Genomic DNA, 72,089 nt, shown 5'->3' on the forward strand with positions numbered 1-72,089 from the left:
GGCCGACTTGCGGTACAATTGTATTAAGCGCTTTTATTGCCAATTGGTAAAATTGTATTTTCCATTTATTTCCAAGAATTAATGTATAATTTTTCACATCTATAATTGCTTCTAGGCTTTTCATTGTGTCATTGCCCAGTATACAGTGGAAGATTCTTAGTGTTTCTATCAAAAACAAGAAAGGAAGATATTTTCGGCATGCCGAAGTTTGTATACCCTTCCTGTTATAAAAAATAATCAATAATTTTATTAAATTGAATTCGAAATTCTAAAAAATATAAAAATTTATATTCCCAATATTATAAGATAATATGTCGAAAAGCTGACTATATATATAATTTGTTTCGAATTGTTTCCCACCAACTAGTCGTCCGATTTTGAAAAAATTTAATTCGAAATTCAGAACTAATTAAAGAAGGTTGTTTTCAAGCTTATTAGGTTATATGTTAAAGAACACCGAAGATATAATTTTTATTTCATGTTTTCCTACTAATTTTCCGATCGTTCCTATGGCAGCAATATGATATAGTCGTCAGATTTTGATAAAATTTAATTCGAAATTCAGAACTAATTTAAAAATTTTATATCCAAGCTAAGGAAGATATACGTTAAAAAACACGAAAGATATAATTTTCCTATGGGAGCTATAAGATATAGTTTTCCGGTCCGGCTGGTTCCGACTTAAATACTACCTGCAATAGAAAGAAGACTTTTGGGAAAGTTTCAGCCCGATAGTTTGCGTAGAAAGGGACGGACAGACGGACGGGCAGACGGACAGACGGACGGACAGACGGACATGGCTAGATCGACTCGTCTTGTGACGCTGATCAAGAATATATATACTTTATGGAGTCGGAAACGTCTCCTTCACTGCGTTGCAAACTTCTGACTGAAATCATTATACCCTCTGCAAGGGTATAAAAAATGCATGTGTTTATCTGAAAATGGAAAATGTTTTGGCTTCAGTACCAATTGGTTTTGAATATAATTTATATTTCCCGTCGTTAGCATAAAGTAAGGTAACCAGGAACGATTATTTATATTTGGAACCTTGAAAGTGCCGAGGTCTTTTCCCTGAGTAATCATAATTTGCCGTCTGTTCAATAATTTATATGACGCGAGCCAGCTGACTGATCGACATCCATAGGTAGCGGCATACGTTGGGATCGGATTCCGTAATATTTTAGGGAGCCGATAATGGATTTATAAATTTGTAACACTCTTTTCACAATTTTAGTGAGTCGCTGAGATTGTGTGCTAATTCTCTTTTATTGTTTGGTCTGTATATTTTGAAGAGTGTTTATTGGGCTAAGAATTTCGTTTACTAGACTGCTGAGTTGCCTCTAGGACAGATTTAATTTGTTCCTCAATTTCTCTCTCGGTCATGATTCGCGCGGTTGTTAGTGCGTTTACTAACTGACGAGGGTGTGGCAAGATTTGCGATTCTGTCTGCTAAATCTTGTTCTAGCATTTGGGATATACATATGAGCTGGGTTAGTTGAGCTAAACTTTTACTTTCAGTTATTATACTTTATAATATTTAATATGTTTTTAAATATGTGTAATCTTTTTATACCCTTGCAGAGGGTATACAAATTTCAGTCAGAAGTTTGCAACGCAGTGAATGAGACGTTTCCGACCTTATAAAGTACATATATTCTTGATCAGCGTCACTAGATGAGTCGATGTAGCCATGTCCGTCTGTCCGTCCGTTTCTACGAAAACTAGTCTCTCAGATTTAAAGCTATGCCTAAATGGAATGGCAGCAGCTGATGTATGTGTACATTGCCCACCCTACCATGATCACCGCAGCCGCATTACCTGACAGAGGTTGGTGATCCCTTCGACACACAACTAACCCCTATTCATCTTCATTGATGTAAGCTTCCATTGGTAAAAAAAATTAGCAATTTATGTTTATGACAAGTTTAATTAAAACAAAAGTAATACTTACGAAGGTTATCATTAAAGTTACAAAGCTGGGTATCACATAAAGCTGTATGCTAAAGTTATATCCAATCAATTCAAGGATATTAAAACATAAACATTAATTTTGAATATTAAATTTAATTGAATTCACTGAGCAAGTATTTAGTCGAAAGGGAATTTCTTTTATAATATTAAGAACATTGGAATATTATTGTAAACAATCAATCAAAATATGTTTACATATGTGTTTATATAACTTTAAGTTTATAGGAATTTAATGATTTTAAATTTAAATTATGTTGCTTTAAGTAGAATTGATAACAAAGCGTAGGTTACAGGTGTGTGTATTTGTATTGTGTATTGTGTATTGTGTATTGTGTATTGTATTGTATGCACTGTTATGTGTATGTATTTGTGATAGAGAGTGCACTCATGTGTGTAAATTAAATTATTGGTTAGCGAATTTAAAAAAAAATATATATTTTTTTTTTTATAGATAATTTTTATTCACTAGCTTACACGATTTTCCTTAGTGCCGAACTTAATTTTCACTGCTCACGATATTCTGGTTGACGACCGATTAATTCGGATTCAAAAACGGAGTGCCTGACTTTGGTTCAATAATCCATAATTAAACCTCGGCTTAAGAGATTTATCACAAAAATTTGATTAAGAGAATCATCCAAGAGAGTCGAAGAATAGGATGATGAAAATTGTCAATTAAATTTGAAATTGCAATTTTGCAGAATTGAAATTCCGCCGGAAATTGATGTTTACGTTAGCGGACTTGGGTCTCCCTTTTTGGGGCTCTGGTGTTTTGATAATCGGCTTGGATGTTTACAGAATCCGTTTGGAGCGGAGAGTGTGAAACTGATCTGGGTGGGAATCGATTGGAGGCTTTGGAAAAAAGCTTTTGGCTCAAAGTTGTTTATAAATTTGGCAAGGCCCCCTAAATAATGTGTCATATTCCATTCTAAATTGAATCGTCCCGATTCATTGGAACTGATGGGTATAATGAATGTAGCTGATTAGTCAATTCGACACTTATATTTTCCTCTACAGTATTTTCATTGTCGGGGATATTAGTTTCTGGTTGTATTTCAATTTGAATTTGCCGTGGTTTGAATATTAATAATTTTCTGTATTTAATTATAAGCATGGTAATTAAATATAAAAATGCGGATGTGATCAAAATAAATTTGATTGGTATTTGAGATTGTTTAATTTGAATAAAAGGATTTAATACGTTAATATTATCGAATGAGAGTTCCGAATAATTTAAAATAATAATTTCGGAAATTAAGAAGTCAGTATATTTTCGTGCGGTGATGTATTCTAATATCTTATTGTCTACATTAGTGTTTTATTTATTATTAATTTTTGTGGTGCCATTAAAGGTTATTAAATATGACCCATCTAAATGAGTGTCATTAACTTTATTAGCTCCGTTTATAAAAATGGCTTCTTCTTGAATCACATCTACATTTATATTTCTAATCTCTATATCTCTAATTTTATTACAACAATTTTTTCTCCATTTAGTAATCTGTTAAAACAAGAATCTTCTGTGTTTAATGTGCAATAGTTGTTAAATAATTCGGTCTCAAAATTAGACATTACATGAAACTTATTTTTACATTTTGCGACATGATTATTGATTAACAATTTTTTATCACTGTGCGAAATGCATCTTGAGTTGTAAACTTCACAATGATCAATAATTATATAATATAATATTATAATAAGATCTTGGTGCAAAGCGATTTTAAATTCAGATATATCCAATAGATTAGTAATAATAACAGGTTTTGTGCATTTCTTGTGTTGAAAACATCTATTTCAGCTAATGTAATTGTGTCCATTAAGTTCAAAAGAATTTCTTGATCTTTAAAGGCGGTTTTTAAGTTGTCAGATAGAGTTTTTATTTCTTTAAATATTTTGGAATTAATAACGAATTGATCGTTATTGTTTTTTTATCAAATCTTCAATTTTATTTTGAACTGTTATGAAATCATCATGATCTGGTGTTTCTGCTATTCATTTCCAGATTGTGCCTAATTCATTAATGCCTCTTTTTGAACTAGTGGGTAATATTTGAGAAATAAGCATTTTTGTAATTTTTAAATCGTTAGTTATTTCCTATTTTTAATTCTGAACGTTATGACTGTTTTAAAATTTCAAGAGTAAAATATCTTTATAAAAACTTAAATTAGTTATATGAAATAAATCCGCGTTTGATTCATAAATGAGGACTTCTTTGGTATCCTTGTAAGTAAAGAAATCAAGGTTTGTGTAATCCATAATTTCGGATTTGGTTGAATTCATTATCTGGAATTTAAGATAAGTAAATTTGTTTAAAATCTAATATTATCTTTATGAATCGTACGGTTTCTGTTGTTAATAATAACTTTATTAGGATGATTTTCCTTAACTACCTGTTTTTTATATCTAGAGTTAAGCTTATTTCTTTCCCCGTGTTTTTTTTCGTAAATTATTTCTCCTACGTGATAGTCCTTTTCTTTTCTGTCTTTATTATGAAAATGTAACATTTTATCCTGTGCTTGCTTTAACAATTGGGGAATTTTATCGTGTTTGATTTTATTAAATAATATATCATACGGTCGTTGATTGGTTTTAGAGTGAATTGATAAGTTGTATTTCTGTGCTGCTCTAATTACTATTTCGGAATAATCAACTAAGTTGAGTTCATCTTTAATGCAGCGTACAATTTCTGTTAGAGTAGAGTGTGCCCTTTCAATTTGTCCATTGGAAGTACTATGTCGAGGATCTGCATAAAATAAAAATATCCCATTTCTTTGTGCAAAAGATTGAAATTGGGATGAAGAAAAACTTGGTTCGTTATCTATCATCAAGGTTTTGGCTAATGGGAATTGTTGTTGATTGAAATTTTGTTTTCTATATTTAATTTGTTTGGGATTTCTTTTACGACTAAAAATTTTGAATAATATAATATTTATATATGCTAACTTTCACCTTCTCTATCCGGAATAGTTGCTTGACCGATAGGAATTTGCACTGGATGTCTGTTATATTTGTTCTGATTGCAGATGGTGCAATTCTTAACAAACTCCTTTAGTTTTTGATAAAAGTTAGGCCAATTATAATGCCGGTTAATTTGTTTATAATTTTCATCAAGCCCTCTGTGTGCTCTACAATGCGTTTCTGTTATTATAAGCGATCTGTCTTCAGCCTTTTCTACGTCTTGGACAAATATTCTAGTAAATAAAAATTCATTTATAAAAGTATTTTTAAGTGGTTTTTGAATTATATAAAGGTCTTCTAAGCTACAATGAATTCCGATTGTTATATTAGGTGGAATGTATTCCATTAAGAGAGTTATTCAATTTTCCGGAGTGTCAAACTCTATTATATGTCTAGTATTTCCGAACACCTTAATCGACTCATGTATTGTATACCTCCCCGTTGCTATTAGCAATTGTTGCTTTAACTGGTTAAAGGGTTTTCGGGTTTCTTGTATAACATTCTCAAAACTATTCTCTGCTGAAAGCTGAGTGTTTTAATCTGAGATCGACTCGATACCATCTGTTTGTATCCTAGATTATGCATCTGCAACAACATTTGTTTCTCCTGGCTTATAAATAATTTTTGCAGAATAACTTTCAACCAAAGAGTACCATCTTTTCTTTTCGATATTAAGGTTCTTTTAAGAAATTAAAAATGAAAGAGGTTGATGATCTATGTAGATTTCAATGTTTTTAACTCCATATAAATAGTTTCGTAAATTTTTAAAAGCCCAAACTATAGCAAAAAGTTCCTTCTTATTAGTAGCATATAATTGTTTAGTTTTTGTGAGAGTTTTTGATATAAAAGTAATTGGGTTTCCTTCCTGAGAAAGAACCGCAGCAATAACCAAATCTGACGCATCGGTGGTTAAAGTAAATTTTTTATTATAATAAACTAACCTACTTGTGCAATTAAATTATTTTTGAGCTCGTTGAAAGCTCTTACAGCTGGTTCATCCAACTGTATAGAAGTTTTGCGGGATGCCTTTTTTAATATTTTGCTATTTTGGCCTTCTAAATATGGTTTGTGGTTGAGCAATTTTGGCGTAATTTTGAACAAATTTTCTGTAGTATCCTGTAAGGCCTAAGAAGCTTCTAAGCTCTCGAATATTTTTAGAGATTGGATATTTTACGATTGTGGAAATATTTTCTGGAACGGTTTTGATCACATTGTGAGAAGCAACGTAACCGAGAAAGTTTGTTTCCAATTTGAAGAACTTTGATTTTTCAATCGAAATTTTCATGTTTGCGTTCAGCAAAATGTTAATTATAACAATTAAATCTTTATAATGCTGTTCAATAGTTTTTGAGAAAATAATAATGTCATCCATATAGACATGACAAGTTTTTCCAACTTGTTCTCTCAAAATATCATCCATCGCTCTTTGGAATACTCTAGGGGCGTTTGTTAACCCAAATGGCATTCTCAGGAATTCCTATTTTTTATTATTTATTGAGAATGAGGTTTTTTGTATGTCTTTTTCATTCATGAGAATTTGGTGGAATCCTGATTCCAAATCAATTATGGAAAAGTATTTAGCGTTCCCGAGGTTTGACAAAATTACGGAAGGATCCTGCATTGGATATCTATCCGTTATGGTGTTTTCGTTAAGTTTCTTATAATCTATTACCAGTCTAAGTTTGGGAGTTACATCTTCGTTAAAACCCTTTTTTGGTACGACAATACTGGCAAATTATAAGGGATATAGATTGGCCTCACAATTTCTTCTTTAAGCATTCTGGCGACTTCAGAATTTACAAAATCTGAGGCTGATAGAGCATAAGGGTATTGCTTACTATAAATAGCCCTATCATTTTCGGTATTTATTTCACCGCGTATGTCAGTCCTAAAAGGAATCTGCATATTTTTTTTGGAATGTTCTTTTTTAATAAGATTTAATATTTTGTCCTCCAAATATTTTCTTTGATATGAGGATGAATTCTGTATATTGTTAGTTTTTTGGTTGTCGGATACTTCTACGACGGCGCGTTCAGGATTTTTGTATCCCAAACTTTTATTTTTATCGGATATTCCGACGACTGCGCGTTCAGGATTTTTATATCCCAAACTTTTATTTTTGTTGGATAATTCAACGACGGCGTGTTCAGGATATATGTTTTCCAAACAAGAGTCCCTCTTCAGATTCGGATCTGATTTGAGACTTTAATTCATTCAGAGGGCTTTTATAGGTAGCGGGTCAGACAACTGAAAGAATATCATATAATATCATATTCGCTTGTATGGCCTTGTGGGGCTTGGGGCAGCGGGCAGGGGAAAACAAGGGAGCTGGCCATCAAAGGAACAACATACAGACATACTTTCTAGCGGAAACTAGACACACAATGGGTTAAATATAGCACATAGTATTAGATTATGGAATTAAATACTTTGAACTTGAGTGTAGCTTAAAATGTTTGGGGTTTAAAGATAGAAAGTTCATAAAAAAGTGTGGATAAGGTGTCAGAGAAATGCATAAAGTATTGCTTGTGGAATGTACATGTGCAATGGCACACACGCAACATCGATGTATTGATGTAAAGAAATAAGTAAAAGGCTTTCGGTTGTACAGAACTCGAAAATTCGTTAGAAAGTAAAAGTATGTTGCTTCTGGGTCTGCCCACAATCGCGCCTACTATTCAACTCTGGCCTAAACGTAACCGATTCGACTAGCCCACTTAGTGCCTTCAGGGTGGCGGGCATCTCTGGGGGTGGTGGACGGGGAATGCCAAGGGCGACATTTACACCGTCGTAGATGAACCATTGCAGAGCGGTCAGAGTACCGATCATGATGATACGAGGAGTCAATCCGTTCCACATGCCGCAGAACACACCGGCGATGTAGCCAGCGGCGAAGTTCACGATCAGTTGCTTGCCCTTGGTGCACTCGGCACGGGGCTTGGGCACCACATACTTGTAGAGCACCTCCACTGTGCGCTCGAGGCAAGCAAACTTCATCATAGTGTAAGGGATCTGTCGCATCCGCAGTGGAAGCAGGCCCTTCTAGAGGGCATTGACGCCCTCCTCCTTCAGCATCTTGGGCACGGCCTCGCGGAAGTTGTTGGCAAATCCGGGAATAGTCTGAATCTTGACCTTGGCGGCCTCGAAAGGCGACAGAGCGATATCGGCGAAGAACTCGGCCGAAGCGGAATCAGCCAGATACAACGAGGTGCGGTAGATGTAGGCATTCTCCTCACCAATGATATGGGCGTACTTTACTTTGAACACCTCGTACAGACCAAACTTGCACAGACCCTCCTCCGCCACGGAGACCTTGAATCCGTGGAACAGGTTCTTGTACTTGGCCTGGTCGACCTGCAGACGGCACTTGACCAGATCCAGTGGGACCACAAAGGTGTGCGCGGTGCCGCAGCTGAGGATGTCACCAATACCGCACAACGCGCAGTACAGGGTTGCCCATATTCGACGAACCCATCTGACGACGCCATAACTTTTGACAGAGATGTCAGATCGCTTAATGACATACCGCGTTTGAAGCGTCAGTCCAAGCAGATTTTTACCATGGAACAATACACGCCACGCGAGCGCCCTTAAATAGTTGAAATTTACATTCAACAGAACAAGTCAATTGTGAAAACTCAACGTGCTTTTAAAAAATTAAAAAATGTGAAAAGTGCGCCTTCTAAGAACACCATTAAGCGTTTATACGAAAAATTTACGACTGGTGAGGCTCTTTCTAATCCGAAGAGGCCAAATAAAAGTCGACCAAGGCGATCGGACGAGAATATCGCTGCCGTACGAGCCAGTGTTGAGATGTCCCCAAGAACATCCCAAAAACGCCGTTCTCAGCAGTTGGGCATGGCTCGGTCCACTTTACAACGGATTTTTCGATTGCATTTGCATTTGCATTTGTTCCCGTACAAAATTCAATTGACGCAAAGATTGTTGCTTACGAACAAGCCTCGTCGATTGGAATCGGCGCAAAGAGTCATCGAAATGGCCGAAGATGACGATCAATTTTGGAACAAAATTATCATGTCCGATGAACCCCATTTCACATTGAATGGCACCGTAATTAAGCAAAGATTGCCACTGAAAATCCTGAGAAGATTCAAGAAGTGCCTCTTCACGACGAAAAAGTCACAGTTTGGTGCGGCGTTAGTTCGAAAACGGTCATTGGGCCGTTTTTCTTCCAAAATGAAAATGGCCATGCTGCTACCATCAACCAGGAGCGTTATCGCGACATGATGACCAATTTTGTGATGCCAATTATTCGTCGAAAGCGTATGAGGCAGTTCTGGTTTCAACAAGACGGCGCTCCACCGCACACAAGTCGCAACAATCGATTTTCGGAAGAAATTGTTTCCGGGCCGTTTGATGTCGAAAAGTGGCTATTTGGACAGGCCACCGCGTTCGCCCGATTTGACGCCGCCTGACTTCTTCTTGTGGGGATATTTGAAGTCAAAGGTTTACGTTAACAAGCCAAGCACCCTAGAAGAGCTCAAGGACAACATTCGTGAAGAAATAGCCGCTATTCCGGCCGAAATGTTGGCGAAAATGATGGAAAATGCTGCAAAAAGGGCACCATACGCCATCAACGCCAGAGGCGGCCATTTGAAAGATATCATATTCAAAAATTGATGTAAACAAATCTAATTGGAACAAATTAAATGATTAAGATTGCCAACCGCCAAATTTTTATTTTTTTCTTTGATTTAAAAAAAAAAAACATGGGTCCGTCGAATATGGGCAACCCTGTACTTGGTGCTGTCGAACTCGCACGAGTCCTGATTGTTGGCCACGGGCACCGAGGCGGCGGCGATCTGGCGACCCTCAACCGGCTGGGGAACCAACGCAGGGGCGGCGGCATCGCATCTTGCCGCCGCCTGGGGGGGTGCGGAATGGCGAGTTCCGGGCAGTTTTAAAGAAGCTAGATAACATCTTGTTTCTGTTCTGGTTCTTGGGGTCGTACTTCGTCAGCAACGTTTTCGGCTCGTCGTACGACTAATACTGGGGAATTATAAGGGCTACTGCTTGGATTGCAGTAGGAATCTGCATATTTATTTTGTAATGTTCTTTTTTAATAATATTTAATATTTTGTCTTTCAAATCTTTTCTTTGATACGGGGATGAATTCTGTATATTGTTAATTTTTTGGTTGTCGGATACTTCTACGTCTGCGGGTTCAGGATTTTTGAATCCCAAACTTTTATTTTTGTCGGTTAGTTCAACGACGGCGTGTTCAGGATTTTTGAATCCCAAACTTTTATTTTTGTCGGACAATTCAACGACGACGTGTTCAGAATTTTTATATTCCAAACTTTTATTTTTGTTGGATAATTCAACGACGGCGTGTTCAGGATTTATGTTTACCAAACCAGAGCCCCTCTTCAGATTCAGATTGTTTTTATTATAAATTCTTTTAACGGAAAAATAGCGTTTTCGTCTGAAAAAGAATGTTGATTTAAAATATTACCGTTATCGTAATTTAATTTTTCCTCCTTTCCATTATACTTTATTACCCCTTTTGCTGGATCAATTACAGCTCCGATTTTTTTCAATAGGTTGTAGCCAACAAGTAAAACTGAGTCTAGCCCATCTATTCCATAAAAAAAGTATACCGCGTATCGAAAATAGTTATCATATGATAAAACTTAATTATTGAATATCCATTCACTGTGGATACTCTTTTATATATTGGTAGTTTATTTTTGTTCTTATAAATTCCTATTTTAATATAACAAGAAGTTGCCCCTGTATCAATTAATATTCTTAAGTTTTTATTTATTTTTTATCCTGTCTTATTATGTAGTGTAGGCCTACTCCTGAGTTTGCCCTAAAAAATTTTCCTCTTCAATGTTGTTCAACCTCATAGTCTTGTTAGCCGGTTGGTTAACAGTTCCTGTTTGTACTCTTTTATTTTGAGGTTGCTCCTGTTGTGTGTTTTGTGTTTCGATTCTTTTAGTTTGATTCCATTTATTTTGATAATTATTATATCCCTGATTATTACTGTTATGGGGTATATTTGGCATCTGGATTGATTTATCAAAATCCATTGGCTCTGGCTTACTTTGTTGTATAAAAGAGTTCCACAGATTTTGTTGGCCATTATTAAATGTTCCCTGATTCCAGGAATTGTTTCTATTTTGATTAAAATTTTTAAAATTATTTCTGATTTGATTGTTTTCTTGATTAAATCTTAAGTTATTAGCATTGTTTTGATTATTATTATTATTGTTATATTGTCTTGGTTTGTTATTTGAGTTTTGTTGCATATATAAGTTTGACTCATTAGTCTTGCGTTGTGATGATATAAAATTTTTCGCGAATTGGGCCCTCAAATTGTTGCTATCAAGTTCTTGTACTTATACCATTGCGTTCGGTAAATCGGGTGGATTCATTGAAAATTTAAAAATTTTTTTAAATTTGAGATATGGCCGTTAAGGCCAGTTATGAACACTCGTAGTGCTGTCTTTCTATGTTTTTCATAAAGTTCAGATGTAATTGGCTTATTCCTCCCATGTGTCATAATGGTTCTGTTAATCAAGAGAGTAAATTTTTTATTTACCAAATTATAAAATTCCATAGTCGATAATTTCCCCTGACTTAATACACTTAAGTCCTGTTCTAAAATATGTTTAGGTTGCTTGTCACAAAAAACAAAATCTAGTCTTGCCATTATTATTCCATTATGAGTTAAAGCATCATTGGCAATGCCTGTAATTTTACTTCGAAGAATAGATAGTGCCGATTCTCTCCAGCTAACATAACTATCTTCTTCGTCTTTATATTCTCGAACCGACTTAATGATTTCATAAGAAGTATCGCACCTTACGTTTGGATAAACAGCTTCCACCTTGAATTCCTCAACCTTCTTTACATTGTGATTTAATTGCGTCTTTAAACTCGCCATTTCATTCCTTAAAGGACTCAATTCATTATTAACTATTTGGGCTATTAAATCGCTTACATTAACCATCTGGCTGCTAGAAGCCACTGCAGGTAAGTGTGGAGTCCTGGTTAGAATTTTTTCAAAGTCGTTGATTAACTCTTCCACCTTGTTTGTTTTTATTTAAAAATTTTTTGAACTCATTTCTTATATATATAAAATTATAATTAAACAGCTGACTAATTGTTTTTCTTAGTTTCCTTGGATATGGGATGTCTTCTTTTTGCCTGATGATCCTGTTTGGGGTCTTTTAAAGCGAGGGATGGCCCTCAGCTCTTCCTTCAATTTATTTTCGTGTAGAGAGGGTTGGTCCTCAGCTCTTCCTTTTTGTTAAAATTTGTATTTGATTTTTAATTAAAATTTTTTATTTATCCGTTTGATTTTGAAATATCTGTTTGTTATCTTTATTTCTGTTTAATATTTATTTTTGAGAGTAATAGTTTTTTTCGAGCAGTGTGTTTTTCGTTACATCCACTAATTAAAGGATTGATGTAAACAAAGGGGGTTATTGCATTTATTGTTGTCCTCCTTAAGCTATTTATATATTTTATAATGTCATCGGTTAGTCTGTTTTGTCTTAAAACTTGTTTCAGGGATTTTTTTTAAATAGCACCGCCCCACGTTGGGCGCCACACGATTTTCCTTAGTGCCGAACGTAATTTTCAGTGCTCGCGATATTTTGGTTGACAACCGATCAATTCGGATTCAAAAACGGACTGCCTGACTTTGGTTCAATAATCTATAATTAAACATCGGCTTAAGAGATTTATCATAAAAATTTGATTAAGAGAGTCGAAGAATAGGATGATGAAAATGGTCAATTAAATTTGAAATTGCAATTTTGCAGAATTGAAATTCTGCCGGAAATCGATGTTTACGTTAGCGGACTTGGGTCTCCCTTTTTGGGGCTCTGGTGTTTAGATAATCGGCTTGGATGTTTACAGAATCCGTTTGGAACGGAGAGTGTGAAACTGATCTGGGTGGGAATCGATTTGAGGCTTTGTTTAAAAAATGTATAAAAGCTCTTGGCTCAAAGTTGTTTATAAATTGGGCCACTAAGTAATGTGTCATATAACATTTATGTATTTGTGATAGAAAGTGCACTGCGAAAAGCTGATGAAATTGCCGACGATCCCGATGGTGCGCTTCAGGGACTTTTTTCAGGAAAACTGGTACAACGAGAAGTACTCGACTTCTAAGAATTTTCTTCGTTTATTCAATGGCAACCTTATGGTGAAAGAAAACCTTCAAAAAGGCTGAAAATGTCTGATATTTTTCACGATTTGGCTTTGGTAGAAATATGAGTTTGGTTCAAGCACTGACAAAATATGTTCAGGAAAAAACGATTCTCACACGGCCAAGGTCCAAAACGGAAAAGGGCGAAAAATCCAAATGCGCAAGTCAGCAAGGCTGCGCTATCAAAAATTGTGAGACCAGAGTCGCTTAGGAATACCTATCGAATGCGTCATTTTAGTGTTGAAAATTGGGAAATTATTTGAACTTTGCTCTGCCATTTTAATTCCTGGCGGAAACTTCATATCCTGGTAGGAATTTTTAAATTGTGGTGGGAAATTTAAAAGTTTACAATATAAACGACAAGCGCCCTACAATTCAATATCAGATAATGGAGTTAAAACTTACAAAGATAAAACAAAAGCGATTACAAAATGTCTTGTCCAGAAAACATTAAAAGATCTCCGATCTTTTCTGAACATGACAGGTTATTATAGGCGCGTTATAAACGACTATGTTAAAATAGCAAAACCCTTAACCATTCTGTAAAGGGGTTAAGAAGGCCGTACATCTAAGATCAAGTCAAGCATAACTGCTATAAACTGCTATAAGCTGCTATTACTGTATTTGAGAAACTTAGTCGAGTGCCTAGACTATCAGATACTCGTTACTCAGCTTAAGGGAGCAAAAGGTAAATGGAGATATATAAGCACCAAAGCTATATTTTAGGGCGCCACCTACCGGCTATTTCAGTAGATGTTATGTAGGCGGCAGACAGATTAAAGCGTTTTAACCTTTTGTGGGCGTTAGAGTGGGCGTGGCACATTTTTAAGTCAGTCGATAGGTATTGATGAGACAAACACACTTCAGATAAGATTTTGTTTCTATTATAAAAACTGTAGGCGCTATAGATTTTCGCGGATTGTTGGCGTTAGGCACCCCGCTAAAATAAACTTGCGCACGATCTCAGCGTTGATACGGACAGACGGACATGGCTAGATCGACTCGGTTAGTGATCCTGCTATCTTCTACCTGTTAAATACTTTTCGATGAATCTAGTATACACTTTTACTATTCGAGTAACGACTATAAAAATACCCTTGTCTCCAGAGACGTTATCCTTGCATATCCATATTTCGGAAAAGAATTCCAGCTGACCACCGATATTTGGAATAAAATCATAGGCCAATAACGTTTAACGTGCAATCTGTCAAAAACCGAAGAGAACTATGCAGCCAACGAAAGAGAGAAAAGGCTTTCCAAAGCCTCAATCATTATCTTTACGGGTATTCGAAAGTGATAATATACACAGATATCCAGCCTCTACATTTTTTAAATAGCGTAAATAATCATAACGCTAATCTAAAAGGCTGGAGAGATCTCATTGGCGAATAAAACACGAGATCAGGTACAAGCCCTAATGTAGTAGCGGATGCGCTGTCCCGAGCCCCTGCTGAAATTAATTCATTAAGCTCCTCAGGATCAGTACATAGCAACGAAAGCTCGTCAAATAATCTCATATTTTTGGTAGAAGATCCAGTCTACGTATTTAAAAACCACATATATTTACTGGCAGATGACGCAGATTCCTATAGTTTCGAAATACCAATTTTAACAAGCACAGACATATAATTAAACAAGTACGTAAGTAATAAAAAAAATTCAAAACATTTACCGCTCTTTTTTAAATCATACAAAGCAAGGTTAACTCAAAACGAAATAGACGGCGTAACTTGAGACTCTCAACAAAACGAAATAATTACCCTCGAACATAAAAGAGCCCATAGTGATGCAAAAGATATTAATATTCAAATTTAAAAAAAAATATTTATTTTCCGCTGTAGTTGAAGCCTGTCAAACTTGTAAAGAATCAAATTATGATAGGAAAAATCCAACCGACCGAAGATAAGGAAAAAAAAATTAAACATAAATTTCAGAAAAATCAAACAGCTGACCTTATTACAATCCGGGCAAAATACAACCGAAAATAGATTAAGGCCTAGGAACTAAACTTACACTTAGTTACAAAGCTGAGAAAACAAAGTGACCACTATTAAAACAAAAACCGGAAAAATCATAAATAAAAATAATACTAAAAAATAATTTTATATACCCTTGCAGAGGGTATAATGATTTCAGTCAGAAGTTTTCAACGCAGGAGACGTTTGAAGGAGACGTTTCCGACCCCATAAAGTATATAAATTCTATATCATATAGCTGCCATAAGAACGATCGGAAAATTAGTTGGAAAATATGAAAAAATTATATCTTTTGTTTTTTTTTTTTAACATATAACCTCCTACGCTTGGAAGTACAATTTTATAATTGGTTTTGAATTTCGAATTCAATTTTATCAAACTCGGACGACTATATCATATAGCTGCCATAAAAACGATCGGAAAATTAGTCGTAAAATTATATCTTCGGTGTTTTTAACATATTACCTTTTAAGTTTGGAAATATAATTTTTTTATTAATACCGAATTTTGATTTAAATTTGATCAAAATCGGACGAATATATCATATAGCTGCCATAGGAACGAAAGGAAAATTTGTGGTAAAATAATATGAAACAAGAAAGGACGTTAACTTCGACAAGTCGAAGTTTTTATACCCTTGCAGTTATACAAAAAATTAACTTTAGTAGCACCATGTGAAATTTTAAAGGATGCCTTCAGTGATAGTAAAAAAATTATTTTTTTTTTTTCAGACCCTTTTCTAACATCTATACGTTAGAGTAGTCCGATTTTTGTGAAATTGAATTCGAAATTCTTCAAAATATAAAAATTAAATTCCTATAGTTATAAGATAATATGTCAAAAAGCCCCAGAGCTATAATTTGTTTCATATTATTTTCCCACCAATTCCGATTATTCCTATGAAAGCTATATTATATAGTCGTCCGATTTTGATCAAATTTAATTCGAAATTCTAAACGAATCAAAAAATGTTATCTTCAAGCGTAGGAGGTTATATGTTAAAACAAACCAATGAAATAATTTTTTTAAATTTTTTCCCCGATAGTTCGTATGGGAGCTATAAGATATAGTTGCCCGATCCGGTTGGTTCTACCTGGAATAGAAAAAAAGACTTTTGGGAAAGTTTCAGCCCGATAGCTTTAAAACTGAGAGACTTGTTTGCGTAGAAACGGACGTAGAAACGGACGGACAGGCGGACAGACGGACGGACAGACGGACATGGCTAGATCGACTCGTCTAGTGACGCTGATCAAGAATATACATACTTTATGGGGTCGGAAACGTGTCCTTCATTTCACCCTCTGAAAGGGTATAAAAATGAAAAAGGGCATAAACTAGACTTTTAATATACTGGACCCTATTAGGTTGAAAGTGGAGAAGAAAAGGATAACAGTAATTTCAAATTATAAAAAAAGACACAAAACAGTACATAAGGATAGGTTAAAAAAATTGTTTTCGTATATGTAAGATAACTAAGTACGGACGGAGTCGATGACCGAATGTCCGCAGCCCAGCAGCGGCCAAAATTGCTGGCACTGCGGGATGCTCGTGCATAGCCGGCAAGCACTCTATATTTGCGTGCCCGCTATGAGTATCATGTTATTTTAAGCTTTAGGTCGAAAATTGAAATCAGTTAAATTTGGTCATTCAGAGAATAAAGAACACAAGTTCTGTACAAAACAAGTCCGGCAACCGCCGTTAGAAATTTGACCATTTTGTATCCTGACTGAGTCTCTCGGCCAGCAGGAAAAGGAGAATAGTTTTCTCCCAACATAATCATCCTAATTCTACAGGGTATGACCAGCGGGCAGTCGGCCACAAAAGTCGGCCCTTGCAGTTATAAAAAATAATCAATAATTTTATTAAATTATATTCAAAATTCTTAAAAATATTAAAATTTTTATTCCCTATATTATAAAATAATATGTCAAGAAGCCCCAAAGCTATAATTTGTTTCACATTATTTTCCATCAACTATCCAATCGATCCTATGACAGCTGTATGATATAGTCGTTCGATTTTAATAAAATTTATTTCAAAATTCAGAACTAATTAAAAATTTTATTTTTAAACTTAGAAGGTTATATGTTAAAAAACAACAAAGACATATTTTTATTTCATGTTTTTCTACTAATTTTCCGGTCGTTCCTATGGCAGCTATATGATATAGTCGTCCGATTTTGATAAAATTTAATTCAAAATTCAAAACCAAATAAAAAATGTTATTTCCAAGCGTAGGAAGTTATATGTTAAAAAACACCGAATATAAAATTTGTTCATACCATTATTTTCCGATCGTTCCTATTACAGCTATATGATAAAGTCGTTCGATTTTGATAAAATTTAATTCGAAATTCAGACCTAACTAAAAAATTTTATTTCCAATCTTTGAAGGTTATATGTCAAAAAGCAACAAAGCTATAAATGGTGTCATGTTATTTTCCCACCAATTTTTCGATCGATTCCGATCCGATTTTGATAAAATTTAATTCGAAATTTAGAACTAATGAAAAGAGTTATTTCCAAGCGCAGGAAGTTATATGTTAAAAAACACCATAGATATCATTTTTTATATTATTTTACCACTAATTTTCCAATTGTTCCTATGGCTGCTTTATGATATAGTTGTCCGATTTTGAAAAAAATTGATTCGTAATTCAGAACTAATTAAAAAATGTTATTTCCAAGCTTCAAAACACAGAAAATATAATTTTTTTTTTAATTTTTTCCCCTATAAGATATAGTTGCCCGGCTTGTTCTGACTTATACACTACCTGCAATACAAAGAAGACTTTTGGAAAAGTTTTAGCCCAATAGCTTTAAATCGATTTTAAGCCCTTTCCAATGAAAAAAAAAAAAAATTTTAATTTTACACCTTACGCACAAGCAGTCACGCACACGCAGACCCACACACACAAAGACTCGTGGGAAGGGGGTGATACTCGAGTTCGTGGGTATGCACGTGCACTTTCTCTTGGACATTCTCAGAAGATAGCGAGGGGTCACAATATTTTGAAATGCAATAAAACGATAGGATTCCCCCGGATAGCAAACACACTGATTATGATTTTAAGCAAACCCGTCGAAAAAATATCTGATCCCCCTTATTATAGCTACTCTCAGCTTAAGGCTTGAGAAGATTCTAATGGTTGCACTGCAACATCTTGCGCAAATGTTGACCCGAACCAAATACCTATTTACCTACATACTGAACCCTCCTACATCACGTTCACCCCCGGTAATTTTTTAGCAATCCTTGTCTTTCTTTTCCCTCTAATAACAGTTCGACTGCGGTCTTGTTCTGCTTCCTATATTCGAGAACCAATCGGATTGGTTCTGGGAGTACAACATGCACTCCCTGTAGATGACAACCTGTTAAGTGAACATTCTAGACTATAAAAATGACACCTCTCAAATTGCTCAGAATGAGTTCTTCAAATGTATCAGTACTGCATACCAATGGATCTTACTATTGAGTTTGTTGATACCATTAATGAGATTGGATTGATCATCTCGAAATACTAGAGACGCAGGATTCTGATATCGAGATTGTTGAAAACTAGGATCTGGAGGTTCTGATAAGGAAGATTCGGTTGATGTCTCCTACGAAGAGTATTTCAACCAGCTTCAGCTTCTACCCAAGAGCGGGATTATTAATTTTAAATTTGTCCCATTTTATATTATACTTAAATTAAAAAAATTATATAATATAAAAACTATTTTGAAATGGAGTTCTTACAATTGTTTTTATTTTTTGCGATAATTTTCTTCTGCTTTACGAATACTTTTTATCTCCTCATTGTGCATCAATTTATATTATAGTTGTTTCGCAACCAAATTTTTTGTACTTCAAGACAGAAATAACAACAATAAAGAAGATCTAGATTTTTGATTGTTAAAGTTGTGTATCTTTAAGGTATGCGTTTTCAGGCCGTTTCGAGTAGTAAAGAATTTTGGTTCTGCACTGAATTTTCTATAAAAAGATGGTCTTATATATCGTCATAGCTACCTTGTTTTTACATTATGTATACTAACTTCATTTTAAAGCTATTGCCATGTTTACATAAATATAAAATGAGATAGCTATACTGGTATCTCTTTCTTATTGCGTTCTGAAATATTACATGGATTGAATGACTTTTTGATATATAACCTATATATTAATATGGTATACAGAAAAAAAACTGATTTGATATGAAGGTTAATTTGATGAAATTCAGTTATTTCACACGTTTTCACACTTTTTACAAATTATTTACAGTATTTCATATTTAAACGTTTTTCTACCCTTGCAGAGGGTATAATGATTTCAATCAGAAGTTTGTAACGCAGTGAAGGCGACGTTTCCGACCCCATAAAGTATATATATTCTTGATCAGCGTAACAAGACGAGTCGATCCAGCCATGTCCTTCCGTTTCTACGCTAACTAGTCTCTCAGTTTTAAATCGGGCTGAAACTTATCCAAAAGTCTTCTTTCTGTTGCAGGTAGTAAACGAGTATAAGTCGGAACCAGCAGGATCGGACAACTATATCTTATAGCTCCCATAGGAACTACCTGGGAGAAAAATTTAACAAAATTATATCTTTGGTGTCTTTTAACATATACCTTTCTAAGCTTGGATGTAACATTTTTAAATAAGTTCTGAGTTTCGAATTAAATTTTATCAAAATTGGACGACTATATCATATAGCTCCCATAGGAACAATCGGAAAATTAGGGTTAAAATTTATAAAAAATGATATCTTTGGTGTTATTAAACTTATAACCTCCTACGCTTGGAAATAACATTTTTTATTTGGTTTTGAATTTCGAATTAAATTTTATCAAAATCTGAGGACTATATCACATAGCTGCCATAGGAACGATGGGAAAATTAGTCGGAAAACATGAAATAAAAATTATATCTATATAAACTTATAAACTTGAAAATAAAATTTTTTTATTAGTTCTGAATTTCGAATTAAATTTTATTAAAATCGTACTACTATATCATATAGCTGTCATAGGAACGATAGTATAATTGGTGGGAAATAATATGAAACAAATTATAGCTTTGGGGCTTTTTGACATATTATCTTATAATATTGGGAATATAAACTTTTATATTTTTAAGAATTTCGAATTCAATTTAATAAAATTATTGATTATTTTTTATAACTGCAAGGGTATACAAACTTCGGCTTCCCGAAGTTAACTTCCTTTCTTGATTTTAGACACTTACAGGTTGTTATTTTTATTTTTAATTATGTTACTAATTAATACTACAATACTCATACTACAATTTTTTAATTCAAACTTTTTCCCAATATTTTTATTTTGACCTGAATTTGGCCCGGATTCCGCATTGCTCTCTTTTCGGGAATATATGCAGCAAGTCGCTGTCTGCTTTTAGAACCACAGTCTGAAATCCAAAATTGTGAATCAATATACTACGTTTGTTTTATAGTTACCAATTAGGCAGTCGTAACAGGACATTGGTAGGTCCTGAGCGGTGGTTTTCAAACTTTTCATCTTTCCTAAAAAAAGGACAATGCATGTTCAAGTCTTTGCCGAGCAAAAAAAACTGTTCATACATACGACAGAATATGCGTTTGAGATGCAAAAAATGCACAAGTGAAATAACTAAATTCTCGCTAAATTAGTACACACATAGATACGTATGTACAAATTATAAGATTATAATATTCCCCCAGTGGATGTGAGCGTGATCGCATGCAGCCGTCCAGTTGAAGGGGATATCCTGCTTAGGCTCGTGGGCGCAGGTCGACCCCGAGCGGTGGCGGTAACTAAGAAGCGGCCGGGTAGCTGGTCGCTGGAAAGCTTGTGGGCGCGGGGGAGTTGTTCCTCGCTGCGGTCACCGTTCCTCTTGGCCGACTGCCCACTGGTCATCTATTGTAGAATTGGGATAAATATGTTGGGAGAAAACTATTCCCCTTTTCCAGCTGGCCTAGAGACTCAGTCAGGATAGAAAGTGATAAGATTTCTAACGGCGGTTGCCGGAGTTCTTTTGCGCAGAACTTGTGTTCTTTATTCGCTGAATGCCAAAACTGAACTGGGCTTAAGGCTAACAGAAATTGGATATCATAGCGGCCACGCAAATATGCAGTGTTAGCCGGCTATGCACGGGCATCCGGCCAGACGCTGTGTCAGCAGCGATCGGTCATTGCCGTCTCTCGGTTAACTTAGTTAACTACTCCCCCCTCAGGAATGAGACCGCCCTCGGCCGACCCTAGCCTGGCGATCATCTCTTTTAGCTGGGCCGTAGTTCTTCTGGCCTGGAAGGTTAATCCGATGCAGATCAGCGCGCAGCATATAGCTCCTGCAATAAGCATTATCTGATGTAATCGATAGTCGCTGACCTCTTCTCCGAATCTTTTGATGTGTTCCAAATTACGTTCACACAACCGATGAAGGTATGGAAGACTAAGGATGCTTCGCTCCATAGTGACGTTTAGAGAAGGCGAACTGGCTACTCCCGGAGCCCTTTTCTAGGCTGTGTCATGGTTGACAAATCGGGTTTCGTTGACTGTAGCACTCTCCATGAAGGTGATGAGGTAGGTACCCTGTACGTGAACGTAGGTGCCGTTGTCCACCCTCTCACGAGCCGGGCGATCATTTACAATGACAATTCCATCGTCAACGTAAGTGACAGGATGCAAGTCACTTTGTTGAATTTCGCAGTGCGCAGTGCCTCCAGCGTGGAGTTCCTGGGCGCCCGATCTTATTAGCGCCAGTTGGCAAAATGTAGCCCCTGGTGTTATGGAGCAGTTTTTTTTACCGTGCGAATCTCCCCGTTGCATTCCGCTATTATATTATCTTCCAGCCTGAGAATGGTGCCCTGATGGGACACAGGGAAAACGGTAATTTTTTTGCAGGCTGACTTAATTTTAGGAAATTTAATAACAAAATGTAAGATGTTAAAGGATTGTAAAATTTTGACGAACGCTACGGACAAAACATCTTTGATGGCGGTCTCAATGGGCTCTTCCATCCACACATTTTCTAGGTCTGTATGCTAGGGCTAACGACATTAATTTTCGCAAGATCGACTGCAAGTATTTAATTCTGCAGTTCCATTGCCATCATCCTATTACGAGTTAGTAACATATCGTATAGGTGTCCCGTATCAACTTGGGACTCTTTAGCCGACCTCAGAAGTTGATTGACAGTAGTGGATATTCTATTGATTTGGTCTTGGACTTTGGTATTAAGATTTAATTGCCTTTTGTTTTCATTAATGAGTTGAAATTCGTTGAACTTAATTTTTTCAAAATCCTCGGCGTCTGGCGTTCCCGCCACTACCTTTAAGGCTGTACCTAGGAAGTCTAAACTCCTGGCTACTCTATGGTGGAAGCTTAATGACTCGAGCAGATCGCGCAAGTGAGCGGTATCAACGCTCAAAAGTTTTTGCATATGCGATTGTGGGAACATGTTGGTCATTCCGTCTGTCTCTTTCACTACACGCCTATACTCCGAGAGGTTTGCTGAGTGTCTTACAAATGCAAACTCTTCCCATACCAAAATTCGACCATCAACGATGGGAATGTATTTGTCTTTTGAGTAGTCTGTTATGTGCGCCGAAGTTACGGTCAAGAAGAGTAGCGGGGCATGGTTGAAAACCTGTAATTCGGATATACTGTATTGTTTGTTAAAGATGGGTTAGCCCACCACCAAAGCACAGAGAAACCAGTATGATTAAAAATAATAGTAATGAAAAACTTATGTCAAGTGGCTAGGGATACAAGCAATGCAAAATGAAAGATTATCAGGCGAGCGATAGCATGCTAACGCTTGGCCTACCTAAGGTTGTCTTTGTGGATTAACCTCCCCTTAATGAGGACTGTGGTCCCCAAGTCCGCTTCCACTGTTTTCTCTTCGCCGACATTAAACACACTGTTTTGCCGGGAGGCATTTTCCCTGCTTCTTAGCTTGTTCTGGGCATGCCTTATTCTATTCTCTATATCGCACTGTGGGTCATCCGACTGAGTGACTACCACGTCAGCGGGTCTCTTGCCGATGACCGAATGTATAGATTTATTGTCTTTTGTCATGGCCAGTAAAATCAATTCTACGGTGTCTGCTCTACTAGAGTGCTGTGGAAACGTTCCACTTGTCCGTTTGAGACGCTGTGGAGGGGAGGTGCATTCGAGATACTAACGCCGAAGTGGTTTTCCAGCATGGTCAAAATAGCGTGCGAGTTGAATGACGGTTCGTTGTCGCAATATATGACTTTAGCTTTGGGGAAAACGTTCAAAAATTGTAATAGGGCCGGTTTGAGATCCTCTATTGTTCTAGAAAGAATCGGTTGGACCATTGCAAATTTTGAAAACTTGTCAATGCATGTGAGGAAGTATTTCCTGTCTGTAGAGAAAAAGTCTATGTGTAGCATCTCCCCCACCTGCGATGGGACTGGCGTTCCTGTTCCTGTTTTATTGGATGCCTGTCGTATTTCGCCTTAGCGCAGGTCTTACAGTTAGCGACGATTTCGTTAGCTAACTTGGCCATTTTCGGGAAATAGTACTCTGAGAGTACCTGCTTCACATTTTCTTGGGCTGATCTGTGAGCCCTGTTGTGCTCAACAGTAAGGATTTCTCGTCTCTCGGCGACTACAAAAATATCCGTTACTCGGTTTTTGCAATGCCAAAATTTTGTGGCTGGGAATTGCCGAACCAAGTTGTCCTGTATCATCGCTAGCGTGTGCAAGTCGCAATGAATAGCGTTGACGCCTTTAGGAACGATAGTGTCCACGGGCTCCTCCAGCAATGACTCCTTGCATGTGAAGTCAATGTTATGCCGCCTCTTGTTTCCAATGAGTACGAAGCTGCGTTTAGACGGAAAACGTGCTTCTTCCAAAGTTATCTGGTTTTGAAAGCAATTCAATGGCTTGTCCGTGGTTTCGATTGTATGGGTTAGCGAAAGCTCACTGTGAATCGTGGCCGCGCTGGGAAAAGCTTCTTCCTCTTTCACAGCGTTAAGTTGCTGTCTTGAGAGGGCATCCGCCACGAGATTATCTTTGCCGGGCTTATAAAACATTTTAGAGCCGGACTCGTCGATGCGGGCTTTCCACCTTTTGATTTTCGCATTCGGATTGGATTCCGACACTGCGAAGGTCAACGGTTGGTGGTCAGTAAAGATATTTATATCTTTGACTGCATATAAATAGTGGCGCGATTTGGCCAGTTCCCAAACTATAACTAACAGCTTCCTTTCGTTAGTAGCGTAGTTAACTTCTCTGTCCTTTAGGGTTCTAGAGATCATCGTTATGGTTCTCCCTCTTGGGATAGGACTGCGCCAATGCCGTACGCTAAGGCATCTGTCGTTAGATCAAATGCCTTTTGGTAGTCGGGGAATCTGAGGATGACATCCTCGGAAGCCAGAATGTTACGCAGTTTTGGGAAAGCCAGCCGTTGGGGCTCGCTGAACTGCACCTGGATGTTCCTGGATCTGTGTCTACTGACACTTCCAAGTTCCCCTTTCAAAAGATCCGTGATGGGCCTAGCTATGGACGCAAAATCTTTTATAAAGCATCTATAATAGCTGGCCAAGCCAAGGAATGATCTGACCTCGAATATGTTCTTAGGCTCTGGGAATTCCTGAATGGTATTATTTTTTTCGGGGTCTGTGGTAGCCCCGTTGGTGACTATGAACCCTAAAAAGCTAACGCTTTTCTTGAAAAATCGTGATTTTTCTGTTGCATCGTGTAGGCTCCTGAGAACCCAATCCACGTTCCGAATGTGGGAGTTTTCGTCCTCCGAGAAGACGATAACATCATCAACATAGACATAGCACAATTTGCCGATCTGCTCTCGCAGTATGTCGTCAATTGTTCTTTGGAAAATGCTGGCTGCATTTTTTTAATCCAAATGGCAATCTGCGAATTTCGACTTTTGGATGATGCCATTTTTTAGCAGATCTTGGATTTCGCCATTGACAAAATCAGCCGCTCTAATTGGATATGGGTAAAGTTTGGCATAAATAGGCGTCTCATCAATAGTTCTGATAGTGGCTACCACCGACGTATTGTAAGACAGGGCCTCATTGGGGTCTACGAAAGTTTTTTTCCTGTCGCTGAGCATTTACAAAAATGCTTTTCTAACCAAAGGTTGTGCGTCTGAGCAGTCTACCTCATGAAATTTACCTCGGGACACGTATGTCGCATAAAACCTTTGCCGCCGACACTTCGTACGGAATTGTGACTTTGTTAGTAAGCAAGGTAAGTTTTTTCTCGACCTCGTCATAGTACTGCAAGAGCGTTAGGCTTCCCTGTCTGAGAGGGCCCATCTCTTGCTCAATTACATGGATCTAGCGTTTGTCACTGTATGTAAAATCGAGCCGATTTATGATCGCATTGAAATTCAACACAGTGCCGAAGGAAGACAGCACTGCATCGGCGGGCCTCTTATTTTACTCCTAATAATAATAACTTCCTGATAATGGCGGGAGCTATCCACATAATTCCTAAAAATATAATATGCGGCTACTGCCGCTTGCCACCAAGAGACGTATGCGTCTTGTGCTCCAGTAAATTCGGGCAGGCACTTAACGGCGTCCAGGGGCTCGCCACATTTAACATTATTCTTAATTTCTTGGGTGGGAGCGATTTGTATCGAATTAACCTAGTCGGTCAGCTGCTGTAAGGCTTGGCGTAGTTCGTTTTCTGTACGCTGGCTCTCCCGGGTTGCCTCAAGAACGGCATGGGCAATGGTCGCCTGTATGGTGGCTGTCACTTCGGTCTCAGAATCAGAGCCGCTGGAGAATTGTTTATTATTTCTATACTGCTGAAACGGATTATTCGTGAGGTGCTGTGGCTACCAAATCGCCCTGAAGAATTAAGGCATACTCAAGCTGTATGCTTGTGCAGGCAGCTGGCCTGTCAAGGGGGGCGCATGGGCTGAGTCGCCGCTTTGACCACGATGGATGGGGCTGTTCAAACTAAGTTGTTGCCTTGCCAGGCAGTGACAAGGCGAGGGGTGGGCGCGTAACGAGCCTCCGCTATGGCAAACCAAGAAAACGGAAAGTTTGAAATTTTTTCTTTATGGCTGCACTAAAATATTGGTTTATCTATTTGCAAAAAAAAAGTAAATATTATGCAAACAATACGCAATAATCTTTAGTAATATTGCCACCATTAATAATATATTTAGGCAATATATATTTATTATATAGGACTTAAAAATGTTATATTCTTTTTCTTTTATTTAAAAAAAATTGTAAATGTCAATCAATTAATGAGAGTAAATTTACGAAGTTGATATGAAATGTTAATAATCGAACTGCAGAAATTTCTGGCAGTGTATCTATGTTTTTTGAGAAAATGAAAATCCAGTGGATGTGAGCGTGATCGCATGCAGCCGTCCAGTTGAAGGGGATATCCAAATGCTGCCTTTAGGCTCGTGGGCGCAGGTCGACCCCGAGCGGTGGCGGTAACTAAGAAGCGGCCGGGTAGCTGGTCGCTGGCAAGCTTGTGGGCGCGGGGGAGTTGTTCCTCGCTGCGGTCACCGTTCCTCTTGGCCGACTGCCCACTGGTCATCTATTGTAGAATTAGGATAATTATGTTGGGAGAAAACTATTCCCCTTTTCCAGCTGGCCTAGAGACTCAGTCAGGATAGAAAGTGATAAGATTTCTAACGGCGGTTGCCGGAGTTCTTTTGCGCAAAACGCAGTGTCAGCAGTTTGGCCGGATCGAGCTGTCGGACGATCGGTCATTGCCGTCGCTCAGTTAACTTAGTTAACTTACATACATAATAGTATGCATATATGCAAAGCGCGTTCATTGCTTAAAGAAAAGCAATGAAAAGCGTGCGCATCAGTGCATCTATGCATTTCGAGATTTTAGTTATTTCATTTGTGCATTTTTTACATCTCACACGCACATTCAATTATTCGGCAATGAAAAGCAATGAAATAAGTACGAAACTATGTATGTGTGCATGAGAAGCGACTTTTTAGGGCGGCGTAGAAAACGAAACATAAATTAAAAATATGTTTATGTTTAAATGTCATAATAAATAAGATACCCATGGCTATTCATTTTGTTTTCCCTCCCGCACAGCCTAAAACATACACACGCTTGAATACGTACATACGTACAAATGTAGTTACACGTATTTTCATTGCAAAAAAAGGAATACTGAAAACAGCACACGACTAAATTTTCTTTTCACTTATAATGTTATTAAGTTTTTTAATTTACTCACCTTTTCCTTTTTGTGCACTTGGGGAAACACTACACGACTGAATTGCTTCAGGATAAAACACAAGTGGGGAAATATCCATTCGCTATCAATAAATTATCGAAAAGAGAGAAATCAACAAAGAAATCTAAAAAACACAAACTTAACATGCGCATATTAAATTGATCTTGACTCGTTTTTTTCTGTATATAGTTAAGTTTTTTTAATAAAGAAACGGAGTAATTAGTAAATGACGAATTCATAATCGGAAAAATTAGACAAGAAAAAATTTCCAAATTAATTATGTTAATTAATTATATATATATATGTATATATATATAATATATATTTGAAAATATTCCCTTTATGAAGACAAAGTATTTAATAAAGAAACGGAGTAATTAGTAAATGACGAATTCATAATCGGAAAAATTAGACAAGAAAAAATTTCCCAATTAATTATGTTGAACCCAATATTTTATTGACATGTTTTAGGGATAAAACATTGCTAACTGAAAATTGCAAAATTGCATCTATTGTCGGAAGTAATATTGTTAAAATCCTTAATTTTTCAATACAATTAGATGAATACTTTCTTTCAAACTCAATGTTAGACTACACACAGAGCGTTTATATAAGTAATAATATATCAAAATTGGAAACATTGTCACAAGATATTATACTGTATTTCAAACAATTACTTTAACAACTTTTGTAATTATTATTATAAGCATTTTATTGTATTTATGGTATAAATTTAAGAGCATTTCTTTGTATGTATGTATGGTACCTTATTGTAAAATATGTAAAATCAAAAGAAGAAACACCACAGAATACAGAAGTTGTAAACGATCTACCTAATCAAATAAACGTAGAAGAAAACATAATGTTATACCCAAGATTATCCACCTGAGGACAGACAAAATTCAACGGATGGGGGAGTGACATATCCATAGTTCAACGCACTCCTATGCACATGTCCACACACCCACACACACACACAGTCACTCTTGATACATCTTTAAGAAATAATAATCGAGTCACCTTCAAAGAAATAAGAATCCAAATTTAATTGTAAACAACCCAATGGAATATTACCAAGCTATAAACAAGCCACAGGAAAATTATCTTGAAACAAAAACATCAGCTCGTAGACTATAATTAATTAGAACGAGCCGCTGTTCAGACTATCGGCACGTTCCACAGTGGATCCAATAAGATATCTAGCGGAATAAAATTCGATTTTTACCTTTTGAAAAATACGTTGAGTTTTGATTTTATTTGATTAATAATACTCTGCAAATCTCAAAAAAGCTTTTTAATGAGCTTTTCAGTGCATCTCTGATCGGCTGCGAGCTTTGAACTTTTTTTCCCTTAATATAAGGTATATACTAAATATAAATTGTATGTTCGTAACCTGTCTTTCCATGTACATCTAAAAAACGTGTAATTTGTAAGTTGCTTTTGCAAGATTTGGCTTTGAGCAGTTTACTAACTTCATTGGACTATAACTAACGTTATTCAATCATATTCAAGCTAATTTTAGTATTTATGTAAAGTGTGGTTTCTTGTGATGTGAAAAAGTCCAAAATGATAACCAACTACGTCCAACTCTTAAAATAATTGCACTTTTTAGGTGAAATGTCAGTCCCGAAGCGTGTTCTGTTTTGCAGGTGGCTTGGCGAAAATGTCGCACCAAGAAGATTGTTGGTGCTAAATGTATATGTATTTGGCACAATTTTGAAGAATATAAACATATCTGACAACGATATTAAAGAAATTAATAAAAAATTGGCTAATTCATGGTGCAGACATCATAAAGCATCCTATTGGCATGATGTCTGAAGAAGCCCTGGAAGCCAGGAATAAGGGTTTCCGGAATATACGGCAAAATCATTCTCGAAAGAATAGTAGATCTAATACAATGGAAGATGTTATGCCTTTTTCAGTCGAGTAGTGGGAATATACGGGAGCGGCGGTTTTCGCAGCGGAGGTTTGGACGCTGCCGAGACTGCCGCTGCGATGACCGCCGCTGCGGTCTTATACTCTAGTTTTTCTTATATGTTATACGATTCCTTTTGAGGAGTGTGTCTAGGAAAAATGAGCTAAATTATCACTTTAATGTTCAAGTTGTATAAGACTTATAGGGTCACTTTTCAGGGCTGAGGATATCGAAATTGTTTGTGTCTACGATAAAGTTAGACGGGTGTACATAGAAAAATTAGCTAGTAGGATCACTTTAAGGTTTATGTTTTCAATTTCTTATTGGGAACACTTTTCAGGGTTTATATCTAAAGGCCACTTAATAATATTTGTGTGTAATTCTGCCTCCTCCCGTATATTCCCACTACTCGACTGAAAAAGGCAATAAACAACGATGACCTCCGATACCGTAAATAGTATACCCCCTCACAAAAAAAAAAAAAAAATTTGATGTCATTGGAAAGCATTTTTCAAGCCCTTTCCAATGGTATAATTTTCTCTGTTCTAAAATAAAAACTGCACATTTTGAAAAAAACTCACAAAATTAAAATTTCCCACCTTCGCGCACAAGCAGTCATACGCACGTTCACTTTCTCCTGCTCATTCTCAGAAGATAACGATAATGATAAAAAGGGGGGTTCCTTGGAATACCAAACACACTGATTCTGGGATGAGTATACGCTTGCAATTAAAAACAACTCATACAAAATACATTTAAAACCGCCTAACAAACCTCCAAAACCGCTTTTAATAGCTACTCTTAGCATAAGGCTTAGGAAATTCGAATGGTTGCATCGCGACATCTTATGCCAATGCTGGCCCGACTTTAACTGACCATTTATTCATATCTTGCTTACACAGAGATTGCCTTTCCTTAACCTATGTCGAAGTTGCACACCTTCGATATTTACCTACATCCAGACCCCTCCTACACCACGTTCACCCCCGGTAACTTGTTATCAATCCTTGTGTTCGCTTTCCTTCTAATAACCATTCTACTGGGGTATTGGGCTGCTCCTTATGTTCGAGAACCAATCGGATCGGTTCTTTGAGTACAACATGCCTGTATGCACTCCCTGTAGATGTCAACCTGTTAAGTGAACATTCTGGACTATAAAAATGACACCACTCAAATTGCTCAGGATCAGTTCAAATGCCTCAGTACTGTATTCTAATAAAATAATTAGATCCACATCGGTTCTTGCAATCGCGCCTAACAATTCTAATCGTGCTTTTTACCTTTTAAACGAGTGGGTGAAAATTGTTAACAATATTACAACATATAGCAATATATTTTTTGAATAAAAATATTAAAACCAAAACCCTAAAAATGGAGTCAATCGTTGCTTGTGATTTGTGCACCAAAAATGTGGTGATGAGTGAGTCTGAAACTCATTATGCTCAGTGCTCAAAGCCTCGGAATGCCTTCGAGGTTTTAATGTGTAAATCAAAAATAAGGTGTGACTTATGCTCTACCTTAGTTCATAATTATGAATTTGACGAGCACTATCAAAATTGTAATGGACCTATAAATGCATTCAATGTTCTAATGAATGTTGAAAAACGGCAACCACAAAACAGAAGGCAAAATCATTTGGACGATCATCCCACAACATCATCAAATGCTCTCAAACGGATGAGGGTAAGCAAATACTCAAACAAGGAAAAAAAACTAAGATTAGCGAAAATAAAAATGATTTAAAATTATAACTTTTATGTCCTACTTGTGGTGATAAATATCTTGCATCAAGGGAACGTCAACATATATTGACCGATAAGCATAAAAATGCATCAGCCAGAGAAGTAAAAAATAATGAAAACATAATTCTTCTTAACTCTCAAATTGTTTTTCTTGTTAAATCATTTCGAATCAATAGTACAGTCCAAAACACTATTGATTTAAAAGATTTTTATCAGCATTGCCAAAAAAATATAATTGAACTTATAAAGCATTGCATGATAGAATATAGAGCCATTAAATTCAACCTAAGAGTTTATGGTACCTATATTAAACAAATAGACGAAGGAGTTACTGTTGAAACAACAAAACATTTTGGGACATCATATAAATCTGTATACCAAAATGAAAGCATTATCGATTAACTTAATATGGCAGTAGATAGCTTACTAGCATCGAGCGGTGAGTTTCAAGAAAAAGACTCTGGTTGGGCAATAAAAAATTTTAATTATTTTGAAATTACTATAATAAAGCTAGAAAACATTCCTGCTAGCAGATACATTCAGGCCCCGAAGAATATAAGAGCCCGAAATGCACTTATAAACGTACAGAATACTGACGTATTTTGTTTCAAATGGTGCATACTGGCATTCATAGCTAACAAAACTCATGAGAGTGCTACCTTTACAACAGCAAAGCAAAAAAGTATTCACGAGAGAAAATGACAAAGCCCACAACTTACCACATTAATATTAATAATGAAATAATTGTATATGACGGAATAAGATTGGATTCTTCAGGAATCGAGTTTCCAATAACGAATAAAGGGATTATCCATTTCGAGAAAAATAATAAAGACTTTAGTATAAATGTTTATGAGATCGACGCTGATGGTGATAAAATTATCGGCCCAACGTTTAGAACCAAATGTGTTCAAACTAACTACATCAATATATTGGGAATATATAACGTAAAGCAAGACAGTATGCATTACGCTTACATTACAAGTGTAAAAAGATTATGCTACTCACAGCATTCCAAGGCAAAATCAGGAGGATATTTTTGTGATAACTGTCTACAGTTTTTCACAGTTAATAATACTACCCACAACAAACTTGAATGCGGAAAAGTGGCCTCGTTTTACCCTGAACCAAACACTACAACTTCATTCAAGGGCTTTCATAAAAGATTATCTCCTCCGGTGGTGATATATGCCGATATTAAGGCTGTTCTTGAAAACTATAGAACATGCCTAAATTCGTCTTCAACGTCGTCGACAACAATATAATCCGGATCTTAACGAATTGTGGACATATGAAGGTATGTAAAAGCAATAAATAATTAATTTCTTAGTATTTTTAAAACTAATTCAAATTTTGTACAATTTTATAGGCGCTGACTGCATACAAAAATTCTGCAAATCACTAAAGGAAAAAACTACGAGCTTGTTTTACATGTCCTGGTCGACCCCCAAAAACCCGATTGCTAGCACAATCCATGAACAGGAAGGAAATTGCTGTGCCTGTGAAAAAGAAATAAACGCTGTTGACCTGTACAAATATTTTGATCAATTTTATGGAAAATACATGGGTCCGATTCATAAAAATTGTAAGCCAAAGTACAAATTAAGTGATCCCTTTTTTCCTGTAGTATTTCATAACTTATCTAAATATGACATACATTTATTCATTACTGAATTAGAAGGAGACTTTAAATTCTAGTTTAGAAAAACTATCATGCTACATGGAAGACAAAGATTTTAAAATTCTAAGTACTAAATTTCAGGGAGAAAAATTTAAGCAAATGCGTAGGAAGGGTGTTTTCCCTTACGACTATTTAGATAGTTTTGAAAAATTTGAGGATACCAGCTTCCTGACATTGATAGTTTTTACAATTCTCTCAGGGAAGAAAATTGTAGTACAGATGATTACAATTTTGCACAAAAGGTTTGGAAAACTTTCAACTGTGATACTATAAAAGATTATATAAAACTTTATTTAGAAAGTGATGTTTTAATTTTGAAAATTCGAAAATTGTAGAAAAATTTGTCAGAAAATTTATAAGCTTGACCCTATTAGCTATGTTACAGCACCGTCAATATCTTGGGATGCTATGCTCAAGTATACTAATGTAAATTTAGAACTTATTAGTGACGGAGACATGTACAACTTTTTAAAAAGAGCGATAAGGGGTGGGTTAACCCAATGTACCCAAAGAATTTCTATAGCTAATAATAAATATATAACTAACTTCGATTCAAGTAAACCAAATAACTACCTCAGCTATATTGATGCAAATAATTTATATGGTTGGGCAATGAGTCAACCCCTACCGCTTTCAGGATTTAAATTTTTAAGTAATGATCAATTAGAATCTTTCGATTTCAAAAACATTTCTGCTGATGGAAATGTAGGATATATATTAGAAGTGGATTTAGAATATCCTACTGATCGGCATGACTCGCATAACTACTTGCCTTTCTGTCCAGAAATCAAAGTTCCTCCAGGAGGTAAGCAGAAAAAACTTATAGCTGATTTATCGAATAAAAGCGAATACATTATCCACTTAAAACAGCTTCAACGTTGTATACAGCATGGTTTAATTGTAAAAAAAAAACATAGGGTTTTGTCTTTTACACAATCATGCTGGTTAAAGCCCTTTATTGATTTAAACACTGATCAAAGAAAAATAGCCGAAAATGATTTTGAAAATTTTTTTTTTATGTTAATGAATAATGCAGTATACGGCAAAACAATGGAAAATGTCGCCAAGCGTAGAAATATAGTATTAGTAAAACATTATAAATCAAGACAAAATTCGCCAGGCTTCAGGCAACGCATAGCTAGACATGACTTCCATAGCGTTGAGATATTTGGGACAGATCTTGCAGTGATTGAATCAACACCATCTAAAATTATGTATGATAAGCCAATATACATAGGAGTTGCTGTTTTAGAACTATCTAAATGGTTAATGTATGAATTTTATTATAATTTTCTATTACTTAAAAGTCCTTCTTCAAAAATAATTTATATGGATACAGATTCATTTATTTTATCTTCAGAGGAAGACTTTTACGAAACTATAAAAGAAAATCCTGAACGATTTGATACCTCAAATTTTTAACTAGAAAACCAATTTAATATAGTTCAAGCTAATAATAGGGAACATGGCAAAATGAAGGATGAACATGCAGGACTTAAGGCTAAGGCATACTCTTGTTTAGTTGATAAGGAAGGAAACGAAAACGAATGTATAAAAAAAATTAAATGAGTTAAGAAATCCGTTAATAAAAAACTAAACCATGAAGATTATATAGAATATATAAAATATAAAAAAACATTTTATGGATCCCAGCGAGTTATTCGAAGTAGGTCGCATTATACTAAAATTATGAATAAAATAAGTCTTAATTATAAGGATGATAAAGATATATTTTACCAGATAATTTTTAATACATTGGCTCATGGTCATTATAATATTGAACATATATTAAGTAGTCAAAATTAAACCCGTTATTAAATAAATGTTTATATGTTTATATTATAAGAATAAAAATTTCTAAAATTAAACTTGTTATTGTTGCGTTTTATTACTTTAGCAGGTCATTTACAGATATCCATGAGTTGTGGTTGGAATCGAAACCGCTCCATTTTACAAGCACTTCATTATTTTTCCTTTTTAGTGTTTTCTCTACTAGGAAAGCATTTTTGTCTTTCACTTTTTGAAGTTCCTCTTCATAAAATGACCCATTAATAGGGGTACCCATATAATCTTGTATTTCATATGTTACGGAATATGTAGACTTGACTTTAAAAACTTCTGTGGTCCAATTAGGTTCGTATCCCTTCATAAATGCTCCCTTGTATTTACTTATTCTAACAAAATCACCTACTAAAAATTTATGTTATGGAAATATTTTTGGTATATTATATACCGATTTTAAAATAAACTCTTCATTTTTCGTGCAGACATCTATATGCTTCATTTTAATTGTTCGGTGATATGAATTATTGTATTGATTTACGAGATAATTGATGCTATGAATCCACTTATATTTACCCTGCATACTGAACATTTTCCATTAAAGCGTTCACATATAGAAGCCTTGAGATGCGTATAAGTATGGTAATGATTTATATCAAATTTATCCATTAATTTCCTAAAAGTGGAATTAAAAAATTCTTTCCCTTGATCTGACTGAATATTCTTGGGTGTACTTTTACTCTTTTTAAAAACCGATTTCATTGCTTCTGCTACATCCAGGGCAGACTTTGACTTAACTGCCTCGGCGTATGCATACTTTGAGAAGGTGTCAATAACGGTCAGTAAATATCTAAAACCCTTATTTTCTTTCCAAAATGGTATCATTCCAACTAAGTCAAAATTGACATGTGTCATTTATCCCTTTTTGAACGAACTTTCGCCGTATGAAGTTTTTCCGCGCTGCCTTATGAATTTCATCGACAAAATGTTGTTTGCTCATCCTAAGGTGTTGATTTATTAGTGTTATTTTTTATTTGATGACGATGGTTGCTTAGTCAATAATGCTTGCTTATATACAAGAACATCTCTTTTTGTTTCTGAACGCATATTTTTTTAAATTTCAAAACATAATCATGTTAAATCTATTTGCACATCCTTATCATAGGTACCTTCTAAATCAGATAGTTGAATATCAAATTTTTGTAAAGATACACACTTAGGAATAATATGATTATTGTAAAGATATATTACTTGCTGTCTTAATATGGAGTTCCAACATAAAAATGTACTAAAAATATGCCTAATCGTAGTAATGATCTCCAGGACTCAGAATTAAACTCAATTTTGTTACCATACTGATTAATCACAAAAAACTGATTATCTGATTTCCTAAATCTAAAGTTGCATTTTATGGAGTGCAAGCACGAATAATTGTATCAGGCATCAAGAAGTCATACTGGTCCAGTTTCAAATGAATAAATTCCTTATACGTAAGCAGTTGCATCCATTCGTCTTTGTCAAATCCAATGAAATTATTTTTACTTTGCTGCATCCAAACCATCGGCAAAAATTTTCGAGTAGTTGACAGACCACATTTCAATTTTAAAATATGAACAACATAATACTCGAATCCAAAAATGACTTCGTGGTCCTGTTTCTTTCGAGAAGTTTTATTTCTTTTAGTTACACACATGTCCATCAGGTAAGACTACTTTAAATAAACTGTAAATATGTTCTAGTCTTACCGGTATATAAAGGAGAAAGCCCTAGCAAGCACACCCTCAGTTGATTAAAAAATCTCAACCAATGATGAACACAGTCGATCGTAATTCAAGCATTATAGTAGATTTTCAATATGTACTTGGTAACAACAAACAAGTTTTCGTTAAGGAGCTGGCGTTTATGCCTGCTAGAACTGTTATACCAAATTTTTTCCATTTCAAACCGCCATATAACATAAAAGAATTGGATAATGGAGCTCTTAAGCAGCAGCACCTTAACCAGCAGAACATAAACGGATTGGATTGGTCAGCTGGAGATATTCCATACACAAGTCTTGAAGAAATACTCACACCACTCAATAAGTATCACACAGTTCTTGTTCGTGGTGAAATTAAAAAGAATTTTTTAATCAAGTATTTATCAACAAACATTATCGATATAGATATCGGAAGAAGTTTAATTCAACTACCCAATTTTTTTAAGAATTGTAGAATACACAAGAAAAAACTTCCACTTCGATGTTCATTAAATAATTTATTTAAGCTGTTTGTATTCTTAGAAAACACCAATTATGAAATATATAGTAATGGTGACACATGTGTTTAAAATTTAGTAAAAATAAATTCATGGTCCTATCAGGTTGTCTCTTATTATGGATTCTTTTAAGAGATTTTTTGGAAATGATCCCCGTAAAAATGGATACACGCAACTTATTTATTGTAATTATTGCGGATCTGATACTCATTACGAGAAGAACTGCTCCAAGAAACGCGATAAAGAGAATATTAATAAAACCTAATATAACTTAAAAACATTATATAAGCAATTAGTAATAATATAATTTATTAAAATTCATTCCGAATAAAAAAAATTTTTTAATAAAAAATGTTTACACAATTTATACATCCTTTTACAATGCTTATTTGTAGACCCTCAGGATCGGGAAAAACAACCTTTTTAGAAAATCTAATCACCAAAAAGAATGATCTTTTTAATTTCAATAGATCGAATTATTTGGTGTTATGCAGAGGAAAGAGCCAAGCCCAATTTCGAAAATATTGAATATTTTAAAGGAGTCCCTGAAACAGTTGAAAATGAAACGAATGAACCAATTCTTTTAATATTGGATGACTTGATAATGGGAGCCTTTAATAAAAATGTTTGTGAGCTGTTTACAAAAGGATCACACCATAGGAATTTATCAGTAATAGTGGTAACTCAGAACATATTTCATAAATCTTCGCACACCAGAGATATTTCACTAAATACCAAATACATTGTTGCTTTCAAAAATCCTCGTGATAAACTTCAATTTCAATGTTTAGCAAGACAAATTTATTTATTTAGAATATATAAAGAAGTAACGGAGCAACCTCACGGATATTTACTTATTGATCTCACTCAGGGCATTAACGATCTCTTAAGATTTAGATCTGACATTTTTAATTCAGAATATTCTGTGTGCTATTCAAATGAAAATGGTTTACAAAAAGAGCCTAAATCGCTTGAAAACGAACAAACATTTATTGTATGTGCTCAAAAAGGCCGACAATAGACTACGTAAGGCAATTATAAGCAATAGTAATAGTGACCTGGTAAAAACAATAGTAGAGATTGTATTGAACACATTACAGGGAAACCATAAAGTTACTAAATCCCATCTTAATGCTCTAAAAAAGTATAAAAATGCATTGCGCTACCTTTCGTGCCCAAAGCGTACATTAAACTCTAAGAGAAAAGTCCTTATTCAAAAAGGGGGATTTCTACCGATTCTAATAACTTCATTGCTTTCTGGAATTTTTGGAAAACTATTAAAAAATGATTAAGAATAAACATAATTTAAGCAAAGTAATTTTAATGCATCCTAACAGCTATCAGAAATTGATAAACAATGATAGAGGAAATGAATTAATAAATATAAAATTTTTACCAATATTAAATAATAACAAAATAAGTGATTTCGATAAATGGATCAAAATTCGCCAAGAATTAAGTTACTATCAAAATAAAAAGCGACGACAACGCAAATTCAAAGCAAAACTACAAAAATTGAAAACGGAACTTTACCTTATCAAAATTTTAAATATGTAACAGGACGTGAAAGGTTAATGCGATCGGTTAGAGCAAAAAATCCAGTACAAACTGGTAAAAATAAATTAATTTGGATTTCGTATCATTAACTTCCATAAATATCAAATATGGGTTATTTAAATGAGATTTTTATCACATTGTTAAGTAATGACTCAATGAATGTATTTCCTGACAACGTAAGTGTGCATTTACAAACATTGTTAACATTCCAGAAGACATGAACGATGATTGGGAAGTCGGTATTTCAGACATATATTTGAATAATTACATTAAATTTACACCTAACCAAGATAAAAATGTCGTTGAAGAAACCGAGCTTGTTAGTCTAGTAAATGCTGAAACACTTAGGTATAAAAATGTATCCGTTCAAACGAATATTCCTGAAAATGGATTGATTTTTATTTACACTGACATAATAAAACCAAGGTCAGTAGGTAGTAAAAGACCGCGATGTCTTCGTGTAATGCATTATAATGGAAAGGAAAGAAATATTCAATTTAAAAATATTGAATATGGACATATGGTTGCCAAATAAAATCTCATTACTCATTACTGATTCCAATGGATATAAGGTACCATTTGAAATGAAACTTCAGCTGTTCCGATTTTCGTTACTTTTCACTTTAGAAGAAGAAGAAGGTCAGGACTATAAATATTGCATACCCAAATATTATTTATTTAGAACCAAAATAGTCATCATGGTGAAATCTTTTCAGGATTATTATGTAAATCAGTGTGGTGGGGGCATAAGCAACATCGGAAATCTTTACATATCTCCGAATATAGTGCAACAAGGACGAGGAATCGGAAATTTTTTTAGCGGCCTTTTTAATTACATAAAACCACTTTTTCTTTCGGGAATAACTGCTATAAAAAATCAGCCCGCTGAGACTAGTAAGGCTGTAATCAATGAATTTGGGGAAAACCCGCTCAGAAATATAATTCAAGAACAAAGTAAAATTGCTTTACAAAATCTTTCAAATAAAGCAATTGATAAAATTACCCGTTTTCAACGTGGAAGTGGAAAAAGAAATAAAAGGCTAGGTAATAGGAAAAAACGACTTCATTATACATCTAAACGACCACGTAAACTTACCCAAACGCAACATAAAAAAAAATCAACAAGAAAATTAAATATTAAAGATATATTTTCTAAAGCAAAATGAGTACGCATATGGAATGTATGAAAAGTGAATTAGATTTGTTTGCGGCACACCCCGCGCAAAGTTTTATTCTAAGAACTGAAGAAGTCTCATACAACCCAATTGCTTCTTTGGACGGTGCCTCTTCAATCGAATTTGTTTGCTTGGGAAATGGTGAAACGTATCGAGATTTATCCAGTGTTTATTTACGACTTGTTGTGTAACTTAAAAAAAATGATAGCAACAGCATTGACGGAAATGCTGTTGGTGTTGTAAACAATATTCTACATTCAATAATTAGAAGTTCGTCAGTTTAATTAAATAATATACTAACATCGCAAAGTGATAATAATTATCACTATAGATCGTATTTGCAAACAATTTTAAACTATGGGAGTGACGCCTCTGAAAGTCACTTGGCCTCCCAAGGTTATTTTCCCAATTTTGGAAGAATAACAGCAGGGAAATATGTTTATCCGGACTCGAATGAAACCCTTAAAAATATGTTTCAAAATAGTAACAAGGTTGAGTTATTCGGAAAAGTTCATGGATCAGTTCAATGTTGATTGAAGAATCAATTTCAATATTGAAAAAACAGCGTTTTATTTAATGGAAACTGGTACTGAATCAAATTTAAAGATACTTGAAGGACAACTTTTCATGAACCACATAACAGTTAACCCAAGCATTTTATTGGCTCATCATCATGTTTTACAAACCAAAAATGCTCTGTACCCATTCAGCAAGGTTGAAGTCAAATCATTTACAATATATCCGGGCAACAATACACTGTCGATAGACAACGCAGTTATTTGTCAAATACCAAATTTTCTGGCCTTTTGTATGGTTAAGAACCGCTCATACTCAGGAAACCGAGGCTTAGACCCATTTCAATTTGAACATTTTAAAATTCAACGCTTTAACCTATTGGTTAACGGAGTTCAAGTTCCTTCCCAGGCTCTGGAGTTCGATTACTCGAACGCTGAAAAGGTTCAGAGCTCAAGAGGTTATAATATGCTTTTTAGAACATGTGGAATTAAACATTACGATCGTGTACTACAAATTACCAAGGAAATGTTTGATTCAAACAGTTTTATATTAGCCTTTGACTTAACTGCTGATCAATCAAATTCAACTATATGTTCAAATTTAATCTCTCAAGGTACTATAAGAATCGAAGGAAGATTTTCGGAACCACTTGCTGAAGCAGTTACTTGCTTGGTATACTGTGAATACGATTCAATGATTGATATTGATAAGCATAGAAATATTCGTACGCTCTTTTAAAATGAATACTTTACAAATTGAACATTTTCTTTCTAAGCATTCAAAGACAAAATCTTTTTTTAAAGGAGTTTTTCCTTCTGATAGGTTACCAAAAACTATTTTAAAGTATCCCGCACTAATAATTACGAATACCGACACTTCAGATCAACCTGGAACTCATTGGATTGCATTTTATTTTGATAGTCGTAGGTCAGCAGAATTTTTCGATTCATATGGTCAATATCCCCAGAAAAAAGAATTTTTAAAATTTTTAAAATCTAACGCTTATAAATTTTGTTTTAATAAGCAACAACTGCAGGGATACTTTTCTAACACTTGCGGACATTATTGTATGCTGTTCGGTCTTTTTAAAAGTAAAAAGAAAACACTAAATTCTTTTTTAAGAAAATTCAAGAAAAATGACTATTCATTTAATGATAAATTAATAATAAAAATGTTTAAGAACCATTTTAAAAAATAAAAAACATATATATATATTTAAGTAAAATTAATTCGTTTTATTTATGGTTTTGGAGCAATACGATTGTTTAACTTATAATATTTAATCAAGGGCTTCCTCTTTCAGTGCAGGCAGCATATGACACTGACATGTGTCTGGTCCAGATGAGGTATCATCGTCGCTCCATAGACAAAGTTTATAATGGAATCCAAACTTCGAATGGATCAACTCTTTTTCCTCTAAATCCTCCAAAGTAGTTTTTAGGAACTATTTCTTTTTGAGACTGATTTAAGACTGTTGTTGGATTTAAAAACTCAGCTCTTTATATTGAAGAATCTTATTTACTTTACATATTTACTGATAAAAAGTCAATTTGAGCACAACTAAATCTGTTCAGATCTTTTCCTTTATATACCATATGATTTTTCCATTCTCATTTAATTTCCTAAATGGTGTCTTTGTAGAAAATTTGTTCACATAACTTTTAGGTAGAAATATCCAAACATCTTTATCGTCCTTATCAGTTAAATACAGAGCTATTTTTGTTCCATATGGTGTCTTTTTCAGCTTACATCCAGTGATCTTATACTCAAATCCAATACATAGATTTTCAATTTTTGTGTAGCCAATCACAGGCTTCACGTCATTTAAGGTCTCTAAGAAGTCCTATCAAATTCAACAAAATTAATTGATAAAGTATTTACTTTTAATTTATATGCATTCCATTTTTGATCAGCGTAAGATTAGATTCGTCGTGCACTAGTACCTAAATGTTGTTTACTAATTCTTTAACCAGAAATTACATGGTATTTTATACTTGTCAAAAACTATACATTTCTATCAATTCATGTATGTACCAAAATACTTATTCAAACTATGTAATACTTGAGAATAAAGTCAGAAATACATATCAGTATGTTTATCTCTTCTTATATTTATATAAATCTTTCAATAGCGTTAAAATAAAGTTAGTATATATAATGTAAGAATTGTCCCTCAAATGCTATATAAGATAAATTTTTTATAGAAAAGTAAGTTTATTTTTAAAAACATCGAAATGTTGCGAGTTGTGTTCAGAAACAAAATCCTTTACTACTCGCAGCGGCCTTAAAGCGCATACATTAAAAATACACAACTTCGCCTATCAGAAATCTAAATCCTCCTTTTATTATTGTTATTTCTGTCCTAAGGTACGGAAAATTTGGTTGCGATACGACTTTAATATGCATCGTCTATTGGTTCACAACCCAGAGCTAAAAAGTTTTTGTAAGGCAAAGAAAAATTGTTCAATAAATAAAAAACAATTATAAGTTCTCAATTTTAAAATAGTTTTTACTTTATTTTTCTTTATGCATGGTGTATTTATAAATAAAAAGTTAAGAATCTGGGTCAAATAAAACATCTAGTAATGCGTCGTCATCTCCATCATCCAGCAAAGTTAAATAATGGTTAGTCGGTGGCGGTTGAGGTCCCATACGTTCTTTAAAGATGTGGTCGTCGTTAGGAAAAACCTCATCTTCTGGCCTGTATAGGTCGTCGTCCAATTGAAATTCCTGTGCACACTGAAATACATCTTCACCTTCTTCGTGTGTGATAAGAGATTCCAAGAAAGCCTGCGGCTCCACTCAAGAGACTCCAATCCTGGGTCCCTATTGTGAGTCGACGATGCAGCCGGTTGAAATACGCTTTGTAAAAGGCGATCAACCGAATCTTCTGCTTCGGAAACCTGTACAAGTTCCAGATCCGAGTTTTCGATTATTTCAAGATCAGAATCTTGCGTGGGTGGTAATTCAAGGTTGTCAATCTCAACCTCGTTTTCCGAATCGATAAATTCTACGGTTAGATCCATAGGTATGCAGTACTGAGGCATTTGAAGAACTGATCCTGAGCAATTTGAGTGGTGTCATTTTTATAGTCCAGAATGTTCACTTAACAGGTTGACATCTACAGGGAGTGCATACAGGCATGTTGTACTCCTAGAACCAATCCGGCAGCCCAATACCCCAGTAGAATGGTTATTAGAAGGAAAGCGAACACAAGGATTGATAACAAGTTACCGGGGGTGAACGTGGTGTATGAGGGGTCTGGATGTAGGTAAATATCGAAGGTGTGCAACTTCGACATAGGTTAAGGAAAGGCAATCTCTGTGTAAGCAAGATATGAATAAATGGTCAGTTAAAGTCGGGCCAGCATTGGCATAAGATGTCGCGATGCAACCATTCGAATTTCCTAAGCCTTATGCTAAGAGTAGCTATTAAAAGCGGTTTCGGAGGTTTGTTAGGCGGTTTTAAATGTATTTTGTATGAGTTGTTTTTAATTGCAAGCGTATACTTATCCCAGAATCAGTGTGTTTGGTATTCCAAGGAACCCCCCTTTTTATCGTTATCGTTATCTTCTGAGAATGAGCAGGAGAAAGTGAACGTGCGTATGACTGCTTGTGCGCGAAGGTGGGAAATTTTAATTTTGTGAGTTTTTTTCAAAATGTGCAGTTTTTATTTTAGAACAGAGAAAATTATACCATTGGAAAGGGCTTGAAAAATGCTTTCCAATGACATCAAATTTTTTTTTTTTTTGTGAGGGGGTATACTATTTACGGTATCGGAGGTCATCGTCGTTTATTGCCTTTTTCAGTCGAGTAGTGGGAATATACGGGAGGAGGCAGAATTACACACAAATACTATTAAGTGGCCTTTAGATATAAACCCTGAAAAGTGTTCCCAATAAGAAATTGAAAACATAAACCTTAAAGTGATCCTACTAGCTAATTTTTCTATGTACACCCGTCTAACTTTATCGTAGACACAAACAATTTCGATATCTTCAGCCCTGAAAAGTGACCCTATAAGTCTTATACAACTTGAACATTAAAGTGATAATTTAGCTCATTTTTCCTAGACACACTCCTCAAAAGGAATCGTATAACATATAAGAAAAACTAGAGTATAAGACCGCAGCGGCGGTCATCGCAGCGGCAGTCTCGGCAGCGTCCAAACCTCCGCTGCGAAAACCGCCGCTCCCGTATATTCCCACTACTCGACTGAAAAAGGCATAACATCTTCCATTGTATTAGATCTACTATTCTTTCGAGAATGATTTTGCCGTATATTCCGGAAACCCTTATTCCTGGCTTCCAGGGCTTCTTCAGACATCATGCCAATAGGATGCTTTATGATGTCTGCCCCATGAATTAGCCAATTTTTTATTAATTTCTTTAATATCGTTGTCAGATATGTTTATATTCTTCAAAATTGTGCCAAATACATATTCATTTAGCACCAACAATCTTCTTGGTGCGACATTTTCGCCAAGCCACCTGCAAAACAGAACACGCTTCGGGACTGACATTTCACCTAAAAAGTGCAATTATTTTAAGAGTTGGACGTAGTTGGTTATCATTTTGGACTTTTTCGCATCACAAGAAACCACACTTTACATAAATACTAAAATTAGCTTGAATATGATTGAATAACGTTAGTTATAGTCCAATGAAGTTAGTAAACTGCTCAAAGCCAAATCTTGCAAAAGCAACTTACAAATTACACGTTTTTTAGATGTACATGGAAAGACAGGTTACGAACATACAATTTATATTTAGTATATACCTTATATTAAGGGAAAAAAAGTTATTTATATCAAAATACTCAAATATATCACTTGTTTTGATAATTTAAAACGAATCACAAATAACCTCAAATCTTTGTGTAGACAAGTTCCGCAAATAGGTTAAGTTTCAAAGCTCGCAGTCGATCAGAGATACACTGAAAAGCTCATTAAAAAGCTTTTTTGAGATTTGCAGAGTATTATTAATCAAATAAAATCAAAACTCAACGTATTTTTCAAAAGGTAAAAATCGATTTTTATTCCGCTAGATATCTTATTGGATCCACTGTGGAACGTGCCGATAGTCTGAACAGCGGCTCGTTCTAATTAATTATAGTCTACAAGCTGATGTTTTTGTTTCATGATAATTTTCCTGTGGCTTGTTTATAGTTTGTATTACCATTGGGTTGTTTACAATTAAATTTGGATTCTTATTTCTTTGAGGGTGACTCGATTATTATTTCTTAAAGATGTCTCGAGGGTCGTGTGTGTGTGGATATATGACAATGGTTCCAATTTTGATATATTATTACTTATATAAACGCTCTGTGTGTAGTCTAACATTGAGTTTGAGAGAGTGTATTCATCTAATTGTATTGAAAAATTAAGGATTTTCACAATATTACTTCCGACAATAGATGCAATTTTGCAATTTTCAGTTATCAATGTTTTATCCCTAAAATATGTCAATAAAATATTGGGTTCAACATAATTAATTTGGAAATTTTTTCTTGTCTAATTTTTCCGATTATGAATTCGTCATTTACTAATTACTCCGTTTCTTTATTAAGTACTTTGTCTTCATAAAGGGAATATTTTTCAAATTTTATTTTTGGTAAGAATATTATTATTTTCGTCAGGATAAGGAATAATTTCAAAAACAGGTGATTTGATTATCTGTGAAGGGATATGGGAAATAATCAAAAGTTCGTTTGTGTCAGTTTTGAGCCAAGAAGTTTTGATTTTTAATCATGTTTTAGCAATTTTGGATTGAATCACCCTAACCTTGTCATTTGCATTCCTAGTTCTATGTCTTCTGCAAATTCGGTGATATGTTGTAAATTGAATATTAATACGCTGAGCTGTTGATCTCTTTCTCCTTTTTCTTTAAGGTTGTTAATTATTTTAATTACATTGCTTATAACATGTATGATCATATTTAAATCAGTATTCTGGGCATGTTCCATTTCATCGTTATCATCTTGATTTAGGTTCCGAACAGATATTTCTAAGCAGATCCTACAATATTAAAGAAACCTCTTTTACTGCGCTTAGCTTTTGTAATTCCATTAATTTCTTTTCTAAGTTTCTCTAATAAATATCGGATTTGAATGACATCATTGAATTCTTCGGCTTGTTTCAAAAGGTTTTCAAATGTTTGTTCCGTTTTCGTTATATTTACGCTTAAATAATGATATAAGTAATTAATTGGGATTTATACTAATCCAGTTTTAAATATGAGGTATCCATTCTGAGCTTTTATAGGATTTATCTTAATACTTTGTCCGATTGTCAATTGAATTACAGTTGCTAATATAATAGAGAAAATTATTGATTTCATTGGTCCGTTCGTTTCCTTCCGTTGGCCTGGAATTATTATCATATAAGCTTTTATTAACTTTCTTTTTCTTTTAAAATTTTGTTTTATAATGTACTATTTTTATTCCCCTGTTAGTTACTTCAAAATGTTTTTCGTCAACTTTCTTTAAAGTGCCTGTTTTTTTTAAATAGTTCTGTATGTTTATATTTTGGGTCTATCTCAGTGTCATGGCGTTTTTCATTTAATTTTTCAATTCCGTTACTTTTCTTTATTTGTGTGTCGTAATCTGGTGTTACAGCATACATGAAAATATCAGCTGGTGTCAGATTTGTAGCATTATGTTTGGTTTTTTTGATTGGTATATCTATTTTCAATATCTGATTCACTACCTATAATTCTTAATTTTTCATTTACTGTTTTGTGGAATTTTTCTATATCTGAAATATCGTTTTTACTGGTTGCTATTTGAATTTGAACTCCTTCTGAGTTTAACCAATTATGTAAAGCTACGCACATAAATGCTGAGTCTTTGTCTGCCTTAAAATCTTGGGGTTTTGGATTCTAACCAATCTCTACCTGTTACTTCCACTAAAGTAGCAAATTTGGAATATAAATCTAAGCATGATAAGAACTGTTGGTTTCCTACCGTATAAAAATCTATAACAAATTTTTCCTTTATATTCTAAATTTCTGGGGTAAGTTGAAATGTAATTTCAGTATTTCTGTGTTCTGTTTTAGCGATATTACAAATTTCACATTCTTTTATTATATTTTGAATTAATTTAGGAAGTTCTCTCAATTCCTGGATGTAGAAGTTCTTTGTGTCGTTTTAGAATTTTTTCTTTAAAGTCTGTGTACGTCAGAATATCTTCATGTCTTGTTGTACATCTCACTAGTTTAGGTGATTGGCACTTATAATTCCTACATAATCTTTCTGGAATATGATGAAATCTGAGTCGTCATGGAAATAAATTGCACTCTTTTTGGTACATAAATATTCTTTAATTATTTCTTTCGCTGAATTTTTGTCATTTCTTTAAAAATGATCTTAATTTTTAATTTATGAAAATAGTGTGTCACTTTTGTCGTATTTTCGTTTCCTTTAATCATTTCAATCTATCGAGAAAAATAATTTAATGGCTTCTCAGTGATAGAAATATAGTTTTGATTGTCTTCTTGTGCACTTTGCACTGTTGCGTCTTCGCTATGTTTCTTCTTGTATGTTTTTTTTAAACATTGTACGTAAACATGGTTTCTTCTATCTTGGTTCTAGATAATGTGTCGGCTACGTAATTCTCTTTTCTTGGTAAATATTTTATCTGTCAAAATCGTTGAATTTTATTTTCCATCTTTGTAATTTCATATTTGGTTCTTTGATATTATTTAACCAAACAAAAGGTTTGTGGTCACTTAATATTTTGAAAAACCTGCCGAATAAATATGATCTAAAGTATTTGGTAGCCCATACAATTGCTAAAAGTTCTTTTTCTATCGTAGCATAATTTATCTCGTGTTTGTTTAGGGTTCTGCTGGCATAACAAATTGGTTTATGATTCTGTGATAGTACTGCTCCTATCGCCATGTTACTTGCGTCTGTTGTCAAAGAAAACGGTTTGTTAAAGTCGGGATAAATTAAAATCGGGTCGGATGTAATTAAGACTTTCATTTTTTCAAATGCTTCTACTTATGGTTTGTCTTTAATATAAATTGTTCCACCCTTTTTTAATTTCATATTCATTGGCTTTACAATATTTGCGTTATTCGGAAAAAATTTCCGATAAAATCCACACAGTCCTAGAAATGATTTAATTTCTTTTGGGATCTTTGGTATGGGGAAATTTATAATGACACATATTTTTTTTGGATTTGGTTTTATATCTGTAGTGGTTACTACGTGACCTACGAATTCGGTTTCCTTTTTTATAAATTCGCATTTATCTAATTGTAATTTTAAATTGGCATCTCGTAATTTTTGGAATACTTTTTTCAATGATAGAATGTGTTCTACCAATGAAGTGGAAAAAAATATAATATCATCTAGATATACTAATTAATCTTTATAGATTTAATCTTCTAATAAATTGTTCATACATCTTTGGGAAGTAGCGGGAGCGTTTTTAAGGCCAAATTTCATTTGAGTATATTCGCAATGACCATGTTTTGGTCTGGTTCCATTTGACTTTGATGGAATCCTTTATGTAAATCAATGGCTGTGAAATATTGACATCTTCCTAATTTATCCAATATTTCATCCCTTTTGGGTATTGGGAATTTATCATTGATAGTGATTTCGTTTAAATTTCTGTAGTTTACTACTAATCTGTATTTTATTTTTCCTGATGCTTCGCTCTTTTTTGGAACTATCCAGATTGGTGAACAATAGGGAGATTTTGATTTACGAATTATTCCGTGTTCAATCATTTCCTTAATTTGTTTATTGACTTCTTCATCAAAAGTTTAAGGGTACCTTTATGGCTTCCTATAGACTGGATCTTCATGCTTGGTTTGTATTGAATGTTTAATTGTACTTGTAAAAGTCAAATTTTTACCTTCCTTGTACTGGATGTCATTAAATTCAAATAAAACTTTTTTTAAGCTTTCTTTTTCTTCCTCACTCAAGTGTTCTAACCTGTATTCATTACATTCTTTTAATTCATTATTTATGGCAAAATTAAATGACTGCTCATTTGACAAGGGTGGATTTCCAATTTTTTTTTTCAAACGATGGTGAATTAAGGCATTTTACAGCGGTCTTATCCTTTTTCATATCATTTTCTACATATTAAGTAATGTGTCTCCTAACATTACTGTTTCCTCCTCATAAGTTATTTTTGCCTTACTTTCTTTTAAATTATCTATGCCTATCAAAATATCGTAATTGTCAGAAAATTTATGTAAATAAAAATTCCATTGATCCATTTATTTTATACACTTTCAGCTTTTTTCCCCTTCTTAATTTTCTGCGTAATTCTTTGTATTTATCATAGCTCTAAGGAGTTTTCCCTTAATCATTACTCTGACATATGGGCAACACTTTCTGTATCCGAGGCAGTTTGCTGAAAATTTACGTCTCTCCTATTCTGTGCACTGTCAGTTTCCCTTTGTCTTTTAACGGTGCATTAGGAGAATTATTTGAAGTAGATGCCTGGAAATTTAAAGGATTTTGTGCCCTACCTTGATCTAGGTTTCTCTTAAACTCGTGATAATTACCTTGGTTCCTATTGGGGAATATGATTTTTGTTTTGTGAATTTTCAGGGTTTGATATATTAGCCCTTGAATTGTTATTGTTATACTTTGGATAATTTTGAGAATTACATTTTTGATAATAATAATGTGAACCTCCCGAATACTTTCGATTATAATGACGTCTAGGTTTATAGTTGTCGAATTGGTCTGAATCTCAATGGCCAAGAATCATTGCTGCTTCTTTTATGTTACCAAGAGTTGTAATATCTTTTTTGGATAAACAATTATACAATCTGTCAGGAAGTTTTCCCTCGATACAATCCTTAATAGTTTTATTTTACGAGCTTGTATAAAGTAAAGTTAAAATTTTTATATTTGAAGAACACCGGCTTGCTATTGACAAATCTCAAACTGAACTCCTCTCTAACTCCTACTTCATTTACGATTATACCTCGGTTTTGAGCTTTATAGCTTTTTGTGAGTGGGCTTTGTTGCTATTGAGTGACTCTCTAACTTTGGACTTTAGACTCCAGAATTGGGTCCCGAAATCTGAGTATCCTGATTTGTGGGAACGTGCCGATAGTCTGAACAGCGGCTCGTTGTAATTATTTTGTCCTCAAGCTGATGTTTTTGTTTCATGGTAATTTTCCTGTTCCTTGTTTATAGCTTAGTAATTTTCCATTGGCTTGTTTGCAATTAAATTTGGATTCTAATTTCTTAGAGGGTGACTTGATTATTATTTCTTAAAGGGGTGTCTCGAGGGTGACTGTGTGTGTGTGTGGGTGTGTGGACATGTGCATAGGAGTACGTTGAACTATGGATATGTCACTATATATATAATATATAGGATTCTATAATTATATATAATTAATTTGTGTAGCTATCTCTTTCACTGTTCATGCATTGATAGTAATATTTTTAGTCAGTAAGAAGACCATGCCATTTTGTGTAAATGAATTACTATACGACGGTTAGATACTACGACATAACAAATCCAATCTCACATTTCTTAAGAATGATATGAGTATATATACAAAAAAAAAATAATTCGGTTGAATTTTATAGGACTTCTTAGAGACCCTTACTGAATTTAAGCCTGTTATTGGCTATACAAAAATTGAAAATCTGTGTACTGGATTTGACTATAAGATCACTGGATGTAAGCTGAAAAATACGCCATATGGATCGAAATAACTTTGTATTTAACTTATAAGGACGAGAAAGATGTTTGGATATTTCTAAGAGTTATGTAAACAAATTTTCTACAAAGACACCTTTTAGGAAACTAATTGAGAATGGAATTACTCATATGGTATAAAAAGGAAAATATCTAAACAGATATAGCAGTTGGCAAATCGAATTTTTATCAGTAAATAACTAAAGTAAATGAAATTGTCCAATATAAAGGGAAGAGTTTTAAGATTTGACAACAGTCTTAAATCAGTCAGAAAAAGAAATAGTTTAAAATAAAAATTTACGCTCTACAAATCGAATTATTCTTGATGCAATTTGAAGGCATGCTTTATGAGGAACACCTACTTTGAAAGCTACTCCGGAGGACTTAGAGGAAAAAGAGTTGGTTCATTTAAAGTTCGGATTCCACTACAAACTTTGCCCCTGGAGCGACGATGATGCCTCATCTGGACCCGACACATGCCTGTGTCATATGCTGCCGGCACTGAAAGAAGAAGCCCTTAGTCATATGATTAAATATTATAAGTTGAACAAACGAATTGCCCTAAAACCATAAATAAAATAAATTAATTTTACTTAAAAAACAGTTTTTGTTTTTTAAAATGGTTCTTAAACATTGGTAGTATTAATTTATCATTGTATGAAAAGTCATTTTTCGTGAAATTTTTAAAAAAAAGTTTATCGTTTTCTTTTTACTTTTAAAAAGAACATACAGCAAGCAATAATGACCGCAAGTATTAGAAAAATATCCTTGTAGTTGTAGTTTTCATACAAATATTTATAGGCGTTAGATTTTAAAAAATTGACAAATTCTTTTTTCTGGGGATATTGTCCACATGAATCGAAAAATTCTGCTGACCTGTGACTATCAAAATAGATTGCAATCCAATGAGTTCCTTTCTGATCTGAAGCATCGGTGTTCGCAATTATTAAAGCGGGATACTTTAAAATAGATTTCGGTAACTGGTCCGAAGGAAAGACTCCTTTAAAAATAGATCGTGTTTTTTAATGCTTAGAAAGTAAATGTTGAATTTTTAAAGTATTCATTTTAAAATAGCTTTCGAATATTTCTATGTTTATCAATATCAAGCATGAAATCGTATTCACAGTATACTAAACAAGTGACTGCTTCAGTAATTGGTTGCGAAAATCTTCCTTCGATTCTTATAGTACCTTGCGAGATCAAATTTGAACATATAGTTGAATTTGATTGATCAGCAGTTAAGTCAAAAGCTAATATAAAACTGTTTGTATCAAACATTTCCTTTGTAATTTGCAGTCCACGATCACAATGTTTTATTCCACATTATTTAAATAGCATATTATAACCTCTGGAGCTTTGAACCTTTTCCGGGTTAGAGAAATCAAATTCTAAAGCCTGGGAAGGAACTTGAAGTCCATTAACCAATAGATTAAAGCGTTGAATTTTTAAATGTTTAAAGTTAAACGGGTCTAAGGTCCGGTTTCCTGAGTATGAACGGTTTTTAACCATACAAAAAGGCAGAAAATTTGGTAGCTGACCAATAACTGCCTTATCTATTGATAGTGTATTGTTGCCCGGATAAATTGTAAAAGATTTGACTTCGACTTTGCTGAATGGGTATAGAGCATTTTTTGTTTGTAAAACATGATGATGACCCAATAAAATGCTGGAGGTCATTGCTATGTGATTCATAAAAAGTTGTGCTTCTAGTATCTTTAAATTGTATTCAGTTCAACATTGAAATTAATTCTCAAATCAACATTATTAACAAGCAGTTTGTTTTGATTAAATAAATCTCCACGAATTTTTCCGAATAATTCAACCTTGTTACTATTTTGGAATACTTTTTTAAGAATTTCATTCGTGTTGGGATAAACATATTTCCCAGCTGTTATTCTTCAAAAATTTGGGAAATAATTTTGGGAGGCCAAATGACTTTCAGAGGCATCACTCCCATAGATTAAAATTGTTTGTAAATACGCTCTTTAATGATAATTATTATCACTCTGCGATACCAGAATATTATTTAAATAAACTGAGGATTTTCTAAATATTTAATCTAAAATATTCTTTACTACACCGACAGCATTTCCTTCGATAACGTTGTTATCATTTTTTCTAAGTTACACTTCAAGTCGTAGGTAAACACTTGATAAATCTCGGTACGTTTCACCATTTCCTTAGCAAACCAATTCGATTGAGGAGGCGTCGTCCAAGGAAGCAATTGGGTTGTATGAGACTTCTTCAGTTCTTAGAATAGAACTTTGTGTGTGGTACAAACAAATCCAATTCACTTTTCATACATTCGATATGGTTACTCATTTTGCTTTAGAGAAAATATCTTAAATTTAATTTTCTTGTGGACTTCTTTTTTTATGATGCGTCTTGGTATGTTTACGTTGTCGTTTAGTTGTTAAATTAAGTTGTTTTTTCCTAATACCCCTCTTTTTATTTCGTTTTCCACTTCCATTTTGAAATCGTGTAATTTTATCAATTGCTTTGCTTGATAGATTTTGTAAAGCAATTTTACTTTGTTCTTGAATTATATTTCTTAGCGGCCTTCTCCCAAATTAATTTCTTACAGCCTTACCAGTCTCAGCGGGCTGATTTTTTATAGCAGTTATGCCCGAAAGAAAAAGTGGTTTAATGCAATTAAAACGACCACTAAAAAAGTTTCCGATTCCTCGTCAATGTTGCACTATTCGGGGTGATACATAATGGCTTCCGATATTGCCACCCTGATTTACATAAAAATCCTGATAAAATTTCACCATGATGACTGTTTGTGTTCTAAGTTAATACTTTTTGTATTTGTTTTATTATATATATATATTATATTATGGAGGTAACCTTCTTCTAAAGTGAAGAGTAACGAAAATAGGAACAGCTGAAGCTTCAAATGGGATCTTGTATCCTTTTGAATCCGTAATTAGTATTGAGATTTTATTTGCGGACCATATATCCAGAGGATAATACTCAATATTTTTAAATAGAATATTTTTCTCTTTTCCGTTATAATGCATTACACGAAGGCATCTTGGTCTTATACTACCTACTGACTTTGGTTTTATTATGTCCGTGTAAATAAAAACAATCCATTTTCAGGTATTTTTGATACTTTTTTATACCTTAATGTTTCAGCATTTACTAAACTAACAAATTCTGTTTCTTCAAAACTTTTATGTTGATTGTAATTATTCGAATATATATCTGTAATACCGACTTCCCAATCGTCCTTCATGTCCTCAGGGATATTAACAATATGTAAAAGTTTGTAAATGCACACTTTACGTTATCAGGGAAAACATTCATAGAATGTGATAAAAATCTCTTTTGAATAACCAGTTTTCGTTTTTACCAATTTGTACTGGATTTAATTTTAATTGTCGTTCAGTAAGCTTCACATTTGACACTGCCTTTTCCAATCTTAATTTCTTTATATCTATTTTACTATTCAGAAAAGAAGTACCTCTTAACTTTCTCTTTTCTGGTAAAATATTTTCCTTTGAATTTAAATTCTCATCATCACTTTCAGGTGGTAATGGGAGGAGCTCTAATTTTTTGGGAATTGAATGTTCATACTTTGATATTGATTTTGATGTGCTGGGTTTTATATCTATCCAATCTGTGGTTTGAGTTTATTTTGTTCATTATGAACATTCATGACTTGCTACGTTTTTTTATTTTGGTAGTATTTATCACTTATTTTGTTATTATTTAAAATTGGTAAAAATTATATATTTATTAGTTCATTTCCCCTATCATTGTTTAACAATTTCTGATACGAGTTAGGATGAACTAAAATAGCTTTGGTTAAATTGTGTTTATTTATAAGCATTTTTTAAAAGTTTTTCAAAAATTCCAGAAAGCAACGAACTTAACGGAATAGGTAAAAATCCCCCTTTTTGAATAAGAACTCTTCTCTTAGAGTTTTATGTACGCTTTGGATTCGAAAGATATCGCAAAGCATTTTTATACTTTTTTAGAGCAAATAGATGGGGTTTACTAACTTTAAGGTTTCCTTGTAATGTGTTTAATTCCACTATTGTTTATAATTGCCTTACGTAGCCTATTATCGCCTTTTTTGAGCATATACAGTAAATGTTTGTTCGCTTTCAAGCGATTTAGACTCTTTTTGTAAACCATTTTCATCTGAAAAGCACACTGTATATTCCGAATTTAAAATGTCTGATGTAAATCTTAATAGATCGTTAAATCCTTGAGTGAGATTGCTTCGTTACTTCTTTATATACTCTAAGTAACTCCGTTGGGTTGTAAGGATAAATTTGTCTTGCTAAACATTGAAATTGAAGCTTATCACGAGAATTTTAAAAAGCAACAATATATTTGATAATTAGTGAAATATCTCTGGTGTGCTAAGATTTATGAAATATGTTCTGAATCACCACTACTGCTGATATGGTGTGAATCTTTAGTAAACAGCTCACACACATTTATGTTAAATGCTCCCATCATCAAATTGTCCAATATCAAAAGAATAGGTTCATTTGTTTCATTTTCAATTGTTACAGGAACTCCTTTAAAGTATTCAACCTTTTTAAAATTTGGCTTGGCGCTCTCCTCTCCATTAAACCAAATAATTCGATCTATTGAAATATTAAAAAGATCACTCTTCTTATTAATTAGATTTTCTAAAAAGGTTGTTTTTCCCGATCCTGATAGTCCGCAAATTAACATTGTAAAAGGGTGTATAAATTGCGTAAACATTTTTAATATATTATTAAAATTTTTTTATTTTGTTCAGAAAAATTGTAAAATATTTTATATACCTATTTTTTTATATAATGTTTTGTAAATTACACTAATTTTGTTTTATTTTCTCCTGGTCGCGTTTCTTGGCACAATTCTTCTCGAAATGAACCAGATCCGCAATAATTACAATAAATAATTTTTTTGTATCTTTTTTGCTGAGATCATTTCCAAAAAAATTCTGAAAGGAATCCATAGTAGGAAACAATCTGATTCATCCATTAATTATTTTGACTGAATTTTAAACATATGTGTTACCATTACTGTATATTTCATAATTTGTGTTTTCTAGGAATACAAATCACTTAAACAAATTATTTAATGAACACCGAAGTGGACGTTGTTTCTTGTGTATTATACAATTGGTGAAAAAATTGGGTAGTTGTGATAAACTTTTTCCGATATCAATATCGATAATGTTTGTTGATAAATACTTAGTTAAAAAATATTTTTTAATTTCACCACGAACAATAAGTGGTGTTAGTATTTTCTCAAGACTTGTATACGGAATATCTCCAGCTGACCAATCCAATCCGTTTATATTCTGCTGATTTAGGTGTTGCTGCTTAAAAGCCTAATTTTTTAATTGTTGGTTAAATGGTGGCTTAAAATGAAAGAAATTTGGTATCACCGTTACAGCATCCATGAATGCTAGCTCCTTAACAAAAATTTGATTATTGTTTCTAAGTAAATATTGAATTACGATCAAGAGAGTTCTTGATTAGTTAAGATTTTTAAGTCAACTGAGCGTGTGCTTGCGAGGGTTTTCAGTTAAAATAAAGTACTCCTACCTAATGGACATGTGTGTAACTAAAAAAAATAAAAATTTTCCAAAGAAACAAGACCATGAAGTCATTTTTGGATTCGAATATTATGTAGTCCATAATTTAAAGTTGAAATGCGGTCTGTCAACTACTCGAAAATGTTCACCCATGATCTGGATGCAGCAAAGTAAAAATAATTTTATTGGATTTGGCAAAGACGAATGGATGCAGCTGTTTACATATAAGAAATTTATTCAGTTGAAGCTGGATGAGTATAAGATCCTAATGCCTGATAAAAATAAAATGCCTAATAAAAAGAGATGTACATGTATATATGCAAGCACTACTTCCTAATCATCGTCATCAAATAAAAAGTAACACTACTAATTCATCACCCTAAAATGAGTAAACAACAAGTTGTTGATGAAATTCACAAACCAGCTCGGAAAAACTTTATTCGCCGAACGTTCGTTCAGAAAGGGATAAATGACACATGGCTAATTGATTTAGTCGAAATGATACCTTTTAGGAAACAAAATAGGGGTTTTAGATATTTATGCCTACGCTGAAACAGTTAAGACCAAGTCTGCACTGGATGTTACAGAAGCAATGGAAGCTGTTTCTAAAAAGTGTAAAAGTAAACCCAAGAATATTCAGTCAGATCAAGGAAAAGAATTTTTTAATTCCACTTTTAAGAAATGAATGAAAAAATTTCATATTAATCATTATCATACCTATAAGCATCTTAAGTCTTCTATATGTGAACGCTTTAATCGAATATTAAAAAATCAAATGTGGAAAATGTTTAGTATGTAGGGAAAATATAGGTGGATTAATATTATTAATTATCTTGTAGGTCAATATAATAATTCATATCACTGAACAAACAATATACCAAAAACATTTCCAAAACATAAATTTTTAGTAAGTGATTTCGTTCGAATAAGTAAATACAAGGGAGTATTCATGAAGGGATATAAACTAAATTGGACCACTGAAGTTTTTAAAATTTTAAAAGTTAAGTTAACCTATCCGGTAACTTATAAAATTGAAGATTATATGAGTACCCCTATTATTAGGTCAAGAGGAGTTTCAAAAAGTAAAAGATAAAAATCATTTTCATGGTAGAGAAAATACTTACTTAAATAACAAAGTGCTTGTAAAATGGAGCGGTTTTGATTCCACCCACAACTCATGGATTTCTGTAACTGACCTGTTTAAGTAATAAAACGCAAAACTGCAAAATTGTTTTTTTTTCCTTTATTTACAATTTTTTAGTTATTCATTTAATGTTATTAGATATTAGATATAATCTTCATGATTCAGTTTCTTAATAACTGATTTCTTAACTCCTTTTAATTTTTTATACAATTGTTTTCATATTCTTCCGTATCAACCAAACAAGAGTATGCCTTAGCTTTAAGTCCCGCAAAGGATTTCATAACCCTACCGGCATGCTCATCCTTAATTTTTCCTGGCTCTCTATTATTAGCCTGAACAATATTAAATTGGCTTTCCAGCCTATAATTTGAGATATCGAAGCGTTCTGGATTGTATTTAATTGTTTGGTAAAAATCTTCTTCTAAAGATAAAATAAATGAATCTGTATCCATATATGTAATTTTCTATAAAGGACTTTTAAGCAATAAAAAATTATAATAAAATTCATACATTAACCATTTTCATTCTATTTATTGCTTCCCTATTCTCATATCCTAAAGTTTTTGCCGTATTGGAGGAATCAACAAGAATCTTTGCATGTTGTATGTCTTTATGAATTGGCCTATTTTGGCTTATACATTTGTAAGACTAATGAAAGTTGACTTTTAATACACGGATATATAGAGTTAATATCTCCCATTCCATATTAAAATTTCATTCATTTTTATACCCTTGCAAAAGGGATGATGATTTCAGTCAGAAGCCTGCAACGCAGTGAAGGAAAGTGTATATATTCTTGATCAACGTCACTAGACGAGTCTCTCAGTTTTAAAGCTATCGGTCTGAAACATTCCCAAAAGTCTCTTTTCTATTTCAGGTAGAACCAGCCGGATCGGAAAACTGTATCTTATAGCTCCCACAGGATAATCGGAGAAAAAAATTTTTAAAAATTATATATTTGGTGTTTTTTAACGTATAACCTTTTACGCTTGAAAATACCATTCTTTTATTAGTTCTGAATTTGGAAAAATTATATGAAAATCGGACGACTATATCATATAGCTGCCATAGGAACGATCGGAAAATTGGTGGGAAAATAATATGAAACAAATTATAGCTTTGGAGCTCTTTGACATATTATCTTATAATATTGGGAATATAATTTTTTAATACTTTATTGTATTCAATTTAATAACATATAAATTAACTAACATATAAATTTCAAACAAATAATCTGAAAAAAAATTAAATATATTTTTTTTTAATATTATTGAAGTCAGCAACAATCCCTAAAAATGGCAAATGGTGTTACTAAATTTGATTATTTCTTATAACTGCAGGGGTTTACAATCTTCGGCTTGCCGAAGTTAACTTCCTTTCTTATTTTTTTTATATTTCTTTTTTTGGTGTTCTAAAAAAAAAATTTACAATCTGCCAGGCTATCTGTACGTAATTTCTAACTCTTTCTTAATTTATGCATTTTCTTCCCAGGGTACTGGGGTGGTTTTTTCAGCGTAAAGTTGCATATTCAATTCCTTTATTTTTAGAACTGGGAAGATTTTTTGACCTTCTTTCTTTTTTTTTTTGCATTATTCCTTCATTATTTATATACATTTGTATTAAATATCTTGTTTTTTTTTAATTACAGTATATGGGTATATAATTGACATTTTTTGGTATATTTTTCTGTAATAACCTAGCTACGGAGGTGCAAGGGGTAAACTGCCACTCACGCATCTTTTCTTTTTATTTTTCTCCTGTGCCAGCTGTACAGGGTATTTTAATTTCTCACGTAGGTGCAAGGGGCGGACTGCCACTACCACATGTCTTCTTTTCCTTTTTTTTTTTTTTTTTTTTTTTTTACACTTTTTATTGCATGTTTAGTCACTTAACTTTACTAGCATCATTGACGGTCGCCATTTAGTAAATTTAAAGATGTTTAACTTTATCCACTTTTGTTGTATGAAAGATTATATTTCCACCATTGCTATTTGGTGAAATTTTTTTTGTATCCACTTTAGTTGTAGTTCATTACAAACACTTGCCGTTCTGCTTTTTGTGCTAGAGCAGAAGCGACTTGATTGCCCGCTCCCAACTCATTTTATTTAATATTCTGTATTTTATATATATTTTCGTACACTTTATGCTTACTTTAGCTACACGGCTGCTGAGGCTTTCAACTTGAATGTTCTATTGCCTTCGTTCTTATCGGTAACGATCGCTAAGCTATGCCGGTGTGAGGCTGACAGAGGGTCGTCGCGGAAGTGAGAGGTACTATGTTTACTTTGTGACACAGCGGCCGCGCATGGCAATTATGCTGACTCTGCCATGTCCAGTCCCAGCGCTAAACCTCACCAGATATTGATTCTCAGATTTGGGAAATATTTTCAAACCCATATTATATATTTTTGCACCCGCTATATTTTTGCATCCGCCTCAAAACGCTTTACTGGTAAATTGTCAAAGATGTTCTCCTTTCCACAAAAGAGACTCAGCCAGAGCCAGGGACCCGAACATGGGCCCTTGTCTATTACCTGATCGGAATAAAAGGCTTTCACAAGTCCATAGGGCGCGCTCATTAGGAATATCACTGACTGCCTATCTCTGGCACACCCCATATAAAGCGGGTTAACCGCGCGACAACTCACAAGTATACTTGCAATTTAAACTTCAATTAAAAAATACGATTTTTTTCTAGCACCGTAATACACTTAATTATTTATTTATTTATAACATGTTGGTAGAAATTGTTTGTTACACATCGAAATAAATTCTCTGGTTCCGTTCCGGCGAATTACTTAGAAGAGGCAGGCGCACGTTTCCATAGGTTTTTGTGCTTAGAAGGTTTTGAAAGTGCTGATTAATTATGTAACCTTTAAATTGTTCAATGAATTGTTAAATTTTCTCATAAAATTTTATATTATTAGTCTTGTTTTCTTGTACTTCTGTAAAATGATGATTATTATCCTGTTTTCGTGCTACTTTTAAAAAATGTCAAAATATTGTATGCATTGTTTAAAGCACAATTTCCGCCCTTAAGATGTGTTGGACACTGCTCTTTCTTAAACCTATTTGATGACTGACAGCCCATTTCCTCGATATTGATGAGCTGAAGACTCCCAAAAAACTTCTCTAGACATCGAGTAGAGCATTAAGCAAAGAAAAATCATATTGTATTCAAAAAAGATCCAATAATAGTTTTTAGCTTGAATCTTTTTTGAATACAATTAAATTTTTATTTAGAATAACATTTTATTTATTATCAAAGAAACCCCAATTATAACAGTATATTTGATAATTTTCGTAACTTTAAACAATTAATTGTACTAGTCCGTTTAATGGATTATACTCAACCAAACGATCATTTATAAGGAGACCATAAGCTTGGGGAAAACACATATGCAAATAGAACCCCAGTAAAGTATATATATACATATAAATTCTAATTGCACCCCAAATACACACTATATTGTCATATATATATATAAATGGAGGCCCCATACACAAATACCAATTTTCTTGCACCCAAACATAAATACATATACAAAGTATCACATATTATAATGCACCATATTACCACACTTTACACTATATATATACACACATATATAACTACTACTTTACATATGATTACTATTTTATATACACTATATGCATAACATTACCATACCCCTATATATAAGTCATTCGCTATTATTTGAAAACAACAGTACAGATTTCTTCTCAATACACGTAAATGTTAAAAATAAAATCCACCACTAGTAACACAGTTAGGATCAGCTTATGGCTAAGGAGCGGGTCCAGTCTATCTAAGATAAGTAAAGCGATAAAAACAAAAAGGAAAGACCATTCAGTTCAACCCTAAAACAATAATTCCAGGATTCCGGTAACGCATCAGAGCCACTAAGTCCCAGCGTTAACAATTTATTAACTTCTACGGACACAACCCTGAATCTACATCTTCTAGCCCTTGTGCATCAACTACCCACCTACGAAGGCCCCCCAGACAATCTTGCTATTTATAGGTAGAGTTGAACAGTTACTTTTGTTAGCCGGATCAGTGGACCAAACAGCATGCGGCCAGTACTTACTTGGAACTATTCGTGATAAAATTAAGGACAGAGCAGACGAATCGCTGAGTGACTGCGATCTACTCCTCAGTTAGAATTATATCAAAGCAAACCTCAAGCGACTCTACTCTAGCAAGAAAACAGAAGAAATGCTTGTTAGAGAGCTGTACAATCTTTCAGACGGACTCTGGAATCTTCCAGATGGGAAAACTATATTACACAGCCACGAAAATAAGAAGGGAATTAATGTCACTGGCCAAAGAAGCATTGGTCACTCCCTCACGGCCAAACGTGACCAATATGACAGATTCTGCCTAAATACATTCTTAGTTGGATTAAAAAACACACTTAGGTCAGCCCTTAGGAACCAAAGGCCAGATACAATCGAGAAAGCATTCGAGTAGGGACAGATCGAATTAAACTTCTCTAGAAACCTCAATAAACACCAAGAAAACAGACGACGCGACAGCTCGATATACAGAAATCACCCATACGCGAGAGGACGACCTACCAATAGTGCCTATAATAGCCGCTACATACCACGACGACAAAACTATAATAATGGCAATAACGCTGGTTATGTACCACGACATGATAATACCAACAATGAAAATAATAGTCGCTTTACACAGCAACAACCAATTTTCAACAACGATAAACGCGGTCGTTTCCAACAGCGCCAAAAGAACTTTAACAACAATAATAATACACGCTTTACACGTCAAGATAATTCCAATAACGATAGTAATGGTCGACACGATAGGCAAACTTTGTGCAGGAGCCCCTTCCACATTAACGGCAGATCAGATCGGACCGTGAACCACCAAGACAGGAACAACCATAATCCAAGCGTTTTCCTATGTAACATCAACGATGATGAAAATCGGTTACATAAACAAGAAGACTCACGGATCTTCCTTGCCATTTGTTTTACTATCACCAAACTCCATGGTGCCAAACCCTCTCAAATTCCTAATAGACACTGGATCTACATACTCATTCATAAATCCAGCACTTATTATTGAAGACCACGTCAAAAAACTAGCCTCTGATATCAATAACCACACTGTACTCAGTACATTCCAATTCGGGAATGTACAGATAGAATACATTTCAAATAATTCAAAAAGAATTCCCAATTTCAAGTTCTTACTATTTAATTTCCACCCCCACATTAATGGTCTCCTAGGCATGGATTTCCTATTTTCTATGCAAAAGTAAACTTCGACGACTTCATACTAGAAACACCAGATACAGCCACGCCAATCCTCAAGAGGGCAAACCCTGTGGTCACATCAAATCTCACCCTCACTCCAAAAAAATATAGCAGGTATTAAATCTGTATTCACAAAACTCCACAATGCAAATCTAAAAATCCAACCGAGCAAGTGTAACTTTTTAAGGAAGGAAATCTACTTCCTGGGACACATCGTCACCCAGGAAGGAGTCCCAGACACTAATGACACACCCATATCTTTCGCTAGCAGAACACTATCGGACACCGAAATCCGCTATTCTACGATGGAGAAAGAAATCCTAGCCATCATTTGGTCTGTACGTCATTTCAGACCATACCCCTTCGGGCGTAGCTTCAAATAGCCATGGATCATAAACCATTAATCTGGCTAGAAAATCGGAAAGGCCAGAATCCAAAACTACTTCAATGGAAAACTATCCTGGCCGCTTACGACTACGAAGTCGTATACAAAAAAAGGGTCGCAAAACGTAGTCACTGACGCACTCAGCAGAATTAAACCAAGCTTGAACATAAACGAAGACCCACAAATTATACCCATCACTTCACAACCACTTAATCACTTCAATAGCCAAATAATATTCCGTACCGGATCAACAGCATCAAGACAAGTAGAAACACCATTTGACCATAAAATAAGACAAATAATCACAGAGCCTGTGCATTCTTTCGACTCTGTTACAAACACCCTTCAGAAATCCTGAAACCGAATAAGACATTCGCAATATTTGCACCAGAGGATATTTTCAAAATAATAGAAGAGTCCTATAATAACTATAAATACCCAAAAGTACAGGAACATTTTAACGAGGACAGAAAGACACCGGTCAAAGTCGAGCCTAATTGTACGGTATTTAGAAAAGAAAATCGTAGAAACAAGGTGACAAGGTCTCTACACAGAGTAGGTAGAGACAATGGCGTCACCTTCCTGACAACTAAAGGTTAAGAAATTTACTAACACCGACACATAATTCTCAACGTACTTCGGCCGGTAGTTCCGCAATCCTTCTAATAACCAACCCTTAAAGTATCATTAGAAGTCCTACGAAACAAAATCAAACAGGTAGTAGTCATAATAGGTACATTCTTGACACACACTGGAGGTCTCATTAATGGCCTGGGGACCAAATCTATCTCGGCAACCCTAGATGACAACGACAGACAAAACATATTAGTGAAACTGAAAATATCCAAACCAATTCCAAAGATCTGGCGGAAACACAAGATAGACAAATACTATTCAACAAAGATATAATTATCAACCTAAGTAATCTAAAAGCCCACATTAACAAGAAAAAATCTACGATACAAAAAAGAATCCTTCGAAAATGCAAAAAAAAAACTTCCTTTTTACGCACTTAGAAGAGACAGAAATAACATGTATTCATTATTAACAGGATAACTACAATATAGACACACTAACTGATTATGTAAACAACTTAGTTGATAGCCCCATAGCCAATAAACTAAACATTATCCCTAAATTGTTTTTTTTTAAGGAATAAATACAATATAAGAAACATAATAAGTAAACAAAATGTAACTTGAGCATTAGATGAACATATTTATAAATCATGTTATATCTTCAACACAACACTCAGGTTGTGGTGAGCACGGGGGCGCTTTTATGACAGGACGATCGCGGAACGACGATGAACGAATAGGCGATGCCGGCACTGCGCTGAGGTGTGAACTACCGGAGGTTATCTGCTAGTTGAGATGGGTTACGAGGCCTATTCTTAGGATTAGGAAGTAGAACAGCGGAGTTATGATTGCGTTGGTAACAGATTTATTCCTAAGTTGGTATTTGCTTATATACAACTTAGAACACGGAAGTTTACTGACATGAGTTTGAATTCTTGAGTAGGTCAGTGGTTTCCGATGATGGTAGCAGTTGGCATAGTTGATTCGGCTGACACTGCAACAGTATGCTGACTGCGGCTCAGTGCGCCGTATTGGTGTATTTGTGGTGTTTTTTAACATACGCTTGGTATTAGCATTTTTTAATTGGTATTGATTTTCGAATTCTTCGAAATTTTAACAAAATTGGACGACTATATCATATAGCTGTCATAGGAACGATCGGAAAATTGGTGGGAAAATAATATGAAACAAATTATATCTTCGGTGTTTCATAATATATAACCTTCTAAGCTTGGAATTAACAGTTTTTAATTAGTTCTGAATTTCGAATTGAAATTTATCAATATCGGACGACTTTATCATATAGCTATCATAGAAACGATCGGAAAATTGGTGGGAAAATAATATAAAACTTTTTTCACACATTATTTTATAATATTGGGGAAATAAATTTTTATAAAATCGGACTAGTCTAACATATAGATGTCAAAAAAAGAATGAAAAATTTGTAATATCACTGAAGTCAGCAACAATCCTTAAAAATTTCACATGGTGTTACCTAAGCTGATTATTTCGTATAACTGCATGCAAACTTCGGCTTGCCTTCTTGTTTGGAGTATTTTAGAAATTAATTTGTACTCCAATTATTTTTCTATTAAATAAATAAATATAAAAAAATTATACAGATCGCCAGGGCATAATATTTATAAAACTGCTAGTAAAGAGTGCTAATAAACGCCACATTTTCTACCAAGTTGATAATAAACAAGGAAGAACGCTATATTCGAGTGCCTTGACTATCAGATACCCGTTCCTCAGCTTAAGGGAGAAAAAAAAATGTATTTTACGGCGCCACCTATCGGCTTTTTCAGTAGATGTTATATGGGCGGCAGAAAGATTTAAGCGTTTAAACCGTTTGTATGGGTTAAAGCCATAGGTATCATAATAACTGTAGGCGTTACAGCTTTTCGCGGATTGTAGGCGCTAGAGTGGGCGTGGCACCCCGCTGAAACAAACTTGCGCTGCGCAGGAAGTCCAGGAATTTGCAGCCGACATCTCATCGTTCATACGGACAGACGGACGGACATGGCTCTATAGACTCGGCTAGTGATCATGATCAAGAATATATACACTTTATGGGGTCGGAAGCGCTTCCTCCTACCTTTTACATACTTCCCGACGAATCTAGTATACCCTTTTAGCAACAAGAGCACAACAGAACAAGAACTATCAGCTTTCATTGGGCAATAACACATTTTAGTCCATATATTTATGGTAAACACTTTCCTGTCAAAACAGATCACAGAGCACTTACATACCTACTATTATTGGAAAAATATGACCCGAGATATAACTAATTATATAAGAAAACTTCAAAATGCCACAAATTAAAAACAACTAAACATACAATGACGGCTTTGACTGTTACTGATACGCCGCAAATGGCTTTTGACAGGGTACTTGTGGATACGATCGGTCCACTACCAGTAGCCCTTATGGCAATACCAATTCGAAGCCAAAGAAGTACAATAACAGTAGCAAAAGCTACATTCAAAGGTTTTATTATGAAGTTCGGTCCAATAAAGACGTTCATAACAGACAAAATTAAAAACTTATGTAAAAATTTAAATATCAAAAGGGACAGTGGAGCGAAGTCACAAAACAATTAATGAGTTCATCCGCTCATAATCTCAGTTGATAAAACTGATTGGGATGTATAGCTCCAATACTTCGTACATTGTTTCAACACAACACCATCTATTGCAGATTACTATCGTCCATATGAGCTAGTTTTTGGTAAAATTTCAAATCTACCAAAACATTTTAATAGTATAGATAAAATAAACCCCTTTATAATATATACATACATATATATATATATATATAGGGGACGCCGTAACAGAATTGGCAGAGGCGAAAAATAATATATATATGTACAGATATAAAGCGGTTTTGTATTACATAGGTTGAAAATAAAGTAAATGATGGCATTATGCGCCTAAAGATGATTTGTTATTAGAGATTGCAACCGTTCACGATCATCCGGGCCCGCCCTGAAACACAGTTTCTGAACTGGGCAAAACTGCAACCTTCGTGATGGGTCTGATCATCTCTCCTGTTGGTGTCATCAATTTGACTGTTCGACCTGTGCGATGTGCCAAGATGCTGCTGGCGTATTGGACTCCTTAACGAGAACGACATCACCGATCGAGAGGTTGGGTGTAGAAGCGGTCCATTTCGAACGTTGCTGCAGAGTAGTCAGATACTCCTGATGCCATTTCTTCCAGAATCCTTGGAGCATAGCCTGGGTGCTCTGCCAATAACCTAATTGGCTCACGGGGGTGTGGCTTAAGTCGGGATCTGGAACGGTGGTTAACGGTCGCCCAATTAAGAAGTGGGCGGGTGATAAAAAAAAATGTTTTCGGTATCCGGTACGTAGCATGACAGGCTTGAATTTATCACAGCGCTGATTTGAGCAAGCAGGGTGCGCATCTGTTCGAAGGTGAGCGTTGAATTGCCGGTGATCCTGCGGAGATGGAGTTTTACACAGCGAACTGCCGACTTACATTTCCCTCCCCAATGAGAAGCTCGTGGAGGTGCCCATTGAATTCCATTATCTGCCAGTGTGGATGTTATGATGTCCTGGTGTTGTTGTGATGAAAGCAATTCTTGCATTTCGAGAGATCGTTTTGGCTCCAATGAAGTTGGTTCCGTTGTCGCTGTAGATTTTACTACATTTTCCACGCAGAGATATGAAGCGACGCAAGGCAGCCAAGAAGGTTTCTGTTGTCCATATGTAGCCAGTTCCAGGTATATGGATACGTTGCTTATCGTGGTTTATGAACTTTAGAAGGATTGGGCCTGCACAATCGAAACCAGCGTTGACGAATGAAAGCGCTTGAGTGACACGATTGCTGGATAAATCAGACATTTGCTGTTGGGATGTGTGGAAGCGTTGACAAAAGCAGGATAAAAAGTCGTATATTATTTTCCGAATGAGATTACGTGCTCCAATTATCCAGAATTTTTGCCGTACGATTACAAAAAGGGAGGCAATGCCTGGGTGAAGGTTTACTCGGTGCTCGTTGTCCAAGATTAGCTTCGAGATTCGATGCTTTTTTGGTAGCAAAACTGGGTGTTTTGCCTCTCGTGTCAATTGCGATTGTTGCAGTCGTCCGTTTACCCTCAGCAAATCGTTTTTGCCAATCATTGGCGCTAGCTTTACCAGCTGCGTTCAGTTCTTTAGAGGTTTTTTGGCAAGGAGTAGCTGATAGTCCTGTTGACAACAGCCTTGCGCTTGTTTTATACAAATAATTCATTGTATCCAAACAGTTGGTTTTGACTTCTCCTTGCATCTTTCGTTCAATCACCGAGTGGTGGGGATCAATGAATTGATTTCCAGCAGCAATGTCCTCTGGGGGCACCTCACGCATGTGCCCCAGGTTGATACACTCCGTCATGAAGTAAACGTAGTGTGTCCGCAGCTGATCGTTTTGTTGTAGACGTTGCTCTACCGATTAAGTGCCAAAGAGCTCCATGCAGAGTGTCTCTGAATTCAGGATTTTTCGCCTTGAATGGAAGTTCCACGACATACTTCCCATTTTCATCGCGACTGTGGGTGGCGAGAAAGTGTTTCTCGACCTTTTCCTCCTCCGGCTCTGCTTTTGTGCTGCTTTCAACATTCTCCAGTTCCTAAATCTTCTGAAGAGTGTGGTCTATATCCATTGTTGTAGCTAGTACAACAGCGTTGCTTGGATTCGATGTGATGAGTGAGGTGATAACCCTTTCGAATACCGACGAAATGGCGATAAGATAACCCTTGTTGTCGTACATCTTTCAACCTGTGAACACTGACCATAAGTGCTCGCTTCCCAATAGTATATCATCTGTTGTCTTTGTGTTGAATTGTGTATCCGCCAACTGCAGATCCTTAAGTACCTCAAGTGTTGATGCGTCGATGTTTTGCCGTTCCAGAGAAGAGGTGTTTCTGCCTAGCACGGAAGCATAGACAACCAAACGAACATCGGATATGCGAGACTTGATATGCAGCGTACTGCATACCCTTTTTGTGTTCGCTTTACGGAAGAGATTGCCGTAACCAAGATGCGTGATGCCGATCGTGTCAGTCCGAGAGCTTGGATGCAACGATCAGATACGTAATACGCTCTGCTATTTGGGCAAGATTCCCAATAACCTGTGGATTTGGTTGGAGATGAAAAAGAGTATGATGATTACCTTTGCATTGTCTGCATTTAAATGTTGACTTGCACCTGTTGAACCCATGACCAGGTCGCAAGCAATTGTAGCACAGTGACTTCTCCTTCACAAATGATCGTCTCTGCACCCCAGTCATATTTACAAACAGCTGACAGCCATACAGAGTGTGTTCTGTAGAACTACATTTGGTGCAGCCACTGCTTTCAACCACAACCATCGATTGTGTGACCCTTTTAGACTTTTCAGGATGTGTTGTTGTCTTGCTTCAAGTCACAAGCTCATTTTTGCTCAGCTCCAGTTCTTTGCAGCGAGAATCCAGAAACTTGAAGAACTCCTCCAGGGCGGGTGAATCTGACACCATGCTACGCTCAATCCACCTACGCCGTGTGTCAGCGTCGAGTTTCTCTTGGGCCAGGTAGATGATCCAACAGTCGCGTCCCGTTTGATTGACTGCATCCAAGCCACGAACAATTTCGTTTGCTCCGTCTGAGACCTTCCGTAGGACTGCTGCATCGATCTTTGTAGTTGGTGGCAGGCTCATAAACTGCTCCAAAAATAAGTTTACACTGTGCCTAAGACGATTGTACCTTTCCTTAAGTCGTTCCCAAGCAGTATTGTACGCCGCGTCAGTGATGTCCGCGTGTCGTACTAAGTTGGCAGCCTCATCAACGAGAAGTGTTTTCAAGTGATGGAACTTCTAGGTGTTGGACAAATACAGTTTGTTATGATTGTGCTATTATATAAGTCTTGGAAGGAAGGCCACTCAGTGTAGTTGCCAGAGAACCTCTTAATTTTCGCAATTCGCTCAGAGGTGAATTCGCCGTAAGTACCGAGTTATAATTCGGCAATGTGACATCACCACCAACATGTGGTCGCTCTAATAGTTGTTGGTTTTGCTGCAGCAAGTTCAGGATTGCGTCATTGTTTGAATCAAGCCCGTTGCTGCCATTGGCACTGCCCGGTTGTAGATCCTTGAGTATAGCGTTTGCCCTACGGTATATTTTGTCGTAGACCGCGTTGTTAATCTCCGGGTCTACATAACCCTCCACTCCCTCGAGAAGAGATATGCATCCGCTGAACTTGTTCAAATCCTTTCAAACTTCGTTTAGAAGCTCAATACGTGTGGCGATCTCTGTGTGTGTTGCTCTTACCGTTTGCTAAGTCCATGCCAAGACACGTGTGATATTGTCCTTGAGTCTGGCACGACTTTTCACTAATGATTTTATTTTCTCCATAGCAAACAAATACCCTGAGAATCAAAGCACTTCAAAAATTGTGCAAGAATCCGCAACGATGGACCAGCAGTATGGTTGGAAATATATACGATTTTGTTGTGTGGACTGTATTAACTTTTATTCTTGCCAGTTTCGAAGCCGAACTAAGTTGAATTTCACAAAGTGACGCCGTAGCAGCTTTGTCAGAAGCTAAAAAAGATATTTGTGTTCAGATATACTCGTATATCGGTTTTCTATTACATTGGTTGGGTACATCGGATAGTAAAGGCATTATGCGCCTAAAGGTGATGGGTTATTAGAGATTGCAACCGTTCACGAACAAAAATCGAGTGTCACAACCATTTTCATTGAAAAAAGAGTCAGTGGAAACTGGTCCTTTTGATGTCGGAATTTTAAAATAACTGAGGACGCCAAGCTATGAAAATACCCAAGCTCATTATCTCCTAATACATGATCGTTTAGTTTAGTATAACCCATTAAACGGACTAGTACAACGAGTTGTTTAAAGTTAATAAAATGATGAAAGCTACTGTTTCGATTGATGTTCAAGGTTTCTTTGATAATAAAAATAATTTTATTCTAAAGGAAATTGGAAATGTATTTCAAAAAGATACAAGCTTGACTAATAGTTTTTAATAGAACCACCATATGATTTTACTTTGCTAAAAACAAAATCTCGAAAAACTGCTTTTGGTTATATTTTTTTTGAAAATAAATTAGGAAAAATAACTAAGCTAAAAGATTTAAAAATAGTATCTTATTGTTTTAATTTTTAGGTAGCATAACATTCATTTATTCCAATGCTACCATTCAACCACAGTACAAATTCTCGATCCTTTTTCTCAACAATTGCACTCTTTTTGCAATTGCACTCAATTACTGCTAAAAATTTCCCATTTTTAAAAATAAATAATAAAATAAATTAAATAAAATGTTCACGCCAAAAGGCAGTTTAATTTCTGGAGGCAGTGTACACCAGCAGTTTATCCAGATGTCTCCAATTCGCTCGCACTGCATTTTGTTCTCCATCTCTCCCCTAAGATTTCGCCACGCGGAGATATATGTATTATATATATATGCGGTCGAAAACACTTCCTTCAACCTGTTACAAACTTAAAGGCAATATACACTTTCAATTACAAGAACCGGGTGTGAGCTTGGTTATATGAATGTCTTAATAACTCAACCGTAGTATAAATAGGTTTTAATAATACTGTCACCTTGTTTTTTGTTGTTTGTCGGGAAAATAAGGAACAAACCGCTTAGAAATGACTGCTTTATTTATTTTTAGGAAATCAAAAGCGTTCTGCTTTTTTTGTGGGAAGTCGTTATGGACGATCAAGCTCCAGTAGTACATCTGGAACCGCAGGAGTTAGCACCAGACGCCTTATAATTGTTCCACGTAACGATCAATTCTTTCTTGGCTCCCGGTATGGAAAGCGAACCGGCAAGTTGCTGGCGCCTTACGAGAAAATCAATTTTAGACTTGCTCCTAGCAAGGGAACTATACAACAAGAAGAAGAAAAAATGACTCATTTCAGAATGAGACTTGTGATATTGCTTAAGCGGTGCACATATGCTGGCATAAAAAATTAAACCGCTTTGTCACGTAAACTTCTCTGATATAACTAACACAAATATTTATAATATTTTAACATGAAACTTTATAGATCACAGTAATGACGACAGCTCTGGATAGTTTGATGGTATCGATTCGTCAAGCAGCTTACTGAAAGATGAAAATAATAAACTATCTTATTTAAAGAATATAAAGGCTAACGCATATATACCATTCCGAATAATTGATTGCTTTTTATTTTGAGTCTGTAATGGCATGCTCCTCTGGAATATGGAAAAAGCAAAGAATGATGTATTCATAAGATAAATCTATTTAAACTATATATATATTGTCAGTAATAAGTAAGAAAAAGCAACTTTTCTTTTGATTATAATGAAAAAAAAACCAACATATTTATGCTAATTATTGGGGTATGACACAGGAGAGGCTTATGTAAATAGTTACTATAAAAGCTAGAAATTTGAGATCAACGGATAAAACTGATGTGGACACTGTTTTGATGGAAGAAGAAATACTCTTAATTTGACGGAAATGTAATGTTTTCGTCATAACTATTAATTAAGCCATAAATTAA

General features: G+C 34.8%; 1 pseudogene; it reads right to left on the reverse strand.

The window, feature by feature from the left end:
• Nucleotides 1-7,557: 7,557 nt before the first annotated feature.
• On the reverse strand, nt 7,558-10,370 carry LOC108035844 (phosphate carrier protein, mitochondrial-like; annotated as a pseudogene).
• Nucleotides 10,371-72,089: the final 61,719 nt, after the last annotated feature.

Source organism: Drosophila biarmipes, unplaced genomic scaffold (genome assembly GCF_025231255.1).
Source record: "Drosophila biarmipes strain raj3 unplaced genomic scaffold, RU_DBia_V1.1 ptg000007l, whole genome shotgun sequence".
NCBI classification, from domain to species: Eukaryota; Metazoa; Arthropoda; class Insecta; order Diptera; family Drosophilidae; genus Drosophila; species Drosophila biarmipes.